Here is a 55365-nt window from a genome sequence, read left to right as displayed (position 1 = left end):
AAAGTCCAAGTAGTTGTTGCTATAGGGTGGTCTATATAGACGATATGTTGTTGCCTTAGAGTTTGTCACTAATATTTATATAGAACAATAAATATTTATGGAAATTGCAAACACGATTTTAAAAATGTATTGGTGTATGTGATTGAACCTGGAAATATAATCTAATAATTTTTTTTTACCCGCACATGATTTAATGAATATCCGATTTAAGCCACATTTTGAGCGGGAAAAAAATTGTCTTTATTCGTCAGTTTGATATTTAAACCCGAACTTGTTTGCAAATGCATAGGGAAATTAGAAACCAAATTTACGACATATTATGACCCTTGTATTTATAATATAATTTAGCTTGCTTGTCAACAGTACTCCCCTTAATTGGATCTGGTACGTCACAATCTTGGTTCACGATGTCTTCTTTGATTCTGGTTTGATAGAACATAGAAGAACAAAATTTATTTAGACGAGACAAAAGAGTTGTAACCTCGTATCTACAATTTTGTCTATTTGTAAAATTATGTTTTATTTATGCTTGTTTATATATATGTTTATACTTATTTCCAGGGGCGGATCTACGTACATGGATACGGGTTCACGGGAACCCACTGAGTTTCGGATTTTATATAGAACACATATAGAAAATATGAGAGTGAATTCACATATAAATTGTGAGTGAACCCATTAATAAAGTGGAACTATAGTCTAGTGGTAAACACCTCATTTTTTAATATGAAAACCCGTGTTCGATTCTATGTTTTTGTTCTTTTTTTCCTCTTTTTCAGCGGTTTATGTGGTGTTTTTCTTTTCTTTATTTTTTGTCTCTTTCTGCGGCTAATTGAGTTTTGTTTACATTTTTGGTAGTTTGATCATGCCTGTGGCTGTGGATCTATGTCTTCATTATTTTAATATATTAGTTATTAAATAAAATTCCAATATAACTAATGTATTATAAAATCTGAATATTCATTATTGAATTGTATGATGACATACTAAAAGTAGCCCAATTAGTTTACTTAATATAGTTTTAATTGCCTAGCTTGAAAACTATTTTAGTTATAACACAAACACTGAACACCGACTTCCTATAATGAGTACTGGATGCTTGAATAATTCTTACATTTATTGTATTAAACGAAAGTTCTTTTAACAAGTTTCGGCTAAAGATGTAATGTAGCATTTTCAAAAAATAAAAACTCTTAGAGAACAACTATAGAGTGTTTTAAAAAGAAAATAATTGAAAAGATCATCTTATTTATATCATGTGTTTTAATTTCTAATGACAATGTTTGTTTTTTGTTATTGTATAGTAGTTTTATCATGTGGTAAACCTTAACCGACTCCTGAACCGTCGAACCGACCCGAACAGTGAACCCACTGGAAAAAATCCTGGATCCGCCACTGCTTATTTCTTTTGAACACAAACTACACTATTTTTCCTAACTAATGCCATGGCCACGTATTTATATGTTTTTCAATATATTTGCATATTTACAACTCCAAATTTTGTAGATTGATTTGTTTTTAGATTTTTGCAACTTGTATGCGACCAAGAAACTAGTCGCCAATCAGTTGCAAAAGATGCAAGGTGCAGTCGCAACCAAAAAAAAAGAAAAAAGAAAAAAAAAAGAACGCTCACATCCCAGTCACAAAACTTAGTATCGCAACTCGATTGCAACCTTTGCGACGGAAAAAAGTGGTCGCTAACTTCTGTCACAACTTCCGGCCACAAAAGGAGATTATCAACCCGTTTTTGTGACCGAAAGACAAGGGCAAATACCAAGTTTTCTAGTGGTGTGTTTGAAATCCCAACCAGATGTTGAATTCATATTTCCCCAAAAGCTCGATTATCTTGTTTTCACTTTGTAGGTTGTACCACTTTCTTATAACCTTTAAAAGTTTATTCTTTGTAAATTAATAGACAGAATTACAGAAATTGTTCTTTATTTACAACCTTTAAAAGTTTATTCTTCCATATAAAATAGACAGAATTACAGAAATTGTTCTTTATTTACAACAATATTTTGTAAATAAATAAGTTAAATGACCGATTTGCCCTCATGTGCAAAAGCACATGACATAACTTAACGAGAAAAATTAACTGAGTTAGGGCTAAATGACAAACACTGTTAGATTTGAAAACGTAAATGATAAAACATATCAAATTTAAAGATACGGGATAATGAGTGAAATTGAGTACACATAAAGGACAATTTCTGTAATTATGTCTATAAATATCTGTTCTTACAATTTCTTGTGTATTTACTATATTATTTCAGCCAAATGACACATAAGTCTGATATGCAAACCTTTAAAATTTTATCATATGTGTTACAAGTTATGCCTTTAATTAATAATTAGTTACTTAATATTAATTCTTTAAACCTTAGAATATAAAATTTTTATTTCATCCTGATGAATATTTAGTTTACATTCTTTTTGAAAATGAAAATATAAACAGCTAGACGCGGCAAGTCAATCCAGCACATTGGAATTTATACACTATATAAAGATGCCTAAATTAAAGGCTAAAAGCCTAAAACGCACCTCTCACATACCTGCTACACTTAGAACTGTAATTTGGATGATTGTTCTTATAGTATGAATGTGAAAACTCGTGAGTATGACATATATCATACTATATGGATAATTATTTTCTTGCTTCCCAAGGAAAGGATATTAAGTGGTGGGTTTAATTAAAACGATTTTCGTTTATTGACTTTGACTAGCAAATTCTGTGTGAACCGTTGGTTTTGATGTATCCAAACAATATTAGCTGTCAAGTAATACTGTTTCATGTTAGATTTCTTATAATGACTTAAACTAGGGTATAGCCCGTGTTACACACGGGTGGAAAAACATGTCAACAAGCATAATAAATTTAAACAACAAATTCAAGCAACACAAAACTTCTTTAAACTTTCGGACCAAAACGTTAACCATTTACATTGTCTATATATTAAAAGTTAAAAGTTAAAAGTTACAATAAGTTATTACATCGAACAACCAAAAAACATCAATAAAAGATAAACATGTTCTTTCATATTAAACCATCGTCAACTTTTTCAAACATTCTACCAAAAGAAACTCATTTTGCTTTACCGTCTGAAAATATAATAAAACAATAGCATCCAAATTAAATATTCCATAATAACATATTTAATAATGAGTAACATTTGAACATTAATAAAGTTGTTTTTATTAAAACAAAATAACATACAACAACAAACAAAGTAAAATGACAACATAAAATATCTTTCTAACTTAAATCATTAACCAAAAAGATATATTAATAAAAACCTTTTTTGGCCGTCATTTTATACCTAACAAATTTGATACTCTTTTAAAGCAACCCGTTTTAAAATATTTTCAAAATAGTTACAAAATATAAAAAAATTGGAATTAGTCAAATTCAAAAAATTATAATTTTTTATTATTTTTTACCAATCTTGCAACAAACTTTTAAATCACTTACATTAATATTTGGTTAAACTTGCAAAACTTAAAAACGTTTTACAATAGATGAATTTTCAATTAACTTTGAAAAGATTAAAAAAATTTATGTTGACTTTGGAAATATTAACTTTATCATAAAATCAGTTGCTAAATAAGTATATATATGTGTGTGTGTGTGTGTGTGTGTGTGTGTGTTTTAAAAGGAAAATCAAACCCGAGCTGACCCATTAAAAAATATGTATTTAACTCTAACGAGTTTTGAAATATAATTTGTTATTATGGAAATGTCAAATCCGTTTTAAACTGATTTATTGACTACTTAACAAAAATAGTTTGTAAAAACAATCAAGAATTTAATTCGTTCTTATTTGAAATTCAAAATTTTGACCACAAATTAAAACATAGTAGGATTAGATAATATTAATTTTGTTAAACGTATTATGTATAGAAACTTTCTAAACATAAGTTTGAATATAATAAAACGGTTTATTGAAAATAATTATCTCCAAAAATAACATATTGATTATAAAAAGAATACTATTATTAGAATAATTATACATTGAATATTATAAATTTAAAAAATAAATTATATTCAAATAATCATGTCCAAAAATAATCAATTGATTATAAAAAAGTATTATTAGAATATATTATATTCTAATATTTAATATTTCCATGTTTAAGGTTTTTTGAAAATCAGTTAATATTTAATAATAATACATTGAGTAATTTATGAATCAAATAATAACAATAATAAAAACATAAATTATTTCCTTAATTATCGTTTTTTAGTCAAAGCTTTAAATATAATTTGAATATCAAATTATAGTAAACAGGTCAACTAATAACAAATTAAGTTAATGTACATTTATATTTTTTAGAAAATTGTAGAATAAATTATATTTGGAAGATCAATATTATACTTTAATATGTATTTTAAAGATCAATATTATAATATAGTAAATTTTGTAAATTTATAATTTATTAAATATTAAAAAAATTTAGTAAATTTATAATTAAATTTCTAGAATATTAAAGATCGATATTATATATGAAACAAATATGGCTTAAATTGTCGGAACTTCGGGGCTTGGCACATACTACGAGGTTGGTATGTAAAATGAGGTTATGTGTGTGAGAGAGAGAGAGAGATTTTGGTGTGTGGTTGGATTAGGCCAAGAACCCCTATTTATAAGCTGATTTTGCATCCCATCGCGTACCGTGATGACCTTCTTAAAAGGTTCATCGCGTATCGCGATGACTCATTATATTCAGAGTCTTCCATTAGTCGCCACGTGGTGGACATGCATCAATCGGTTACTTATTCTGGTCATCGCGTATCACGATGGCCTAAGTTTTAGGGTCGTCGCGTATCGTGACACTGCCCTTTCTGGGATTTGGTGAGATATCAAATCGCCTAACGCGATGGATCCTTGGCAAAGTGCACCATCAAAGCTTCACATTGCGCCCATCGCTCGTACTCGTGGCCGTCGGGTGCTTCACACCATTCGGTAGGACCACTGGGTGCATGCTAGACATAAAATAATATTACTATGGAAACTTATCTCTTTATAAAGAGCTTCTAAATCTTTTCCACTTTTCATGTGAGATGGATTTTATCTTCCTTATTTATACCATGTGAAATGCTTTCACTTTTTTCCATCTTTTCATGTGTGATGGATTCGTTTTTCTTATTTTTTAGTATGATATTATTTTCCTTATGAATTTTTTTTCCTTATTTTCTTAATTATGAAATGATTTTATTTTCTTATATAAGTTTTCTAATTACTTATTTTTGAGATTATTTTTGTCCTTTTACTTTACTAAGTTGTCAAACTTTGATCGAAATTTTGGGGATGTCACAAGTGGTAATGGTTCTCAATTTTCAAGCAGTTCTCATATTGTCCCTAGCCTATATACAATGACGAAGCTTGAAGCCCCTTTTAGGAGGCCGAAAGTCAAGGACCCTATTTCGGGGGTGGGGTGGGCATCGGGTCCCTATGAAGCTTTGCCCATACTTATATATATTTAGTCGTTTTAAAGAGTTCTTTAACAAATTAAAATTGTAATTCATTTTCCAATTTTCATAAATATATTTTTTATATCTAATTTCAGTAACTCATTTATTCAAAATCTTTAAATACAATTTTTTGAATTATTCTATACAATTTCAAAATTTATTACTCAACTCGTGTGGCATGCGAGATCAAATCTAGTTTAACAATATATAACGAACCCTAACCCTAGCTAGCCAGTCCCATAAGGGGTGGCCAATGGGCATCTATTCAAACCAACTACAAACCTTAGGATTATAGTCGCGCCACTAATCCGTGGTAATACTAGATGTGCGTAAAATGTTCCGCAGTCACTAACGGATTTTACCATGGATCCGTGGGATCAACGGGTTTTCTGAACATTTTAAAAATATGCAAGCGATTTTTGGTCTAAACCTGTCGCAATCAAAGTTCATGTATAGTATCTTTACTCTTAGGCTTTATATGGACTTTTTTTTTATTTTAAAACTACTTCTACATAAAATTAGTCGTAGAAGAACTCTCGGTAAATTGTTAGTCCATAAATCCGTTGGCGTTCCATTAGAAAGAGCATCATCCACGGACAATATATTGATACCGAAGGATAGTACTCGTAGGTGATCATGAGTTTCACCGACGATGTTCCAACGAATCCTTCCGTCAGTGAAGCCCCTCTTTTTTAATCAAATTTCTTAAGTGATATATCATTGTTTATCATATGCATCCGCTAGCAAGCTCTTACGTCACGAAGGAGTGTGAGGGGAGTATGAGGGACGTGAAAAGCAACAATTAATCTTTACTGGATATATATATATACTAATGGATTTGCTTGATTTTTATTCAATAATTAGATATCACGAGTTTTGAATATTCAGATGTCACATTTAATAAGAATAATTTTGACATAGAATATGCGGCAAGAGGCAGCCGGCCTTCTTTATGCTTATAAATTAACATGAAAGGTTAATCCAAGTATCCAACATGAAGCTTCTCAGGTACAGACAACAAACAACAGCAAATTCACAGCAAAATGAGAACAAATCCTAGAAAAAGGTTTAATTAAGGGTCAAATTAAGCACCCAGGGAGATATTTAAACTCAAATATATATAGTATTGAATTCATATTCAAGCAGAAGTGTTGGAAAAATATAAACATAAGTGTTTTGGAAAAATATAATAAAATTACAACATAATTTAGAGGTGGCAAATGGGTTGGGTCGGGTCGAACGAGTCATGGTTGAAATGAGTCATGGGTCAAAACGAGTTTGGGTCAAAATGAGTTTGGGTCAGAACGGGTCAATTAAAAAAAGGGTTGTTTTGGTTTGGGTCGGAATAGATTAGGGTCGAACCGGGTTTCGAGTTTTTTTTTTTTTTTATGAACGGGAATAATGGCGGAAACATTTTAGTTGTTTTAAAATTTTTGTTTTTTATTTATATTTTAAGTTATGATTTTTTTTATTATTTTTTTTTGAATTTTTTTGAGGGGTTTTCTATAAAAATCAAAAACCCTCAAAAAAATATTCAAAAATAATAATAAAAAAATTATAACTCAAAATATAAAGCATAAACAAAAAAAGTAAAAACACTAAAATGTTTCCTACGTTGACCACGTTCATAAAAAAAACAAAACCCGAGAATCGAACCGAAACCGAAAAACAGACAAAAACGAGTCCCGAATCGACCAAAAAGAAACCAAAACCCAACTTGTCACGGGTGAAAACTCGTTTTGGCTTGAAACATGAACCGAACACGTTCCAATCTGAACCCCGTTCGTGTCGAAACCTGTCTTGTATGAAAACCCGTTCCGATCCGAGACCTCTCACATTTCCTTAGGACGCTAACCCAAATCGACCCAATTCTTTGAACTTGTAAACCCATTTTGACCCAAAAATAAAAGGGATGGAATTTAAAATGACTCATATTGACCCATTTAGTTAAAACCTTTTACCCAAATCAACTCATTTAATTTTTAAAACAACTCAAATTGACCCATTTGAAAGGGTTTGGGTCAAGATTGCCACCCCTAGGCCATAATTTGTACATATTAGTATTAATCATATTTATCTCATTTTTATGTTAAAGTTAAGTTATAAATGCATCATACCTTTAAGTAATAATTAAAACAAAACCATTTCCTCAACAAATTTGATTTAACCAATTGCAAAGAATACTAGAAAATGAGTCATTTTCTAAGACGGATTTCTCATAAAATTAATTGGAAAAATCATTATATAATGATTTTCCTAAAAAAAAAAACTTCCTAGGAAAAAACACATGTTGGAAATCATTTCCAGCTGCTTTTACAACAACAAAAAAAAATAATATTTTCGCTATTTTGTTGCAATTTTATAGCAAATTTAGTGAGTCCAGTTTTAACGCTAGAAATAATAGAGAAATGTGATGATTGTATTGAATTAAATATACCTCTCCAACCCTACTAAAATTTTAACCAAATACAACTTGAAAACTTCAGTCTTAAACATTAATACACTACTACAAAAATCATTATCATCACCAGAAGATCACTAGCTAGCATACATATATATATGTTGGTAATAGAACTATAGAAAAAGAAAAGGTAAATTTAGATTTTAGAAACAGTTGGTAATCCGTCGTTGATTACGAATGAGCACCCTAAACTGTAGTAGACCGACAATGATCAACGAATCTGACGGACACCCGACACGGATAAGCCTGGATTTCACCCTTTGCTCTTGGACCTTGTTGCCCATGGTTTATAAGTTGATAGGATAAATGGTCCTTAACTATCTTATATAAAAAAAAATAGCTCCTTTGGTCCAAGTTGATTTATTATGAAATTTGATTGTTCTTTTATTAGTTTGACCATTTCCTTAAGGGTTAAAGAATGTTTGAAAGCAACATAACAAAGGTAAGCCACTTTTCTGGATAAACCAATACCCTTGAATATTACGTAAACCAAAAGCTAACCAGTTTCTTGCATGAATACACTTTGCTTCCATTAAAGGCTACTTTTGTAAATTCAGACCTAACAAGAAACATTCTTCCTCATCATTATAATTACACACACACGCATATATAGATCACCATTAATGGAGGTTTGCTATTTCTTCTTACCTGGAATTGCTTTACTTTCCCATAAGGACTTCCTCTAAACCCTAATCTCTAAAAACCTACATTGTTTCAAACTATTGTTTAACTTGAACTACAAGTCAATCAACCATATATATCTATATATATGTATGCATGCATATGTGTCCTTTATACTACATGCATTTCATATCTTGATATTAATATCAATAAGAGTTCATAAGTTTAGAATATAGAACATATCAATATTTAATGCAAGAAATGTCGAAGGAAGTCGTGTTCTTCGATTTGGAAACAAACGTACCAAACAAACCCGGGCAAAAGTTTTGGGTGTTAGAGTTTGGAGCAATGGTGGTTTGTCCAAGAAAGCTAGTCGAGATCGAGAGTTATTGCACGTTGATTCGACCAGGTGACTTGTCGGCTGTCGGGTTGAATCCAGCTCGGTGCCATGGGATTTCGCGAGGGACGGTTTTAGACGCTCCGTCTTTTGAAGAAGTTGCTGATAAAATATTTAATATTTTGGATGGAAGGATATGGGCTGGACATAATATTAGAAGGTTTGATTGTGTTAGGATTAAAGAAGCGTTTAAAGAGATCGGTCTGCCTACGCCCGAGCCTGTAGCGTTGATCGATTCGTTAGGAGTTTTGTCGGAGAAATTTGGGAAACGAGCTGGTGATATGAAGATGGCTTCATTGGCTGCTTATTTTGGACTTGGTGAACAAAAACATAGGTTCAAGATTATCATTATTATCATATCATGTTCATATAATCATATTCGTACATGAAATCCAAGCGATAACGAAAGGGTTAATAAAGATAAACAATTTGTTTACATATATACAGGAGTCTAGATGATGTTCGAATGAATCTTGAAGTACTCAAGCATTGTGCCACGGTGTTGTTTCTGGTAATTAACATCTTAATATACAAGTGATCGATCAGTTTAACGTTTTATTTGAATGTCCGTTTAATTTAATGATGTTTAATGTATATCGAAATATCAAGGAATCAGCGGTTCCTGGAGTTCTTGAGGATCAATGGCAATACAACTCATCACCTAGCATCACAACCAGAAGCAGAAGTAATGTTATGGTATTAACTATTAACTATTCAATTTAGGGTCATTCTATACACCATCCCCATTTGATTTCATAACATCAAATGGTCGTCCATAAAAGACTCAAAACGGCCTTTTTGACCAAAAAAGTTAAACTTTTAAAATTGGTCAAAGCCAACGTTTAAACGATATCAGGGCAGTTGTTATGACCATTGGGTTGGCGGGGGGGGGGGGGGGGGGGTTATAAATTGTTAGTCATAAAAGTCGTTTGTACAAAAATTGTTTTCAAAATAGTCGTTCGACCTCTATCTAGACAGCCGTTTGTAATGGTGTGATTAGAGCTCAAGCAATCCGAGTAGAGATGCACCCCTTAAGTTTTTTACATTTTCTACTAGTTACATATCATGGATCGCTGTTGACTAGAATTTGTTGTGATTAGATTAAGGAACCGAGTTTACCAAACACAATAGCTAAGATACAAAGACCAATGATGACAACAAGAAGTTGGAGCAAACTGAATGGCCAAGAAACAAACAGGAAATCGCCTCCTTCAGTACTCAATCGTCGACGAGTGGTCCCCTATCCAACAGGAAGCCTTGGACAGGTTCAATTAACATTATGATCATCAAGAAAACAATATTCGTGCTTTTTTGTACTTACTTTTCATTGCTCGTTGCTAGAAACATATGACGGAAAAGGTGAAGAACATATTGCAAAATGCACGAAACACGCCATTGAACGGTCTCAAGCATTCTCATAGGCTTCTCAGATGAAACGAGATGAAAATTGATTGATTGAACTGGATTTTGTTTGAACTTCATCCATGGAGTTGAAGCTTTGATTCATTGAAATTCTTTGATTGATTGATCTATTATTGTACATATAAGTTACCTATTTAATCTATGTCAAGCATGACAGTATATGAAGGAAATTTAAGATTCATTTGTTGTTTATAATAAAACCATAATATCATCCTACTGTAGAGACCAACCATTCGTGGAACTAATACCGTTTACAAAAACGAAAGTAAATTACAAATTTTGTTCTTTATATATTACCCAAATTACGAAACATGTCACTTAAGCGCAAAAAATACACAAACTTTCATTTGTTTTTAAATAAATGGTTTTTCCGGTAACAAAAGTTAGCTTATGTTACTAGAAATGACAGAAACATGATAACTTTAAAAAGTGAAGGAACTTAGTGTGATTTGTGAACTTAAAAAGAATGCTTGGTAACTTAGGTAATACATAAATTAGAAAATTTGTAATTTACTCTAGAAAGTAAAAAACAAATGTGAGAATATGTTTGTAACTATTAGAGATGGCAATGAAACCCGAACCCGATGGGAAAACCCGAAACCCTACTTAAATGGGACGGGTAATACCCGAACCATTAGGGTTTGGGATTAGTTTTGAAATTTTTCGCGGGTTTGGGACGGGTTTGGGATTTCTAATATACCCGATTACCCGATAACATAAACTAATTTACCCGATTATATACCCGATGTACTCGATATAGCTTATTATATTATATATATACTATATTTCAAATATATTATTTGTTAAAACTTGTTTATGTCAATTATTTGTGATATTTTATCTTTATGGTAATCATCTTTGTAATCAATTAGTTATATTTTGTCAAAACCCGGTACAAACCTAGCGGGTTATAAGTCGGGTATACCCGACATGTATTTTATCAAAACCCGATAAGAGACCCGAAACCCGATGGGAAAACCCAAAACCCGACGGATAATTACCCGATTAAAACCCGACGGGTTTGGGACGGGTTTGGGATGGACTTTCATAACCGGGTATGGGTTTGGGAATACCTAAACCCGACCCAAACCCGACTCATTGCCATCCCTAGTAACTATTGTAAGTTGTAACTTGTAACTGTAAGTATGATGTTTATTTGGGCCCAGACCGTCAACGAATCACTAATTCTATCAAGCCCAAATAAACTATGACCCAAATTTTAAAGTTATCAAAATAAATTTACTAATAACTTGTTGCTATTTAACGGTCTTCTGGTCCAGTGACATGAGATGATGGTCAAGACTTGGGATCTTATCGTCTCATGTTTAAAATCTGACTCAATGAGGTTTTCTTACATTTGTGAGTTTCCTTTTTAGTTGTGTTCCTATATGAGTCAGGCCTCAATGATACAAAAACAGTATAAATAGTTGACATCTTATTTCAGGAAGACACGTTTAAACAGTTTAAAATGTTATTAAAGAATCTTGATGTCATTTATTCATGACGTTGCTCTCGACCAAACTGTTGCAGTTTTCCACTTGTCCTTCAAACACCCGGTCACTTTATTGAACAACGTAAAAAACCTTTTTACTATGTCTTTAATCTACCCGGCAACTTGGACTCAATAACAAGTGAGGTACTATGGTTTTTCAAATAAATAAAGTAAAATAATGTAAAGGTACAATTTTTCTTTTTTAAAGTATGATTATAATAATATAACTTGCGTCTTATATTTGTCATCAACTTTTTTGTACCCTTGAGATCCATCAATTATTATTTATTCATTTATTTCTAACATTCACAAGTGTGTTTCTTTTTCTATAAAACCATCACTCAAATCGCATATATTTGATTTTATAAGCTTCTTTTAAAAACCAATGTGGTTGGTAGCCCATTACCAAGAACAAAACTTTTAAACATCAAAATGTTGAGAAGTTTTGAGTTCAAATGTTTCGGACAACAGAAATTCGTCGTTCAAAAAAGCTTTTAAAAATGATACTTTAATTGTTTTGCTTGTATTAATAGATATGAAAAATGGGGTAAAGTTAAAATACAAAGGATAGCAAAAATGAGAAGGGTGAGAACGAATCCAGTTCATTAATCTTATATTTGGATGGCTGAAATTAATTTAATAAATAAAAATTGACGGAAAGAGCATGAAGGTAATAATCCACCTTTGTTGACTTTATCTCTTCACATGCAAGGCACATGTCAATTCCCTCATCATTTTAAAATGTCTATAACTTTTTCATACGACATTATTTTTTTAAAAAAATTCACCATAATAATAAGCTTTTTTTTATCTTTAATATGAGTATCATATTGTTATATAAAAATAAAAAAAAATTAATGGGTTTTTTTAATTGTGTCTTTTAGTTGTTCATTGTGTCTTTTAGTTGAGTTTTCATATGAATTGTATTATAGATTTTGATAATTATATTTTCAATTGGTACTCATATTAAAGATAAAAATTAAAACAAAGATTACGTCATTGTGTCATTTTGTTCGTCATTAATTTTTAGTCATTGTGTAATACGTTCATTGTCTTTTATTCGGATTGACATATGACAAATTCATTTAATTTGAGAAAAATAGTATTGCGTTCATTGTATTTTACGTTCAAGTCATTGTGTAATATGTTGTTTCCATTGTGTTTTATGTTTCAAGTCATTGTGTTATATATATATAGCCATTGTATCTTACGTTTTAGGTCATTGTGTTATACGTATTCACCATCGTGTCTTACGTTTTAGGTCATTGTGTTATATGTATTCACCATTGTGTTTTAGGTTTCAAGTTATTGTGTAGCATGTATTAATCTTTGTGTTTTATGTATTAGATAATTTGTTGTTATTTTATCATTATTTTGTCATATTATTATTACACAACGGTGTTATTAGTATTTAAAAAAACATAATGATGAGTTGAAATACACAATGACGAAAAAGCACAATGACGAAAAAAGACACAATGATAAGCAAAAAGACACATTGGTGTGCGAAAAGACACAATGACGAAAAAAGACACAATGATAAGCGAAAACACACAATGGTGTGCGAAAAGGCACAATGACGAAAAAAGACACGATGATAAGTGAAAAGACACAATGACGAAAAAAGACACAATGATTAGCGAAAAGACACAATGGTGTGCGAAAAGACACAATAACGAAAAAAGACACAATGATAAGCGAAAATACACAATGGTGTGCGAAAAGACACAATGACGAAAAAAGACACAATGATAAGCGAAAAGACACAATGGTGTGCGAAAAGACACAATGACGAAAAAAGACACAATGATAAGCGAAAAAACACAATGGTGTGCGAAAAGACACAATTACGTGATTTTTTGTTTTAAATTTTATATAACAAAAATCATACTCATATTAAAGATAAAAAAACGCTTGATATTATGATGAATTTTTTTAAGAAAAATATCATAAGAAAAAGTTATAAATGTTCTAGAATGATGGGGGGTATTAACATGTGCCTTGAATGTTGAGAGAGAAAATATATACAACTACCTCTATACATTTTTTCTTTTGGTCCCCACTTGACACATATCAATTATTATGGCTTCTCACACTTCTTATTTTTGTTACCATTTGTAGAATAACTTAACAACCCATGAAACATCAAACATGTTCCATTAATTTTATGATGAGTTGTTTCTTTATTTCATAAGTTTTCAAATGGGGTCGGGTAGGTTTGAGTTTGAGATTAGTTTTAAAGTATTTGTAATAAAACTTAGCAATTAATAGTAAGCATGAGAATATTTGGATGTGTTTTTATAGTTTGAAGTTGTAGTAATCATATAATTAGTAACAAGGTTAGAAACTCGTATATAACACATGTTAAATTTTTTTTAACAGCTAAATATAATAAAACAATTTTTAGAAATTTTCAAATTATTAATTTATATACTACAAAGGAATGAAAGGCTAATAAAGCAAGCAGAAAAAGTATTTTACACTCATATAATTATAAGGTTGTTGGATATGAGTCATGGAAGACCCTTGAAATGTCATACGTGGACAATCCTTTCTTCAACGGCGAAGGAGGAACACGCCGCCCCCAATTGGTCACGTGTGAAATGAGGAGAATGAGGGTCGTCATGCGGATCATCCTCCAAGGGTCCAATTGGATTTTTTTCTTTTCATTTTCATTTCTTTATATTATTAAATAATATAATGGTATTATTATTATTATTATTGGGGGAGGGGTGAACCATAAATATAATGGTTGAATGATAGAGGAAAAACTGAGTTGGCACAGAAGTGACACAAACATCATGAATAATGGAGAATGATGAAAATGAACCATAACACATGTTCTAACACGTGAAATATGACAATGGATAATTACTTATTTATTATGTATAGATTTAAGTGTCGAACAATCATAAACAACATAACAATATATCCTATGCTTTCTAAAAAGAGTTGTCTAATGGTTGTAGGGTGGTTTGTGTGGACACAGTTTGCCTTGACAACGAGACAAGTGGAGGCAACACCAAAGGAGGGGGGTTGATGTCCCCACTCGTCCAAACTGCCACATAAACTCTTCATACATTGCCTCACTCCCGCTTTGTTTTCCCCTTCTCTGTTTCTTCTCCCCAATTAACCACCTCGTCCCACCATCTCTCATCTTCCACCTCAACTAATCTCACTCTCATGACACATCATCCTGCTCTTATCGAATCAACTCCATTTACCCTAATATTTAATAATTGTGATTGAATGTGATCTTTATACACACATAATATATATATTGAGACGATAAAATCCATAAGATCAAAGTCTTAATTTCTAGTCACTAGTGGGCCAACAAGGTAGTAGGGTAAGGACTAGCGATTAATCGGAATTAACCGGGACTAACCGACATTAATCAATGATTAATCCGAGACTAAATGTTTAAGATTAAGTGTTCAGTAAGTTATGAAAACTAATTAATAAAATAAATAACAAAAATACGTTTTTCTTAATTGCATTTATGATGTAGGAGTAAAGTCTCGAGTTGATTTTTCAATTTGTGCTATATGTGATGGTCCTTTTTATCTCTCTGGTTTTTACTCTTCTTGAATTTAAATAAATTGTGATAAGGACTAATACTTAATTTTGTAATATTGTCAACAATAATATAATTAAGTAAATAAATAAAATGATAGTTTAAAAGTTAAACCCATGACACGTGTGAGAAGTTGGAGAAATCATAATTAATTGACATGTATTAAGTATAAAAGTAATAGTACAAGTTCTCTCTTTTCACATACAAGTCACATGTTAATTCTCCCATCATTTTAAAACATTTATAACCTTTTCATATGATATGTAAAAAATTTAAAAAATCATCATAATAACAAACGTTTTTTTATCTTTAATATGAATATAGTTTTGTTATATAAAAATCAAAACAAAAATTAAGTTATTGTGTCTTTTTGTTTACCACTGTGTCTTTTTTTTGTCATTGTGTCTTTCATCACATCATTGTATTTTTTTAAATAATAATAACATTTTTGTGTAATAATAATATGTAATTATAATGAAAAATACCAACAAATTATTTAATACATAAAACACAATGATGAATACATATTACACAATAACATGAAACGTAAAACACAATGATGAATACATATAACACAATGACCTGAAACATATGACACAATGATTAATACATATAACACAATAATCTGAAACTTAAATCATAACAGAAACTACATATTACACAATGACTTGAACGCAATACATAATGAAAATAATACTATATTTTCAGTTTAAGTGAATGCCACATGTCAATTTCGAACAAAAGACAATGAATGTATTACAAAATAATTAAAACGAAATGATAAGTACAAAGACAAATGTTGAGCACAAAGTCGCAAGGACGAACAAAAAGACAAAATGATGTAATCTTTGTTTTAAATTTTATCTTTAATATGATCATTAATTGAAAATCACAATGACTAGAATCTATAACACAATGCATAGAAAAACTCAATTAAAAAACACAATGAACAACCAAATATCACAATATAAAAACCCAATAATTTTTTATATTTTTATATAACAATATAATATTCATATTAAATATTAAAAAACGTTTGTTATTATGATGCTTTTTTTTTTTTAAAAATGTCGTATGAAAAAAATATGGACGTTTTAAATAATCGGGGAATTAACATTTGTCTTGCATGCATGTGAAGAAAGAAAGTTATCATAAGTGGGTTATTAATGTCCTTCTCATCATTTTTTATTCTTAAAATTAATCTCCACTATCGAAATCTAAGATCAATGAACTATATTTTTTCTCACCCTTCTTATTTTTAGTAAACTTTGTATTTTAACATTTCCCTATAAATATATATATGCCGAGACCAAACGATTTGTATTTTATTTTTATCACGAAGAAAATTTTTAAGACTTAACTATGATGCAACATTATTGCCATCTAAAGATGAAGTTGTGCCACTTCAGATATGCACAATGGTTAATAACATTAAGACTAGCTATGATGCAACATTATTAACTTAATATTCTCTTAAGGATATTTTTCTTCACATTTTTATTATAGTTTTTAGTCAAAAACACATGTAATGGATAATATTCATTCAATCATTACCATTTAAAAACACGTGTAAACTTTATTGTAAAAATGTTAATCCCTTTACAACAACTCATAATGCCGTGTGATGATTTATAACTTTATCCACTCATATAATGACTTATTAGACACAATCTTACAACGAGTAGGCCACAAACGCCTACATGTGCGTCAATGGCGAGACCTTGTGGCTATGGCGAAGTTCACTGACAAGTTTGCAGGGTCCATTTAATAACTACTTATATTTTATATTATTAGAAAAACTTGATATGATTTTCAAAAGAGGTCTGATTATTGAAAATAGATGTAGAAGATAGCGTGAAAATGAATGACAATTCAATATGATTGAATTATGAAGAGTCTAATATTTTCCTACTATACGACACATGGTTAGAAAAATTGTGAATCATATATATATACTAGTTTTTATCCCCTGTATTACGGGAGTTGTTTTATATTGTTTGTTCTAATATTTATTTATTTTTTGAATTTATATTTTTTTTATTGTACGAAAGTTAATAATATACTTATGGTTTGATGATAAATTGTTTCACAAATAAATGAGATGTTATAACCTAGTTTAAAAGTTATATGGTTTTGATGAGACCCAAGACCCGTTTATTTCTTTTACTATAAAGTTGTTTATTTTAATTATAAATAATATATTTATAAAAGTTAATAATATACTTATGGTTTGATGAGACCCAAAACCCGTTTATTTTTTTTACTATAAAATTGGTTTTTTAATTTAAATAATATATATATTTTTTAAAATAAATAAGATATTAGTTTTTAGTATATCCTATTTTATAGGATTTTTACATAAATAATTTGGTGAGAATAATTTTTTATTTAATGAGATGTTATAACCCGTTTAAAGAATATCTGGGTTTGGTAAGACCCATACCCATGAATTCGGGTCAAATGCATGAGAAGCCTCCATTTAAAAATCAAGCAAATCTGGTGACTCCAAAAAAAGGGGGAGCGACCACATCGCGACACGTAGGATTTTTATGTTTTCGTTTATATATATTATAGATATATACTAGGTTAGTTACCTGTGTAGCACACATGTTAGAATAACTAATTTTATTTAAATAATAACACAATGTAAAATACAAAAAAAATACATTCAAAAAATATAATGATATATTATATGGTAGAATAAATTACACATTACACAACATGGAAATAAAAAGTTGTTATAAATTCATAAATCTCTAAATAATTTTTGTACACAATACTTGTAGTTTTATTTGTAACTTTATTTTCTATATAAAAACATAGTAGTTTCACATTGTTTCTGTTTATAACTCTAAATAATGCAACACATAACTATCATGAGTTAAAATAAATTGTCTAAAAAACAAACCAACCATCTATAATAATTGACCTTAGCTTTTATTAACCTTTAACGCAAAATAAAAATAAAGTGAAAATTTCATACTTTGAAATTAATCATTTTATCTAAAGGTATAAGTTTTTTTAAGAATGAAAACGTGAGTTCCAATATTACTTTTGGATATGATTTCGGCTTCTATAACACGGTTATCTTATTGTAATTTCACATATAGTTTAGTTTCATTGCATGTACCAATTTTCTAGTTAATATTTTAAGCAACATTACTTCAACATCGACTTTTATGACTAATCTATAACTTGACAACCTTAGATTTTAAGGTCATTTAAAACATCAGGAAACTAATACTTTCTTGTAACGTATCATTTTATGACTGATAGAATATGGATAGCGAATGCTTGCAAGTTTCTTGAGCGACCACATTTTCGGTGCAAGTATAACTCACTCACTAAAGAAACTACATTTTAAAATCTTCAATAATAGAAGAATATACAAAATTAATTTATCATATGATTGATAGTGTACTAAAGTCTAACATGTGTATTCCAAAGATAAGTGATTTTATCCATCTGAAAAACCAAAACATATAGTCTAGTGTTTATATTTTTGTGGATTTTTAAGATTATGAACTTAACATAAATGATTGGTTGATTAAATAGTTAACTAAAAAGAAGTTGTAAATGGCTACTTTTTTAAACCAACCCGTGGATCGAAACTCATTTTAATCATAAACTGTTTTGACTTAAACCATGTTTGATATTTAAAGACTTAAACCATGTTTGATATTTAAACTGGCTAAAGAAACCTGCTCGTTTAAGTTAACACAAACACTAAGAATACATAAATAGTGAATTTGTCTTTTAAGAGTTTAAAAGAAAAAGACTTTTAATTTAGTAATTAATCATATATATTTAATAAATTAAAGTTAATTGAAATTTGATTTTAAAATTAATCTTGCCTCTTCATCTAATAATATCATTTCTTATAAAACCTTAATTAATATAATATATTTAAAAACTTAATTTTTAGAATCATTATTCAATATCAACGTGAAAAATGGTTACTTAAAAAAACATAATACTAATAACTAATATAATATATTTATGTAAAACAAAAAAAAATATATTTATGTTGGTATTTAATTGTGTAAATCAGGAAAGTATTATTAAAAAGAGAAAATAAAAAAGTAAAAAGTAAAAAAATAAAATATAAAATTATTAATAGCAAATAGTTATTAAAATGAGAAAATGAAAGATTAAAAAGTAGAAAAAAATGAAATACAAGATTATTAATAAGACAGATAATTGTAAAGATATTTAATATGAGAGAGAGGAGGGAAATTTTTTGTAAGGATGAATTTGATGATGACATGTGGCATTTAGTAACTTTTATTTATTATATAGTATAGATATAATAGATGGATCTATGAGACATTTTTTTTCTTTTAAAATTTTTGTTCATTATATATTATATATATAGATAAGGAAAATTGGATTTTAATAATCCTAACTTTACGCAGTTGGCCGATAATAATCTCAACTTTGAAAATAGCCGTCACTGATCCCAACTTTCGTGCTATTTGTTTTCATTGGACCACCGTTAAAAAAAATTTAACGACGTTAAGTTTTTTCCAAGTTTTAAATTGATGTTTTAGGGCTTTTGATCGGAATGAGAATACAAATCGATTGATGTAAAACTTAACTCGAAACAATGCTTCAAACAACTTGATTTTTGTTAATTAATAGTTTAAACACCCGAAATGAAGCATCCTTTAGTCGGTTGGACCACTGTTTGGAGGTAAGTTTTACATCAATCAAATCGTATACTCATTCCGATCAAAAGCCCTAAAATATTAGTTTGAAATTTGAAAAAAACCTAACGCCGTTAAGTTTTTTTAACGGAGGTCCAATGAAAACAAATAGTGTGAAAGTTGGGATCGGTGACAACTATATTCAAAGTTGGGATTATTATCGGCCAACTGCGTAAAGTTGAGATTATCAAAATCCAATTTTTCTATAGATAAATATCAAATGTTGGTATTTATGAAATCTTAGTGGTTATATGTATACAACTCCTTTTAAGAAATAAACTATTTTAGTATTTATGATTTTAGTTTCATCATTGACACAAGTTAGTTAGTGATGGTGTGTTGGCTAAGGTGTGTGTTGCTAACTTTCTTTGGGTTAAGGTTGCCAAGGTCCAAATCTTAGTGGTTATATGTATACATGAGTTTTTTTAACTATTTATTGTTTTAAATTTGGTGGGTTGTGTCATTATATTTTTGAAAGGTTTTTTAACTTAGATTTTCTTTAAATGTTTTTAATTTGAGGAAATTGAGTTTTAGATTTAATTTCGGTATTGTGACGAATTTAAGTGACACCAACTAAAAATGCAACGCCTCATCGCCGCAACACCCGTGTTGTAGTTTATTTAGTTGTGATATTGTAAAAAACCTAGCGAATAATGAAATTATTTTTATGTTTACTTCTGATATGATAACGAACCAAATCTTTACCAACCTAATGTATCTCGACTCGCTGTAACGTCCGTGTTTTTTTGTTTGTTTTTTAAATATGCCAATTTTTCGACATTATTTTTTGGGTTTAGTTCCAATGTTGTGGCGAACCTATGGATACCGACCGTATTTTCGTCACAACGCTTGTAATTTTCCGACCAAATGAACGTCATTTCACTTATATTATCTTTTGTATCATAAGCTATACGTTTACTAATTTATTTTTCTATCAGATAACGGTCGTATATGGGCCGCTTTCATCATAAGTTAAACGTGTGCTGACACTATTTTAGGCGTTCACATAATTTTTTTGATTTAGTGTAGGTGTAGTGACGTACTTAACCGATACCGACCAAATTTGCGTCAAGCCGCCGCCGCAACGCGGCAGGCTCTAAACCTAGTTATATTTTAATAATCTCAATTTTCACCTATTATCCGAATTTATTTCTAACTAAAAAATTGTTTACAAATTGTTTCAACATTGAACGTATATTTCTTCAACAATCCTACTTTAACTAAAAGCCAACCTCGTTAGATTTTGCTGACTTGAATTTGAAACGAGAAAAGAAAATACACTTCCCACCAATCTTTGTATATGCTTGTTTTATTTGCATTTGTCGTTTTTAACTAAGATTTTGTGAATAGGAATCTCCTCCACATATATAGCTTTTTTATGATTAATACCAAAATTATTCATATGCCATTACGAGTGGAGGAGAATGTGAAGGGTTTCTTTTATCGTGATTGGCACTTTCTTTTAGATTCCCTTTCTTAATTTAGAATGGATTGGTTGCAATAAAAGATGATGTTGGATTCAAATATTGATTAGGTTTTTTTTGGGACCGCAAGAACATAGATACCCTTCAAAGAAAATATATATTGATGATAAGGGGAAATGACACTTATGGGTACTACCCATATACCGTCCAATTTATTTATATCTTCAAGTACATAAAAACCACAAAATTACTGGCAATACATACCCATAAATACCTTAGAATTTTTTGTTTGTTTTTTAGTTATCTAAGTACAACAAATGCTAAAAATGAATAAGTTTTAAGTGGCAAACATTTGCTATGAAATGAAGCCATGAACCCCACCCACATGGAGTGGCATGGGTGTTGTCATGTGGTTTGGAAGCCATACACTCTACCCATATTGTTGCCCACCGTCCGATTGTCGTTGGTGTCGTCATTGACAAAATGATAGGATGTAGGGTTACGGGTCGGTAAGGGAAAGATTGCTCGTCAAATATGACATTATGAGAGAGAATGACTTTGCCAGTAGATTGATCTAAGCATCCCTACCCCCATAAATTGTTGTGGTAGCTGAGAAACATACAACATGGGTGGGGGTAAAGATTGTGAGGTTATGTAACAGATGTGTTTGGGTAACATCGAAAACTCTTAAATGATCGTAAGTTGGGTGAGAGAGGAGATAAAGGTCAAAAGTAGGAGTATGAAAATCAAGGTGTTTGATAGGTTAGATAGTATGGCGATGAAGGTCGTATGGGAGTATGAAAGTTAGCGCTTGTCGAATGTGTTGAAGTCATTGTTATCAACCCCCCCCCCCCAAAAAAAAATTACATTGAATAGACTTGATTTTACGATTAAATTGAGTTAGGACAAGTAGATATAGTTTGGTAGATGTATCGGATTTACCATGTAATGGAATTTGAATCATAAAACGGTAGATCTTTTTTCGAAAGTTGAAAAGAATGACAAGTTGTAGAACTTAAAACTTTATTATAAGAAATATATAAATGTCTACTAACAAGATCTAACTTGGAGTGTTAGAGGAATCGAGGCGGTTGTATATGTGGTCGATTAAAGAGGTGGCGTGACAGATGAGGAGGTATGTTTGGATTGAGTATATGGATACATGTATTATGGCATGAAAAAGTCCTTCCAATCTTGAAATCCTTAAAAAAACCACATGGGTCAAATTCAATGGTATGAGTAAGTTTGTGAAGAAACACTAATCTACCCCGGGCAGATTACAGATAATCTAGGGGTTAAGTAATGTTTCCCACTAGGGTTAGGTCCGGCAAAGAAGGATGTTCTTCAGATGACCTGCAAAACAGACACCGTGAGCTCGTCACTGAGAAGGGGGGGTTCCTCCTTGTGACCACCCTCCGGCGTGAGAATCAGACTAGATTGCTCTGAATATAAGTGTATATTGAGAGAAATAGCTAGTGAAGGCAAAAATACCAGATCATGATACCGTTCCAAGGTGTTGGAGTATTTATAGCCGAAGGTAGGTTTCCAAGCAGGTACAGCCAGCTGTAGAATATTCCTGTTCTACCAACTATGGGCTACGCACGTGCCATGCTGGTTGGTGGGTAGGCAGCGGCTGATAGTGACCAGGCCGGCTGTGTACTATTCCTTTTCCACCAACTGCAGGCTATGTGCATGCCACGACAAGGGTTGGTGAGTAGGCAGCGGCTAATAGTGACAAACAGTACTAGAGCATGCTCCTCGTACTGTTTGTCGGTGAGCTGTCACCCTGTGATTGGTTCATGGGCTGCTTTGGTCAGATCTTGTCTATTTTGTCCATACCTTGGCAAGTATAGTACAAAAGATCTTCCAGAAGCATACAGACTGGCTCATTTGGGCGGGAGTATTCCCGCCTTGCTCATTCCTTCAGGTGACACTGAATTATTTAGTGCCTTGTGCGTGTAGCCTTGCTATTAGTGCGGGTAGCCTTCCCTGATGGCTTGTATCCGCAGCTGCGGGGACAGGCGGAATACTTCACCGTTAGGAGGCTTTCCCTGCGGGAACAGCTGGCGTACTGCGCGTAAGGTCTTCATCTCTGAGCATGGTGGATCCTGCGGAACCAGTTGGTCCTTGCGCAAACGTCCCTCTTCAAGGTGAGTCTTGCGGGTCCAACTGGGCTCTGCTGGGACCTACCTCTTCAAGTCCCCCAGTCCAATGTTCTTCTCATGAATTGTTAATAAGTGAGGTGAGCTTTGGACTTAATCAAGGGGTTTTGAAAAGTATTTGGTTTTAAGGTTGTCCGTGGGGATTCTTCCCGCGGTTTCCCTAATGTCACGCAGAAATTCCCGACTTTTCTGCTTGATCTTTGGGTATGATGCGGGTAGGTGTGTAACCTCCTCACTAGTCAGGAGCGTTGAGTTCCACTTGTGTAGATTCTCCATGAGGTTTTGGTAGTTTTGAACATAGTGATCAATTATGTTAAAACAATCAATTCCATCTTGGAGCTTCAAACAATCTAGTTCTCGACGTTCCCACTATGCGGGGATGTTATTCCCGTTTCCGCAAGCATGGCCCAGAAGATCCTTCTTGGTTTCAATTCCCTGCGGAGTGCTAGGTATGTGAAGGGTTTCGCCTTGACACTGTACCCGCACTCGTCTTATAGTTACTTTACTTCCAAGGTATTCCTGCCTTTAATTCCCTGCAGGTGCTAAGTATGTGAAGGGTTTTGCCTTGACACTGTACTCGCACCTGTCTTATAGTTACTTGGTTGCCAAGGTAAGGGGTATTTTCCCGCTTACTTTTGAATCTTTTTGAAATTCGAAGAGTTGGTGAAAGGATAAGAACAGTCTAAACTGTTGAAACGTCGTCCGATGGTTTCTTCTGACAGTGTCAGGACGTGCAGGAAGTTATGGCGACGTGACAGTATATGGTCATTCCAGGCGCTTTTTCAGGCGAGTGGGCGCGATTTTTCGGGCGCGTGGCCGCGAAATTAATGGCACGCGTCCTTTCAACAGCTGTTGCCAGCTTGCTCTTTGCCACGTGTCATAGTTTCATTGCACCTGCGATTTCTCTCTCTTCCACATTAAATTCATCGCATTAATTGCGATGAGTATATAAAGGGCGAGAGAGTGCACCTTAGTCCACACTTTCACTTCTCTCTTCATCTTCTAAACGATTTCCGGTGAATACTCACTATTCCGTCGAGCATTCTTTTGAAATCGTTGTTCTGTATATCCAAAACATGTCTTCTACCCGTGATTTTGAGGCCACTGTCGAGGAGTCTGAGTTGTTCGTCGAGAACCCGACGTCGACGGCCGAAAAGGACGACAAGAGCACTGCTGGCGAGTGCCAGTGCGCTCTTCCTATTGACCTCTACCAGTACATCGTCCGGAAGTTCATGCTCGAGCCTTTCGAGCCTGAGTTTCCGGAGCCTTATCAGACGGTGTACGATGCCCCCAAGGGCAAGATAGGGGTGTACGCTGCATTCTTCGTCTATGGGAATCTGAGGTTCCCATTGACGAAGTTTGTGTACCGTGTTCTGGAGAGACACGGTGTACACTTGACGGAGGTACACCCAATGGCGATCGCGAAGATCCGCCATTTCGAGTGGGTGTGCCTCATTATGGGTGTAGAGCCCCATGTCGACCGCCTGATGACCTTCTACTCCTGGAGGTGCATCCAAGGGTGGTACACCCTGGTCAACCGGATCAAGGGTCTGAAGATTTGCGCCACCGAGCGCAGTCTTCGGTCTTGAAAGCGGGAGTTCTTCTACATCTCTGCCCGTGTCGTCCCTATTGCGATGACATTCAAGAACGGGAGAGCACTCCCCAACCTTCACGCCTCCAACTACCAGGAGGCGGAATGGTTCTCCAAGATTTCCCGGATCCAGACTCCGGTTTACCGGTTTGCGGAGTCCGGGATGGTGATGCTCGGGATGAGCCGGGTATGGAAGGATGCCGGCTCTGAGACTCCGCAAGTGTCGATCGTCCTCGAATACGGTTTGAACTCTGTCCCTTACGGTATGCTTTATTTTATTTGCTAGGTTAGGGTTTTTGTTCTAACCATCTCTTTATTTTCAGAGGGAAACGACTTGCAGTCTCTCCTGCAGCCGCGGGAGGCTGGTGGTCCCGCTCGGATGGGTACTCGCGCTCTTGACGAGAACGAGTTGCCCATCCTTGAGCAAACGGCAGACCGGTTCGTGGAGTTCTACCCGCCAGGCCACGAGATCCTGAGCGCCAGGCGACCAGGTAAAGAACTTTTTAACCCTCGCCCTGTCAATGCTGAAACCTCTGCGGGAATTCCTCTAATTTTGTCATCTTCTGATGAGGAATCCGCAGATGGTCCTTTCTTGGCGAGGAAGAAGAAGGCTGCCGGCGGGAAGGGCAAGGCGAAGGTTGCCCCCACTGCCGATCCGGTGAATCGGTCAGACTCAGAGACCGAAAGTGAGGAGGTGGCGGGGAACCCTGGTGGTGAGACCACTGTTCCGGAGGTTCAGACGGCTGTCACCTCCGAGCAGCCCCGGACGACGACGGTGACCGGCGTGAAGAGGCCGGCTCCATCGGGTTCGTCCCCGCCTGTTCGCACCTTCAAGCTCAAGAGGACTCGTAAGTGTAAATAGCTTTAACTTCATATCTTTCTGGCAATGTTTTTAATGTCTTGTCTTCATGCAGGCGTGGATGCAACTGCATTCCAAAGCGATGCGGGGAGGAGCGGTTCTGGACCCATGAAGGTAGGTTTGGTCAACCTGCCCGAGGCGATGACCCTGGCGGCTACGCCTGCTTGTAGTACTGGTTCAGTTGCTCATCCCGTTGAGCCAACTGTTCCAGCTGTAACCTTATCCCCGCCGGCTGTCAGTGCCATTTTCACCGAATTCGTTACTGAGCCGGCGGTGATTTCTCTTGCGGGTTCTTCCGCAGCCGCGGCCACGGTTGTGAGTTCACCTCCGGTGAGTTCACCTCCGTTGGTTTCCACCGCGGCAGCCTCCACCGTGTCTCCTCCGGCGCCTGCGACTACGGCCAGTCCTTCAGGTACGTTTGGGGTTGGGGCGTCTAGCCAATCCTTGCCTCCTTCCCGTCTCCTTGACCTTTTGGATGGATATCCCTTAGGTTCAGGTGATGGGTTTGGTGGCTATCGGCCTGTTGTCGACCCTACAGGTGCGTAGGGTTATTTTGGCCTATATCCCTTTCATCATTTCTTTCTCTTAACTGTTTTTTGTTTTATTGCAGTTCGTGATTCCAATGAGGTGTACGCTCCTCGGTGGAAGATCCGCCGGGGAACGACCCTCCGGACTGCTGAGGACTGCGTCGAATGGGCGTGTCACGCCGCCCCAAGCGGTGCGCTGGGGGAGGCCATGGCCAGCTACCAGGAAGGTAGGCTGTCCAACGAGCTCCGAATCCTTCTCGCCCGGATGCAGCCGCGCGTCGAGCTACTTTGTCGTGAAAACGACAAGTTGAAGACGGCGCGTAGCCTTGAAGTAGCTCAGGCGCGGGCTATCCGGGAGGAGAACGCGAAGCTTGCCGCCGTTGCTGCGGAAAAGGAGAAGGCCTTCAAGGCCCTTGAGGTTGACGTTCAGGCTCATCTGGAGGCCCGTTCCAAGGCTGCCCAAGCTGTTAACGAACAGCTTCGGCTGGCCAAGGAAACTGCATGGAACGCAACCGAGAGGGCCACCAAGGCTGAAGCTGCTGCTGAGCCTCTACGCATCGAAAATGAGGAACTTAAAGCCAAATTAGAGAGGCTCCAGCAGGCTCATGATGCCTTGGCCATGGAAGATGCCAAGAAGCTCCAAGAGATCTTGGACCAGAGGGGGGTGCTTGACCACACTGAGCGTAAGCTAAAGGGCGTCGAAGAGGCTGCAGCCAAAGATGTGTTGCTTGCCAACCTCACAAAGAACGAAGCCGAACGCGCCCGTAATGAAGCTCAAGCTGCCCTCCAGGAGGCTCTGGTTGCCAAGGAATGGCTTATTCGAGAAGCGTTGTCGCAGGTATGCACAGCTTCCTAACTTCTAACTTCTTTACGCTTTTCCTTTTGAGTTTTTGACAAACTTCTGTTTTGTAGGTTGTGCATCGGGTGTTCACGAGCACATCATATGACGATGCGATGAGCGCAGCCCTCAACGCTTCTCATGAGGATGGGGAAAAGGCTGGCTTCCTGCTTGGTCTAGGGTTTGTTGAACAAGGCATCCCGCCTTCCAACTTCCCTCTTTACAATGTGGATACTGAAGCTGCGTATGACCAAGCAGTGGATCAGTATGCTGCCTTCCCGCATCCGGTGGTGGAGAAGGTGAACGAGATTGCTGCTGCTGATGATGGGCTAGCTATCCTTAAAGCTTTCCTTGAACCGCCACACTCTACTGATGGTGCGGGTCCAAGTGGAAGTGGTCCTGAAGCTTGATCCTTTAGATCCCTTTCCATCATTAGAGTAGATTTTTATTTTTGTATAGCTTCTTTTGTATGCGGGTATGTACCCAGCAATCTTTATAATATTTGAATTTTGATGGAATAAAGATTATTTGCTAATACCCTGCCTTGCTTATTTCACGCATATTTTGATTTAACTTAGCAATTTCTTTAGTACTTAGATAAGTTAACTTTTCAACGTGGCAGATAATAAGTTAAAGTTTTGCTTCCTCTTTCGTGATTGTGCGGGTAAGACCGTCACTTGCACTTAGTAGGATGGCTAAACTTTACCTATATCTGACATGCGTGGAAGTTTTCCTCATCCTTTCCTTTGAAATTTTCTAAGTGTTTTGAATAGGTTAACCTTTCGACGCGCGGTTGCCAATAGGTCAATATTCAGTTTCCTTTATCATGATTGTGCGGGTAGGACCGTCACTTTCATTTATTGGGATGACCAAACTTCACCTATAGCTGACCTGCGTGAAGGTTTTCCTTAGAAATTTTTACCGTTTTATGTGTTTATGCGGGTTTTGCCGCCTTCCACACGCAACGACTTACTTCTTCCCATATTTATGTGGTGAATACCGGCATAGCAGCGTGGGAAGTTCATAAGTATAAAGGTAAGGCTATCAACACAATGTCAAAGGAGAATCATTTCCATTAGAAGTGGCTCTAGGCCTTTACAAATTTGGAATTGATCTACATGTAACATTTGCGTAATTGAGCTCCGTTCCATGTTCTTGGGATAGGAGTGCCATCGAGCCTTTCGAGCCGGTATGCGCCTTTTCCCAAAACTTCTTTGATAATGTATGGTCTTTCCCAGACCGGTGCCAGTTTTCCTGGGCGCTCTTGGTTTGAAGCCTCGTTGTTACGCAATATGTAGTCTCCTACACTGAAGTTGCAGAGTTTTACCCGCGTGTTGTAGTACTTTTGCATTTGTCGCTTGTAGTTTTCTTCACGGGCTGCGGCTAAGTCTCTGCGTTCCTCGGTTAGCATAAGGTCTAACCGTCTTTCCGCATCATTGTCTTCTGGCTGAATTAAGACCCTTGGTGAGAGCAAACCAATTTCGACTGGGACCATGGCTTCAGTGCCATAAGTGAGGCTGAACGGGGTTTCTCCCGTACTGGCCTTTTTCAGCGTTCTGTTTACCCAAAGGACGTGTGGAACTTCGTCTACCCAGCCGGATCTGTGTTCCAGGAGTCTTTTCTTTATGCCTTCGACGATGCTTTTATTTGCTCTTTCCACCTCACCGTTACCTTGCGGGTGTGCCACTGAGGTAAAGGTGTGGGTGATTTGGAGTTCTTCTAGCCACTTTTGTAGCTTCTTGTCAGCAAAGTTGGTGCCGTTATCGCTCACCAAAGTCTGTGGAAGTCCAAAACGACAAATAATAAATTCCCAAATAAATTTTTTAATATGTTTTGCGGTTGTTTAGGCTAAGGGTTTTGCTTTTATCCACTTGGTGAAGTAGTCGACGGCTACCACTAGGAACTGAACGTTTCCTGCTGCTGTAGGAAATGGGCCTGTCACATCGATGGCCCACTTCTGAAATGGCCATGAAGAGGTGACTGGAACAAGTTCATTCTTCGGGCGATGCGTGTTGGGTGCGTAGAGCTGGCAAGACCTACACTTTCTGATGTATGCCAGTGCATCCGTATGCATCCCCGGCCAAAAGTATCCCGCGTTGTTTAGCTTAGCTACAACAGCGCGTGGACCTGCGTGTACTCCACAGATGCCTTCGTGTACTTCCCTTAGGAGGTAGTCGGCATCCTGGTTGTCCACGCATCTTAAGAGTGGGCCAAGAAAGTTACGTCTGTAAAGGATGTCATCGTTTAGTTGATAGTTTAATGCTTTACAACGTATTTTTCATGCCTGTGTTTTTTACTCTGGTAGTATACCCGCTGCAAGGTAATTTATTATTGGTGTCATCCACGTTTCTTTACCGGTTTGGATGACACAAATTTCCTTGTGCGGGACTGATGGTGCTTCAAGGAGTTCAATGCGGATGTCCTTTCCCAAATGGGTGAAGGCTAATGATGCAAGCTTGCTTAACGCATCCGCAGATTTGTTTTCGCTACGCTTGACGTGTATGACTTTACAATCATTAAAATCGCGCATAAGGGTTTTTGCTTGTGCAAGGTACAGGGCCATTGTGTCGTTCACGGCCGTGTACGTTCCGTTTATCTGATTGGCTACTAACATGGAATCTACGTGGGCTTCCAAGTTTTTCACTCCCATTTTACGCGCAATTCTCAGCCCTGCCAAGAATGCTTCGTACTCGGCTTCGTTATTCGTACTTGGAAAGTCCAGTCGAATAGCGTAAGTGTATTCTTGGCCTGCTGGGTTGGTTAATTTCAACCCTGCGCCTGAACCCTCGTTGCTGGCTGCTCCATCGGTGTAGAGTCGCCAGACATCATTGATGTCCTGTGCTGGGGAGGGTTGAGCCTCCTCCTGGCACTCTTTCTCCCGCGAAGCGGGGACTTCTGCAATAAAGTTGGCCAGGACCTGGCCTTTCATAGCTGGTCTTGGCTTGTACTTTATCGCATATTCCCCCAACTCAATTGCCCATTTGGCTAGACGTCCCGATAATTCGGGTTTGCCTAGAACGTTTGCGAGTTTGAAGTTGGTGAGAATGGTGATTGGGTGACCCTGGAAATATCGTCTCAGTCTGCGTGAAGCTTGTACAAGTGCTAAGACTAATTTTTCCAAGGTGGAGTACCGGGTTTCTACGTCTGTTAGGACACGGCTAACATAGTAAATAGGCATCTGGATACCTTTCCGCTCTACTAGCAGGACTGCCCCGGTTGCTCTATCTGTGGCAGAAAGGTATATGATTAATTCCTCCCCTGCTTCTGGTGCTGTGAGCGTTGGGAGTTCGATCAAGCATGACCGAATTTCCTGAAAAGCTGCTTCCGCTTCTGGTGTCCAGCGGAAGTGCGTTTTCTTTAAACAGTTTCTCAATGTTGACACGAATGGGAACGACCTATCCGCATGGTTTGACAAAAAGCGGTTAAGTGCAACTAGGCGTCCATTCAGTGTCTAAGCTTGCTTGATGGTAGTAGGTGATTCCATTTTGATAATGGTTTCGACCTTTTCAGGGTTCGCTCTGAAGCCATCTTTAGTAACAATGACTCCCAAAAACTTCCCTTCTTCCATCCCAAAGGAACACTTGCTCGGGTTGAGCTTCATGTTTATCTTTCTGAGCGTGTTGAAAGTTTCTTCGATGTCTTTCAACATCGCTTCTGGCTCAGGGGCTTTTGATGACCAAATCATCCATGTAGACTTCCAAGTTTCTCCCAATTTGGGCATGAAACTCTTTGTCCATCAGGCGTTGGTATGTGGACCCTGCATTCTTAAGTCCGAATGGCATCATTTGATAACAAAATGTGCCATCGGGCGTCCGAAATGCGGTTTTGTCCTGATCATCTACAGCCATGTGGATTTGATGGTACCCCTTATATGCGTCAAGGAAGCATTTAAGGCGAAACGGTGCTAATGAATCCACTTTGAGGTCAATTTCGGGTAACGGGTAACAATCTTTGGGGCATGCTTTGTTTAAATCTTTGAAATCTATACACATGCGCCATTGTTTGTTAGCCATCGGTACCATAACGGGATTTGCAACCCATGTTTGATATCTACTAACGCGTACGATGCCCGCGTCAAGGAGTTCCTTGACTGGGTTCTACACGCGTTTGCCTGTTCCGCCCCCATTACTCTGCGCTTTTGTATGACTGGCGTAAAAGCCTGGTCACACTTGAGCTTATGCTCTGCTTTACTTCGAGGTACACCAGTCATGTCAGCTGGTGTCCACGCGAAGATGTCAGCGTTTCTTTGTAATAAGCGTTAGAGTAAGGTGCGCGTAGGATCAGCGATTGTTGGGCCAATTGTAACAGCCTGGTCAGGGTATCTGCCATTGAGGGCCCATTTTTCTGGTTCGGTAATGGTTGGTTTAGCCATCTTTGGTTTGGGTTTAGATGAGACGGATGCGATGCATACCTGGGGGATACCGGTGATCATCGCTACACCTTGAGCAGTTGGCCATCCCATCATGCCGTGGACTGAAGATACCACGGCGTTGAATCTTGCCATCCCGTCTCTCCCGAAGAGAATGTCGTATGTGTGATGTGGCTTCCTCATTACAACGAAGTCCACGTCTTCTGTGCGGGAGTATTTCCCGTCCGTGAGAATGACGGGGAAAGATAGGATACCCAGGGGGGTGTTTGTGCTGCCGTCGAACCCTTCCATTGAGGCGTAAACTGTTTCAGGCGTTCTTTGTCTTCGTCGTCTAGCTTGTCGAAGAACTGCCTGTACATAACCGTTGACGAGGCGCCGTTGTCCGCAAGAGTGCGGGAAGTTATGTAATGCCCCAGCTGGCTTTTGATGACGATGGGGCCTTCCTTGCTGGGTCCTCCTGGCACTCGCGGGAAGCGTACCTCAGCTTCCTTCCATTCGCATGGTTCTGTCGTTCGTCTTTTTCTTCCTCTGATGTTGCCATGAACCATGTGGATGCTGATGTCAACGGGCTTTCGTCCATTGCTTTTATACCGGTTATCATTCCTTCCTCCATTCTTGATTGATGCCACAAGGTGTGCAAGTCTTCCATCCTTGACGAATGTTTCAACAACATCCTTCAAGGATGTACACTCCTCTGTACTGTGACCCTTTGTCGCGTGGAAGTCACAGAATTTGCTCTGATCCGCATTAGGTCGTTGTCGGATCATTGGAGCTTTTGGCCATGGCAGTTTTTCGGTGGCAAATATCTCCGTGACGCTTTTGGTGAGTGGCGTCCACCGGTGTTTTCGGCTTGAAGGGTGCGTGTTATCCCTTCCGCCAACAAAAGGGCGAGAGCTGGATGAGGTGTCAAAGTTTACCCTTGTGGGAAACATCGAATGGAAGGAAGCTGAGGTAATCTGCCCGGGGTCCGGTTAGTGTTTCTTCAATATATATATTGTTTATTTTTATTTTTATTTTTTAAATTTGACCGTTTCACAATGGTCGTTTTAATATATTATTATTATTTTTTTCTTCAACCGGGCGACAAATATATCCTGCCCCCGCCCCTTTTCGCCCAATTATCGCCGGGGGGTGGGGGGTGGGGGGGCGGTGTTCCTCCAAAAAATCGCCCCTCTTCACCCCTTATTCCCGCCCACTACACACCCTAATGGTTATTCAACATTATGCATACATTAATAATAATGGTCAAATATGGATGAACTGTCACGACTTACATTTCTGATTGCCGTCTCCGAACAAGACAACCGAATCTCTGGAAGGAAGAATGTGACCAATTTGACACAACCCTCCAACAAAGATGCCCCGGCAAAGCAATTTGCGGATACGTATGTGAACGGGATCCCAGCGTCTTCAATGGCTTTTCGAACCACCATTTTATCGTCGAAGGTCACTCGTCCAGGTTCCTTTGCGTCCGCCATTCTGGATGGATCCGTACCAAACTCCTAGGGCAAAAACCGCTAAAAGTATGTGATTGGTTTAGTTCATCTAGGGGTGTGCATGAAACCAAAATAAAACACAAAAACTGATGGTTTGGTTTTACATTTTTGTAAAACCGAACTTACGACTCGGTTTTGATTTTGCATGTAATAATGACCGAACCAAGTTTATAGCTTTTCATTTTTTGTTTTTAGTAATTTATAAGAATTTTGGTAAATATGTAACTCAAAAATATTTTAGTCTAAATGTATAATAACCATTATTGACTAACAAAATGATTTAGGCCCAAATTCATCATGTTTGACCATTTTTTTTTACCCAAAGTTTTAAGCTCTAATAGCAAGGCAAAAACACCAAAGCAAATTGATAGATTTTTATTTTGCATTATTACTTTTAAGTCATTTATACGAATTTAATAAATTATAAATTTTAACCCAAATGCATAATACTTAATTAGTTATTAACTAACAACAAAATTTATGCCCAAGTTCATTTTCTTGGGCCAATTTTTTCGGCCCAAAAATTTCAAGTTTAAATGGCAAAACCGACAAAAAACAAACCCAAACCAAAAATCAAAAAACCGAACGGTTTTCAAAAATCAAAAAACAAACTTTTAATATTTATTGGTTAAAACCGACACAAACCGAACCGTGCACACCCTAAGTTCATCTGTGTTCAGCTGCTTATGAAAATGAGAGCATTTATATAAAAATTTCATACATATATATATATATACCTTAACATTTCCAGCTTCTTTAATGGCATCAACAAGTTTAAGCTGAAGTAGTAGTTTATGGCTAGTGGGATGAAGTTCACCAGATACTATACTTATCACAACATCTACTTTCTTCACGGCCTCTACAAGACTCTTATGATCGTTAAACGAGCCAGTGACAAGATGAGCTCCTTGTTTCTTGAAAGAAAGTAGCCTCTGAACCTTTTCGATGTCGACACCGATTTCGGGTCGCTGGAGAACGTATGACTCATGGCCTTGATCTAAACTGGCTCTCACAAGCCTCTTCCCCAAGTGCCCAGTTGCACCAACGATCAAAACTTTGCTCTTTGTCTCCATTTCTGTTGATGGATGTTATGTTACAAATTTTATATAGATGTAGTGTTTAATTGGTAAAGGTTTCAAAGTCATCATTATTCATTTGGTATGTTTGGACTTATTATTTATGTTTTTATTGAACAATGAATAAATAATAAATTATTATGAAAAGATAATGTTTGAAGAAAAAAAAAACTTTTATTGGTGTTTTGTAGTTTTGTTTGTCCTAGTGTTCTGTAGGTGTCATCAGTCACGTTATGTTTGGTGTTTTCCGTTTCTATACCTTCTTGCTAGGTGTTTATTAAAAGAAAAAAAAACTGGAAGACTTACAGAAAGCTAGCAACTTAACACACACAATGGGAAATAAATAAAATTAAAACGACACCATTTATTCCAATCCAAGGTAGAATATTTGCTTCTATGTTAGTAACTGAGAAAGGTTTGTTGTTGAAAATATGGTCCTTCCTTGCCTTTCAAATCATTCAACATGTAATTATAAAAATTGCTTGAACTGCTTGACATTCTTGAGTTACTCTTATGTTTACTAGGGTACTCCAACAACTCCTTCACATAGTCGAAGTATAACAGTTTGGGTAAGTGGACCCAATCATGGATTACCGACTAAATTCATCGAGCCGTCTTACAAAGCTTCATTAGACGAATTGAAGTCTCCAAACTAGTTTCACAAAAGGCACACTTATCATTTCCCAAAGGAATACCTCTATATAATCCGGTCCAATAACAAACTCCATATAAAAACGTTTACTTTACTCGGTACCCATTTTAGCCATAAAGAAAAATCTACTTATAACACCCGTCAAAAATTCATGCCTAAATATACATGTATGTATATATAATTGTCTAAAACAATAATAAGCATAATAATTCACTGAGATTGGGATTAAAAATAGATCAAATTGTTTGGACATAGATTGGGATAAGTAGAATTTACCGCCAATATACAGGCTGGGTTTTTTTTTTCCTAAACGAACGATGTTGTTAGAAAATAGACAGAAATTCAAATATTGTCCTTTATATTTGTATCAAATTTCACTCATTGTCCTTCATCTTTAAAATTGATATGTTTTACCTTTATGTTATCAAATGTCACACCATTTGTCCTTTAGCCCTAACCCAATTAGTTTTTCTTGTTAAGTCACATCATGTGCTTTGCACATGAGGGTAAATCAGTCAATTTACATGTTTATTTTAAAAAAGGCAATATAATAATTAAAACTAACAATATATAATAAAAACTCTCTGTCTGTCTCTCTCTCTCTCTCTCTCTCTCTCTCTCTCTCTCTCTCATCCGTCGGAGCACCACCAGGTGATGAACTAATTAATCAACCACTAACCTACACCAACACTTCGTATTCTTTGATCTTCCGTTCACGATTTGAGTGTGTACACAACCTAAACACCATCGACCACCACCACCACCACCTATAAACCATCTGAACACTCGATGTCGCCGGAAAAATAATTGTCAGAATTGAGGTAGATTTGTCCCGTTCAGGGTGCCGCCACATCTTCTCTCACCTTCGATTAGTCCGATTCATGTCCGATTTTTGCTCTTTTTGGCGCTAGTTCTTCACACAAACATGTAGAGAGATATCAGATCTGAACCACTCCTCCGAAACGTATGAAGCTCGAATCTATGATCTATCCCCTAATGTGATGCCATAGCCATCACCATCTTTGTTCAGAAGTTATTTGAAACATTAGGGTTTTTGAGCAGAATGATATTAGGGGTTTTCTCATCCTCACCTACGTGGGAGCATTTTGGTTCTTTTATCATCATTTTTGTTTTCTTTTTTGTAGCAGATTAATGTTTGTGTTGTTTAAGGAGGAGGAGGAGGAGGAGGAGGAAAGGTGTGTGGTGGTGAGAGAATAAATGGGTATAGGGATTTTGTATAATTATACTTCTTTTAGTTTAACTCTTAAAAGGTTTTTTTAAATAAACAGGTAAATTGACTGATTTACCCTCATGTGCAAAGCTAATGATGTGACTTAACAAGAAAAACTAACTGAGTCAGCGTTAAAGGACAAACGGTGTGACATTTGAGAACATAAAGGATAAAACATATCAACTTTAAAGATAAAGAACAATGGATGCAATTTGTTACAAACATAAATGACAATATCTGTTGTAATTTGTCTTAAAAAATATATGTATGCTAAATAAATTATTATATATAAATGTTAGAGATAGGTAACAGATAAATATTAATTGGGAATGACTAATGAGCATTGACAACACATTTGCAGGTAGTGCCACGTTATCAATTAAATGCCCTCAACTTCATAAAACTCTCACGTATCAGACTATGACGGCCTATGACTTTTTTTTTTTAAACGATCTAACAAAATATATTATAATAAGCTAGCAAGAAGCTAGGAATGAATATACACCGACATCAACACCTGCAAGACCTAAAGGACCACACAAAACAAACAATTACACATTGAAGCAACACCAATTTTTTCAAGTGAGGTCTCTCATCTTCCCCCTATTTTTAATCCAAAGATAACCCATAACCTTTATTTCCTCAACTAGACCAGAGATGGTTATCAGCACCCCGTCGTGAATAAGAGCATTCCTTTTTTTCCACAAGCACCAAATTCAAAAATTCATGAACTTCCAACAAGTCTCGAAAACTAAACAATATAAAAGGGGGGGACCTTACACCATTTGGAAATCACACTCCACAAAGACTGTGCTAGGCCACATGAGATAAATCTATGCTCCACTGATTCCTCAATATCGCCACAAAACGGACACATTTTTGAATTGACTGGGATATTTCTTTTTACCAAGGCATCAAAAGTTGGTAACCGGCCTATGACTTTCAGACAAGAAGCATAGATTCAACAAAGACGATTAGGTGGGAATTTTGTCTTTTATTTTGAAACAAAAGATAATTTTTTTTTAAAATCACTCGTTTATTTTAGTGACAAAGATGTATGATCTTTTAACTAAATGTTGATGGTAACCGTGTAATAAAAGAGGGAAATAATTAAAAAGGATGGTGGGGGCAACATTAATATACGGTATCGTAACATAAGCACGAGTGTCGAGTCGAGTTATCTACAATCGAATGTATGAGATAAACAAGATGTGCTGTTGAGCTGTATAGATAACTATATTTGTGTTTTAATGAAAGTTTGAAAACATTTTAAAGTTTGTTAACGATTCATCAGCATATACCTGGTATGTTTTCAAAATTGTTTTTATAAGAAATCAGTAAGGTTACGTGCATTAGATAAGAAAGACAAAACAAAAGATTGAAGATATGATGTTCAAAAAAAATATGATTGAAGATATAGTCATCATTTGTCTAATGACTCATATATTTGAAATTTGAAATAATGTACACTATGTTTTTATATATTTTCTAATATCAAACGAGTATTTAAATCCCGATATTCTATGAAAATAATATTTTATTGAAAGACTTCCGTTAAAAGAGCGCAACTCTAATGCATTTACAAAACCGATACTAACTATTGATCATGCGGGTAAACCCCTAAGGCTGAGCCATGCATGAGACATTAAGGGCAGAGGCGTGAGTATGGTAACATGCGCTAGTCTGGTATGTGTGTGGAGTTAATGCAAGAACCAATCGAAAAATTTTCTTATGGGTAGGGCACAAACCCATTACACATACCGTACGGAAAATTTTGGTACGATATACGTTACCTATATTTCAAGAAATTCGATATTAACTGGTATTTAGTTACTAGTACCATTACAGTAGCAATACCATAATAGATCGAATTTTTGTAACGAATATTAGTACTTAACCGGTACTCTATTGATAAATTAATTACTCGTTTTTCAGAAAGTGTTTTTCTAACCACACCGGCGGTGTGGTTAGAAAACCGGAGCAGACGCCGCGGTTAGTGCTAACCGTGGCGTATACCATCCCAATCAATCGAATGATGGTCAACGTAACCTGCGACAATCTAATCGATCAATCAGTGTCATAATCCGCCACGTAAAGGACTTACTGTGGCAGTTTAGTGTTACTTTTATAAATATTTTTGTAGGAATTTTTATTACAAATTTTAATTAGGATTTTTGATTTTTATTTTGTGAATTATTATAATATATTTAAATTTCTATCTAAAAACTATGTTGTTTGATGTTTTTATTTAAATATTTTTGTAGGATTTTTGATTAAAAATTTTAATTATAGGATTTTGATTTTTATGTTTATGTTAATTATTATAATATATTTATATTTCTATCTAAAAATATTAAGTTTTTTATGTCTTTTATAGATTAAAAATTTTAATTATAGGATTTTTATTTTTATGTCTTATAGTTATTAAGTTTTTTTGAGAAATAATGTAGTTCTCACTTTGTTAGAGGTCGTAAGGTGATTTTAGTGTATAATATGAGGTGTTGGCTATTTGTTTAAAAAATATTAAATGAAATCTACATCTTCATTTTCGTTTGATTTTTTGTGTTTTGGATTCCAAGTTCTCGGCGTTTTCTTTTGGTTTGGAATATACATATTCTTTGAACTCAATTTTCATAAGTTTATTATATTGTTAAACTAATACTATGATCATGTTTATCTTACTAGTTGGTTGGATTTTAATAATTGTAACCTTACAATATTAAAAAGCATAATACCATGTCATACAAAATATAAAAGTTCTTAACATACAAAATATTAATGTTTGATAGAAAATAACAAAGTAATGTAAATCAATATCTACACTACTGTGTCCCCGTCTTCGTCCCTGTCGGTTGAGGTGCCGGCGCCGGCCCTTGATGTGCTAGCCTCGTGGTCAAAGCGTGGGGGAGGTAATGTGTAATCCTCACCGCGCTGTCGGCTGGCCTCCCTCTCCATCATCCAATCGATTTGACGTTGCATCCGTAGCACCGTGTCCTCTACTCTTCGTAAGCGTGCATTCGTGGCGTGGTCTAAACGCACAACGCGATAGGTGCGCGATGCGTGCTGCGGCACCCGTGGCTGACATTAAAATGATAATTAAACGTTAATATTTAGACGAAACAAATACATGTAAACGAGTTATAAAAGTAACCTGAACCTGCTCCGCTTCATCCGCCGCCTCATCCTCCCCTCCGTCCTCGTCCCCCGATGGCTCTACGTGGTTCTTGTTGACGTGCACCTCCGGTGCAATCAATGGTGGAGGCTCGACTAGTGGCACCGATATGTAAGGTTTAGAGTTGAAGTCCGTAACGAGACGGTCTACTCTTCTCCCGTCGGGCTCCTTAAACTTGAGAACAATACGCATCATCTATTTAACTGAAATAGGCTGGCAAGTGAACAACCAAAAATGCAAACTGATCAATTGAAGTTATGCATACACATCAGGATGACTCTCCCCCCCCCCCCCCAAGATAAAAGTCACACCAAACCTCATCAAATTAATGCTGGTAATAAATTCGTTTACAGGTGATGCCTGAAAAATATATGTTTGGCAGGTGACCTCTGGTACCCTTATGGAACAAGGACATAAAGATTGTTGTTGGTGAGCCAATAGAATTTGACGGGCGCTAGTACGGCCGAGCTCGCGAGGGGATACTGTCGGGATCGTAAGAGTAGCTAGATGTGTTTGAATCCCAAATGATGCGCGATGCGCGCCACGTAGGGACCACCGAGCAACGATCCTCGTCCCTGCCTGTGCTGGTATGTGGCGATGTAGTCGGCGAAGCCATGGGCGAGGTTGCAATGGATCCCCGTCAGAAGGCACCACAAAAAAAACAAAAAAAAAAACAAGTCTGAGAGTTTGCAGTGGTCACCACCCTGATATCGACCTTGTACTGACGAGGCTATCAGCCTGTGTAGGTACCTACACAACGAAATATAATATAAGGTAAATATAATATAATGTAACGTAATATATTACAATGTAACGTAATGTAAAGTAACGTAGGTTAACGTACCTGTACAATGGATCAATGATGCAGGAGGCTTTTTCTTGGTTACCGGATGGGAAAGGATGACTTGCAATCGCGCGCCACCAAACGCGCAAATAATCTCCCGGGGGCCTCGTGGACGCTCGCGGTGTAGATCGGTTGCCGGACCTCCTCCTAGGTGTAAAAGTCGATCGCCACGGCGAACTCCTCCAATGAAAAGTACCGGTCCACCCCAAACATCTTGAAGGCAACCTCTCAAGCACGACCCTCTAGGGCCTGATCTCTCATCTGCACCTCTGGCCTCCCCGCCTCCCGTGGACTGAAATAAAATAAACAATTTCTTATGAATATATTAAAGTAATGTGTAGGCGGTAAACAAAGTTTGACAAAGTAAGTAAAAAGTAAAACACCTGAAACGGAATGTTGAGTAAACCTCTAGGGTAAGCTCCCGGTGTGCGGGGTAGTTCATTGTAAACATCCTCATCCACGGCATGTCCGTCCCGACATACTCTAACATCCTTCTGGTCGCGCCAACTTCCTCCATTAAACTGAGGCTTATGATGGTATTCGGCTTAGGCGTCATCAATCGGAGCTGATGTACCGGTCGTGCTTGAGTGTCCCGAGAACAAACTGCGTGTGTGGGTAATCCACCAACACATCATCCCCTTCAATAGGTTTTGGCGGTTGTTGTCTCCGCCGCCTCTGTCGTGGCCGCTGCTCCACCTCCTCCTGCTGCTGGTAGAGGATGTCTTCCTCGAGGATGTCCATCTGTTTATCATATATATATATATATATATATATATATATATATATTAAAAGGCACATTTCAGTTATCTCAATGAACACAGCTGTTGACGGATATTTTAAACAAATAAGTACACGGTAAAATAAATGTGCAGGAGCAATATGGGAAATCTGAATTTGTATGATAGTAAAATGTAGACTGTTTAACGGGTCAAAGCTACATGTGGTAAATAACAGCTCAAAACTGGTTAGGTCGGCTAACGGATCAAAATTGACTGCATTGGCTAACAACTCAACATCGGTTGGGTTGCCTAACCGGTATAAGGTTTTTGGGTCCACTAACGGGTTAAAGCTGGTTGATTCGTCTAACTAGCTCAACACAGTCATGTTGGCTATGGTACAAAATTGGCTCGGTGTAACTAAACCATAAAATAACCCGATCAGCTAAACGTATATAACTTGATTATCAAACCCTAACCCGATTAACCTAAATAACTTGTGCATCAAACCCTAACCCGATTAACCTATATAACTTGATTATCAAACCCTAACCCGATTAACCTAAATAACTTGATTATCAAACCCTAACCCGATTAACTTAAATAACTTGATTATCAAAACCGACTGACGTACCTGTTGATAATGTGCCACAGTCTGTTCGTTGTTCACTTCGGTGGTTGTTGATGGCCGGGATTTTTCAATGGTACCAGAATCGTTCAATGATACCGTGTGGCGGTTTGTGTTATAGGCGACGGTGTATGTGTATAACAGGTTATATCAAAATCAAATTTTAGGGTTTATGAAATAAATTTTGAGATGAACATGTTTTGTATATTAACTATAGAAACTGTCTCTTAATGCACGTCGTCTTATGGCCTGCTGGTTAACACTTGATACTTTGGGGGTAGAGGTCGCGGCTTCGACCCCTCTGCACCCCGTTTTTTATTGTAATGGTTTATAAAATTTTTTTTGAGATGAACTTCCTTTGTATATTAATAATGGAAACCGATTCTTTATGCATGTTGCCTTATGGCCTGCTGGTTAACACTTCATACTTTGGGGGTAGAGGTCGGGGGTTCGACCCCTCTGCACCCCGTTTTTTATTTTAATGGTTTATAAAACAAATTTTGAGATGAACTTCCTTTGTATATTAATTATGGAAACCGATTCTTTATGCACGTCGCCTTATGGCTTGCTAGTTAACACTTGAAACTTTGTGGGTAGAGGTCATGGGTTCGACCCCTCTGCACCGCGTTTTTGTTGGATACTTATGTTTTTATTTCTTTTAAGCCATAAGATATTAATAATAATAATGACTAAATATGAATTATTTCACTAAAAACCGACTTTGTAAATACCGTTTAACTCTCGATTCGTTTTCATATTTATATAAAGGGTTATACATATACATATATGATTTGATAGAATTATGTCTATATATATGTAACTTAAATAAATATGATTTGATATAATTAATATGTATCAAGTTATGTTTTCAAAAATCAAAATAATTATTTTATATAATAAATCCTTATATATAATAACGTTCGTGACTTTCCCGTCGTTGGTTAGGGTGTGACATTTCCGCCGACATTTGTCTAAATTTACTCTAATTATGAGATACAAAAGATCAATTAGAACAATTAAACGAACAATTTCATCAAACAAATCACTTATTGAATAGGGTATCAAAAAACGGAATGTCGATTCGGGTCTGCGAAATGGATATCCAATTGTATAATATGGGTTATAATGTAATTTTCGTGTGTGAATCTGCTCAAAATGTCTCTACGATGGTAGCATTCCATGTGAGATAACTTCATGATTGTATTTTTGAGGTGGCACCGAATTCATTAAGAGCCACGGTACATCTTCGTTAAGTAGTAGATAGTTTGAGCTGGTCCGTGCGCGCTGCTCCCCGCTCCAGGTTTGAATGGAGTTCACTGTGCCTGCAATCGGCCCTAATTGGCCCTGATGGGATTTACTATGGTGGACTAATTAAGAGTTCCACCTAGCCACGACCACCCCTACGACTGCATGTCACCACAAAATAGCGTCTACACAACCAACATATGGTTTTAATAATAATGGCATAAATGATGATTTTTGTATGATCGTGGAGATAAAACCATTTTGTAGCTCGAGAAGGAAATATTGTTGATAGTAAACATGTTTGAGGTCTAGACTAATATGTTTGTGTAAATGAGTAGTTGTTTTTATAGACAAAATTTGTATGACAGGTAACGCCAGGTTTAGCACTTAACGTGGCGTTTGGTAACGGCAACAAACGTTTTCTACTTTGGTTTAACCATTTACAACATGAACATCATCGTCATCATCATCATATCATCATCTATCATCATCATATATATCATGATGATGATGATGATGATCATCATCATCATCATTATCATCATCATCATAATATCATCGTCATATCAAAATGATTTTGAATTATCATTATACCCCACGTTAATGGCTATACGCGGCGGGTAAGGCCGACATTATTTTTCACATGCAAGTTCTTTTCAGAGTGAATAGGCGGTTTACAGGTTTTTCAGAGTTTGTAGATTTCCACGTTACCATTATACACTGCGTTAAGAACTAAACTGGGCGGTTAAAGACACGGTATATCTGGACACCTAGCAGATTTCATTTTGATTGCATTACCATCATACGTCTCTTAGAGACCTCAACGTGACGGTTTATGGCGAACTAAAAATTCTTTATAAATGACCTCGGCAAAAAATTCTCTATCTTTCATTCCGTGAGTATTAACAAAGGGTGATGAAGGAAAATGCCAAGTGTTCAAATACTAACGACATCTTGTATTATCACATTATGGCTATGAGGAAGAAAATTGTTCGGCTAAAGAGATTACGTTGGCTGTGTAGATGTTATTTTGTAGTTCACATTGAACTCCATTATTATCAATAGTGGGGATAAAACCGCTATCATAACGATAATATAGTGGTGGCATTCACTTTGCAGAAGAACAACAACAAAAGAAGCATGAAGAGAGTGCAATGCCACCACCAATACTTGACTATCAAGGAAAAAAGGTGGCAGGACAAAGCTGCGTAGATGCTATTTTAAACTATAATATTTTAGAAATATTGTTGTACTTGTTTTATCTAATGTAATCGTTTATAAATTTTAAATAATAGTTGTGTTATTTTTGAACATAAGATAACCTGCTTATGATGTTTTTGGAGCAGTGGCCGTTGTATCCGACATGTGTAGATGCTATCTTGATAATATCATCATCATATCATCATCATCATCTTGATAATATCATCATCATCATCATAATATCATATCATCATCATCATATCATATCATATCATCATTATCATCATCATCATATCATATAATATAATATCATATCATATCACCATCATCATAATATCATATCATCATCATCATCATATCATCATCTTGATAATATCATCATCATCATCATCATCATCATCGAAGAAACACACCCACAAAAAATAAGAACCCACGTTTAATAACTGTTAACACATCTGAGATTTAATTTAATTTAATATTTAAAATTCAAGTAACAATGGTTTCATAAAAAGTGAGTAATAAACACAGGAAAATCGTTTATGAAATAACTTTATTATTAAAATATAATTAAAAACTGAATATAATAAATACTCTATTTTGGTTATTTTTTCATGTAAAAATACTCTATTTTGGTTATTTTTTCATGTGAAAGAACGTTACCTGATTATTCTAGTGTTTGTGACGGCTAATTAAAATATACAAGGATGCATTATCCAAACAACAAAAGTAACATACATCAAAGAAATGAGATTCTAACTTTGAACCAATTAAAAGTATAAAAATAAATAAATCAAAAACCCAAAAAAAATGCAAAATTATAAAAATACAAAATATTTATCTAGCATACCTCGTTTAGTTTAGCTTAGATGTTTTTAATGGTTTGGGAGGGGGGGGGGGGGGGGGAGGTGTTTGTTTGAAAATGCACCAAATGGTAGAATAGTCATTACATAATATAGTTTTTATTAAAATAAATCAGATAGATTTGTCAATTTTATAAGTGATATTTAAAAAACAAAGTATACGTTTTTTTTTCATAATTCCCATCTAAAGTATACGTTTTTTATTGTTTAAAAATTACCTTATGCAAAACTTTGTTAACATGAGAATATAGGAAAAGATATCAACCACTAATTTAGGCTGATCAATGGTTTATAAAATCTCAGTGGCATATATGTAAATAGAAGGTTAATTTCAAGTGATTAAAGGGTATTTTGGGAATGTTTTAAAACAATTGTTCCCCTTTATTCTCCTTCAATGGCCCCCCTAGCGAATTTCGGGGAAATCAGATAAAAAAACATATAATACTGTTGTCAAAAAGTATATACTCAACAAACAAATATTTTTTTATTGACTATGTCAGCACAAAGTTATTAGCAAAAACTTAAAACAACAAATTAGAATAACAATATAGTATATTAACACATAAAAAAATTAAAAAAAAGCGTATTAATATTAAATTTATATAAGCATAATAATAGTAACGCAATGTTGTCAACAAAACAAATTAACATTAAATTTGTACCAGCATATAACACTAATAAGTAATAACAACATGATGTCAACAAAAAAATTAATATTAAATTATTCAGCATAACAATATAACAACAGAGAAAAATAGCTTACGGATAATATAAACAATAATTATTCATAAATTTTGTTTGTAGTATCTTCATAAATTGAAAATTAAAACAACAATATATCATTCATATCTTCATCATTTTCTTCATTAAAACAGTAGTATAATAATTATGATTATGAACGATAATTAAGTTTTGAACATTAAACCAAATATCTCCATAATAGAGCAAATATGTCCACGTCCTATATAACTACCATATAGTTATCGATATTTAAGGAATTGTCAAGTGACCATTATGCCCTTTATAATTAATTTATTTCCTACTTCTTGATTGGTCCCTTCATTTCTTATGTAAAAAAAGTTTTTTATTCGATCCACATCTGTATAAACATAAATAACATCAACCTTAGAATATATATATATATATATATATATATATATATATATATATATATTCATAACAAAGCAAATTAAAATAAAGTAACTCAACACAAGGCAACTCAAAACAAAGTAATAACGTCATAAGCTTGCTAAAAAACATAAGGAAACAAAGCAAGGAATAAAATTAAATCAGATGGAATCTATTCCGCTTTTGAACGGAGACTCGTGGTATCTTGATTTCAAAGTTTGTCTTTAATTTGATGCATCACGTAACTTATGTTGATCCTCATTTTCATCAGAGCTGCTAACCTCAATCACATCATTCCAGTTCCATTCTTCAAGATTTTTTAACCTTTTGGCCTTCATTGCAAATTGATGATCCTTAGCAGCAAATTCACGATCCTTAAAAATAGTAGATCGTCAATTAAGAAAATAGGTAAAATATATGAAAACAATAGTATTACCTCGTCACTAAATTCACGTTGAAGTTGAGACTTGTAGGGACTAAATTCAGACCCATAAGAAATTATCTCAACACTGTCAGAATCATCCTCATCCTGTAAAGGGTGGAAAATTTGAGTATGACATAAATATATGATGTATATTTATGTACTAAAAGAAGTTATAATTTAAAATGTGTCACATTTATAAGAGAATCATTGAAAATTATTGGCTGAAGCACCTGAGTTTATACAAAGTAGACATTAGATAATAGAATATTTTAAAAATAAATTGATCAAAGAAGTTACTTTATCGGATTGAAGATTTGACTTGCCTTCAAGCTTTTAATCTGTGAGATGTAAGGAATCATCTTTGAGCCTAGCTTGTTCGATGTTTTTAGTCGGATGATCCATGAGTGAAACAAGATTTTGTGTATAATTTAATGTTTATATAGAAGATTAAATTTAAAAAAAAACTGCATTACCCCACTTTCTTTATAATCATGTAATATAGGAGCAGTTATAGATGAAATTAAATTTTCAAATTACATACTTGAGGAATGTTTATTTGTTTCCCGCTGAGTTATTATATAATATTTTATTTTTATTAATTCTAAATAGTAGGATTTTAAACATATATGATAAATGTAATTAACTATATATTCTTATTATATCGACAACATTACCTATAAAACTTGAAAATATAAGTTATGTATCCCTTGTTAATATATTTTTTGGTCCTTTATAAAAATTAGATATGTAGATATAAAAAAATTTATTGAATCGTATATCATTATTATTTGCATAATTGTCTACAAAACATGTAACTTAAAGTTTGATCAGTTATATCTTTCTCGTTAATTTATTTTTTGTTTCTTTAAAAAAAAATAGACATGTCATTATAAAACTGAATGCTATTGTTTTTCTTTTTTATTGGTGCAGCCTTCTTCGATTAAGCAAAAGTGGGCTACCAATGATGCTGTAGTGATTGGCGGTTTGAATGGTGCCAAAATCATCAACGAGCCAACGGGTGCTGCTATTGCATATGGTGTTGACAGGTTAGTATTGTTATAAAAAAAGTGTTAAATTGATATTGATAATTTATTTATGAGATTTTTGCTTCATGGATAATTTTTTTGCATTTATTGACAAATGTTAGGCTTTATATTGACACAACTTATTTTTAGTTGACCAAACACCACTTATTTTTAGTTACCAAACCATATACATATGATGTGGAGTGTGCTATATTTTAGTTTGACTTTCAAAATTTTAGTGACGTTGTTACCATTTTGTATATCAGTTGTAGTGATTTTATTCTGTTTATTCTGGAATGTTACTTGTATAGATGGGAGGGTTGGTTTTGTAAATTCATAATTGATAAACTACTATAGAACGTGGGTGGGTTGCACATTAATAAATTTTTATGTATTTGAACATTGTATAGGTTTACATATTGTTGCATATTTGAGTTGTACGTTAATTTTTTATTGACTTGTACGTTTTAAAAACACATCGGTTTTGAAAGTTTTTTATATTGAAACGTCGACAAAAATGAGCTCGTTACAACGGTATTTTTGTCTTTTTTTTAAAGCATAATATATTAAAAATATTATAAAGTTAAAACATTAAATATAATTGTCAAGTTGAGAGTTAAAGATGAGGGGGGCAATGTTGGAACACCTCGGTACTTACAGTTGTATTTTTATGATCCCGATACCGAGTTAAATCTTAGACTCCAATGGCCAAATCTTGATCGAGATATTACGAAGATCTTGACACGTGTTCTTTCTACAAACCCATATGTCAAGACATTTCGACGTCTTGCTGAACTTGGACCTCTTGACAACTACAACGTCACTTTGAATGCTTCAGTGGAGCTTGACCAAAGGGTGTACAACTGACCAACCACATCCAAGGTTTAAATAACATTATATTATTTCATGTATTTAAAATAAACTTATAATAACCTGTTTACTTATTTATAATACAACATTATATAGGTTGCTGGTATTTGGGTTGAAGGGAATGACAATATCACTACATACAAAAGAAGCATTGTTGTGTACGGCAGGTCTGAATATAGTCAAAATATTCAGCCGTACTATTGTTGTTATGATCCATTATCTTATCCTCTATTTTTCCCTAATGGTGAGTCGGGTTGGCATCCTAACATACCACGCCAAGGTGTATTAATCAGTGAAGTCCTCAATGATCACGACAACATCGACGAAGAGACAGAAGGTACCAATAATCTAACTCTGTTTTCAAAGTGAATATCATAAATAGTACCCTAATGTGTAATTAATTAATTATTTCCTTTCTAATCTATTCAGATGTTAACAGACAAGGTAGTAGAACAACTGTAGCTATGCGAGAGCATTACTGTTACAAGTTCCAAATTCGGTCAGCTGAAAATGTACTTCTGTTTGGTGGTAGATTGCTACAACAGTTTGGTGTAGATGTTTATATAAAGCTTGAGACGTCATGCTTACAATTTTGTGAACGAAATCAGGATAAGATAAGAGCTGATTTGTACCAAGGTATTGTGGATTGTGTTCACGCTGGTGAGGTTCGTCCGACTAGAGTCGGACAACGGATCGTGTTGCCTGCAAGTTTCATCGGAGGGCCTCGTGACATGCGACGTCGGTTTCTAGATGCTATGACTTTAGTACAAGATGACGGTAAGCCTGATTTATTCCTTACGATGACGTGTAATCCTCAATGGCCTGAGATACGTGATAACTTAAAACCTGGTCAAACCGCACAAGATCGTCCAGATCTTGTTTCAAGAGTTTTTCGTGCTAAACTTGAGGATCTTAAGGAACAACTCTTGAAAAAACATCTCCTCGGAGAAGTTAAGGCATACGTTTATGTTATCGAGTTTCAAAAACGTGGTTTGCCACATGCACATTTCCTCCTTATCATGTACCCGCAAGACAAAATTAATAATCCAGACCATTATGATAAGGTCGTGTGTGATGAAATTCCTGATGTGCGAAGACATCCTAAAATGCATGATCTTGTTGTCAAGCACATGATGCATGGTCCTTGTGGAAATTTACGACCCCTTGTATGCAAGAGATGCAAGGGAACCCAAAATCCTGTCGTTTTCGCTATCCAAGACAGTTTAATGACCAAACAACACAAGGAGAGGACGCATATCCATTATATCGAAGAAGAAACAATGGAATAATGGTGGACGTACGAGGAAAATTTCTTGATAACAGATGGGTTGTCCCGTATAACCCAATGCTTTTGATGATGTTCAATTGTCACATGAATCTCGAGGCTTGCTCAAGTATAAAATTTGTGAAGTATATATTCAAATATGTTTACAAAGGACATGACAAACGGGTTATTCAAATCGATCCAGATGAACAAGAGGTTGTTATTAACGAGATCAAGAGATTTCAAGATGCACGCTACGTATCTCCCCCCGGAGGCTATGTGGCGTACTTTTTCCTTCCCCCTTTATCAAATCATTCCCGCTGTATTGACGTTGCAAGTTCATCTACCTAATAAGCAGATGGTCAGGTTTAGAGATGATGATATAATGTCTGAAGTTGTTGATAGGGAAAGAAATAAGAAAACCATGCTGACTGCATTTTTTTGAGAAATAGATTGGATGAAATGGCAAGGGAATACTTGTATAAAGATTTTCCAAAACACTTCACACGGAATGCAGGATCACGTCGTTGGAATCGTCGTGTATTAAAGCCACAAAGAGGTCGTCTTGTTTCGGCTAATCCAACTGAAGGAGAAAGGTACTACTTACGCCTACTTTTGTCAAATGTCAAAGGGCCTACCTCTTTTGAAGATCTTTGCACAGTTAATGGTGTAAAGTATCCGACATTTCGAAGAGCAGCCCTTGAGATAGGCCTAATTGAGAACGATGATTGTTTATCACAATGTCTCACAGAAGCCTCTCTATTTCAATTTCCTAAAGCTCTTAGAGGGTTATTCGCAACAATATTGATTTTTTGTAAACCTGGAGATGTCCGCAAGTTATGGAATGACCACTTTCATTCATTGTCTGAAGATTATCGGTTACATTGTGAAATTATTCATCGAGTTCAAGATATGGTTCTTGCTGACATTAGGGGCTTTTTACAATCTATGGGTACAAGTATAAATAATTTGATCTTCCGAAGATTACAGAAGATGTTAACTTGCAATATGCAATGCATCGTGAGGTACAAGATGAGTACAGGATAGTTGTGGAACCTGAACACTTATATGTCAGAGATTCACTTAATTTTGACCAAAAAGTCGTGTATGATGAGATCATGACGCACGTGGATAATGAACGTCCGGGTTTGTTCTTTATAGATGGTCCAGGTGGAATAGGGAAAACATTTGTGTACAAAGCCTTGCTTGCTCAAGTTCGTTCACGTGATATTATTGCTCTTGCAACAGCTTCATCAGGTGCTGCAACTAATAATATGCCAGGAGGGAGAACAGCTCACTCCAGGTTCAAAATACCCATCAACCTTAATAATAATTCGATGTGCAAGATCAACCATCAAAGTGGGACCGCTGAACTAATTAGGTTAGCCAAACTAATAATATGGGATGAAGCATCCATGGCCAAACGACAAGCGATAGAGGCAGTCGATCGCACATTGCAAGACATCATTGGCGTTAGACTCCATTTGGTGGAAAGATAATGGTTATGGGAGGTGATTTCAGACAGGTGTTGCCAGTTGTTAAACGTGGCACTCGAGCACAGATTGCAGACTCAAGTTTTCGAATGTCTCCTCTATGGTCCGCTACTAAAAAGATGCTGTTGACTATAAATATGAGAGCATTAAATGATTCGTGGTTTTCTGATTTTCTTTTAAGAGTCGGTGATGGATCCGAAGAAGCTATCGAAGGAAACTTTATCCGCATCCCCGATGACATGACAATTCCATTCACTACAAAAGAAAATTCTATAAAGGAATTGTTCAATGCAATCTTTCCATCAATTGAAAACAACGTTTGCACTTCAGATTATATAGCATCTAGAGCAATATTATCCATAAGGAATGAAAGTGTTGATGAGATTAACGATCAAATGTTGGACAATTTTCAAGGGAAGCAACATGTTTATTATAGTTTTGACGAAGTCGAGGACGATAAGCACCATTTCTTTCCAATCGAGTTCTTAAATGCACTAAATGTCAGTGGTTTGCCACCTCATAAACTTCGATTAAAAATTGGATGTCCAATAATATTATTACGGAATATGGATCCTTCACGTGGTCTATGTAATGGCACAAGATTGATATGCAAAGGTTTCCACCGTAATGCTATTGACGCAGAAATAGTTGTCGGGCAACATAGTGGGGAGAGAGTATTTTTGATAAGAATCCCTCTAAGTATCTCTGAAGACGACAAGTTCCCATTCGAACTTACAAGAAAGCAGTTTCCCGTTCGTCTTTGCTTTTCGATGACAATAAATAAAGCTCAAGGCCAAACAATTCCACACGTTGGTGTTTTTTTACCGGATTCTGTATTTTCACATGGGCAACTTTATGTGGCGTTATCTAAAGGGATATCGCGCGAAAATACAAAGGTGTTAGTACATCCCGCTAAAGATTTCGGAAGAGACGGGGTATACACCTCAAATGTTGTCTTTCGGGAAGTGTTACGCGAAGAATGATCTATCAAAATGTAAAGATATTCCTTTTTATTTGTTTTGCGCCTTTGGTTTTTATATTCTTAATTTTTTTTTGAATACATGTTGATGTTATTTATCTTATCCCTCAATAAACAACGAGTGTCTACATAACAATTGGTTCAAATAAACATAATCCTATTATGTTTATTTGTACAAGTTAAAACATTATGCAATTCATAACTTAAATACGTGTATTTTAACATTTTCTTAATATGTGCATTAACGTAAATTTTCTTAATAAGTTCTTAGGAAATAGATATGCCACATTAATGCTACCAATTTAACTATAATAAATGTAACATAACTTGAATTATATAATAAAGTTTTGTAAAAATATTATATGAATAACAAAGCTAACTCATGTACTATTTTATAATATATCATAATTTCATTTATGAAGCAACATAAACGAGCATGTTGTTGCAAAATGTCACTCCCGCAGCATCGCGCGGATACTCTACTAGTGTTATAATATGTATGTGATGTACCGAACAAAAATATAGACATCGTTAATTTTTTTTGGAAAGGCAACACTTTTATAAATCTTACAGAAACTAATAGCAATATTATTTGTTCCATTTTTTTGCTTTTCATGCAGTTTTAAACATTGTTGATTAACATTTTTTTGTCCCTCGTATTACGTATTTTGTTTAAAATTTTCGTTTATAATATTATGTATTTTTTTTGAATTTTAGTTTATTTAATGTAAGAAGTTAATAATATACTTGAACCTATTTTGATTAATTTTTAATGAAACGTAGAATGAATTGTCTACTTAATTTTTATATTTATTCGTTAATGTTCATTTGTTATCATTTGAATATTATGTGAACCTTTTCATTTAAGTTAACCATAAAAGAAAAAAAGAATCGTGTAACTAAATCCATATTGAGAAATTAAATTTGGGTTTGATTACAGGGTTTGTTTTACATTTTACGTTTCTAATATTGATATAATTTTATTGTATTTAAATTTTATTTATTGTAAGAAAATTAATAATATACTTAGGGTTTGATGAAGAAATGGTTTCACAAATAAATGAGATGTTATAGCCCGTTTAAAAGTTATCTGGGTTTGATGAGACCCATGACCTGCTAATGTTTTTTACTATTAAAACTGTTTCATAATTATAAATAATATCTTTTTTGAAAAAAAATTGGATATTAATTTTTATTATATCCCTATTTTATAGGATTTGTATATCAAATATTTGGTGAGATTAAATTTTAATATAATAAGATGTTATAACCCGTTTAATGGCTATCTGGGTTTGGTGAGACTTATACCCATGAATTCGGGTCAAATGCATGAGAAACCACCATTTACAAAGAAAACAATCTGGTGGCTTGAGAAAAAATAAGGAGGTTTTGTTTATATATATTTAAGATCTATAATATATATAAACGAAGATCCAAAAATCCTACGTGTCGCGATGTGGTCGCTCGCCCTTTTCTTGGAGTCACCAGAATTGCTTGATTTTTAAATGGAGGATTCTCATGCATTTGACCCGAATTCACGGGTATGGGTCTCATCAAACCCATATATTTATTAAACGGGTTATAACATCTCATTAAATTAAAAACTATTCTCATCATAAAAATCCTATAAAGTAGGGATATACTAAAAATCAATATCTGATTTGTTTAAAGTAGGGATATTAATTTTTATTATATCCCTATTTTATAGGATTTGTACATCAAATATTTGGTGAGATTAAATTTTAATATAATAAGATGTTATAACCCGTTTAATGGCTATCTGGGTTTGGTGAGACTTATACCCATGAATTCGGGTCAAATGCATGAGAAATCACCATTTACAAAGAAAACAATCTGGTGGCTTGAGAAAAAATAAGGAGGTTTTGTATATATATTTAAGATCTATAATATATATAAACGAAGATCCAAAAATCCTACGTGTCGCGATGTGGTCGCTCGCCCTTTTTTGGAGTCACCAGAATTGCTTGATTTTTAAATGGAGGATTCTCATGCATTTGACCCGAATTCACGGGTATGGGTCTCATCAAACCCATATATTTATTAAACGGGTTATAACATCTCGTTAAATTAAAAACTATTCTCATCATAAAAATCCTATAAAGTAGGGATATACTAAAAATCAATATCTGATTTGTTTAAAAAAATATATATTATTTATAATTAAAAAACCAATTTTATAGTAAAAAATTAACGAGTCTTGGGTCTCATCAAACCCATATAGCTTTTAAACCGGGTTATAACATCTCATTTATTTATGAAACAATTTATTATAAACCATAAGTATATTATTAACTTTCATACAATAAAAAAATAAAAACTCAAAAAATAAATAAATATTAAAAACAAATAATATAATACAACCCCCGTAATACGGGGGATAAAAACTAGTTAACATATATACTATAATTGTAAATATAATAACACAGATTAATTAAAAGAAATTACAAGACATAAACATAAACTGCATTTTTCAACAATACTTAAACTCAAATTACATCACTTCAATTTAAATATCTTGTATTAATCGGGGTAGTAGAGATGTGTAATATCCGGTAATTATTTTTGAAAGGATGTTTGATCTGTGAGACTTAAACTCATAACTTTTCTTTTGGATATTTAAAAAACTTCGTTTCTGCTCATGGGTGTAATATGCGGTATTTAAATGTGTTTCTCCAATATGTAATGCCCAAACATGCATTAACTGTTTTATCTATCATTCAAAAAATAATTTTCTATTAATTCAACTCAATTTTTATTAACAGTTAAATTGAAATGTTGAAAAAAAAAGGAAGTGAAATAAAAGTGTGTATTTATATATATTTTTTAAAACATTAACAAGCACATATTATTAGAGAGAAATCAAATCAAATATTAAATAAAATAATATAATTAATTATAATAATAATAATAATGACCCTGATCCATGACCCGACTTGGTTTGAAGTATCTTTTACAATGGCCACTTCATAGTTTAATTAATTTAGTAAGAGATAATAAAGAAGTTAACTGTGTGCTCTTATTAACCATTTTTATAAAATGTCTGGTACAAACGAAAAGACAAATTAACTTGAAGCAAAACAATATTATGCATGATGTTGAATCAAAGGTATTGCTTGAGGTAGTCC

The 55365-nt window shown here is 35.1% G+C and overlaps 5 protein-coding genes and 1 pseudogene across 6 annotated transcripts in view; 4 read left to right on the top strand and 2 right to left on the bottom strand.

Annotated features, from left to right (window-relative positions):
- The first annotated feature begins 8281 nt into the window (after positions 1-8281).
- Positions 8282-10383, top strand: LOC143602822 (protein NEN4-like). Its single transcript, XM_077079811.1, has 5 exons — positions 8282-9283; positions 9397-9460; positions 9559-9645; positions 10050-10214; positions 10291-10383. The coding sequence occupies exons 1-5, from the start codon at positions 8805-8807 to the stop codon at positions 10381-10383; spliced, it is 888 nt and encodes a 295-aa protein (XP_076935926.1). The 5' UTR covers positions 8282-8804.
- Positions 10384-33179: 22796 nt separating this feature from the next.
- On the bottom strand, positions 33180-34684 carry LOC143604528 (bifunctional pinoresinol-lariciresinol reductase 2 pseudogene; annotated as a pseudogene). Its single transcript, XR_013148317.1, has 2 exons — positions 34150-34684; positions 33180-33433 (listed from the first exon to the last, which is right to left on the bottom strand). The product of XR_013148317.1 is annotated as a bifunctional pinoresinol-lariciresinol reductase 2 pseudogene (transcript).
- A 12304-nt stretch (positions 34685-46988) lies between these two features.
- On the top strand, positions 46989-49772 carry LOC143604518 (uncharacterized). The gene is made up of 5 exons (XM_077080974.1): positions 46989-47009; positions 47519-47634; positions 48228-48468; positions 48580-48820; positions 48913-49772. The coding sequence occupies exons 1-5, from the start codon at positions 46989-46991 to the stop codon at positions 49770-49772; spliced, it is 1479 nt and encodes a 492-aa protein (XP_076937089.1).
- Positions 49773-50209: 437 nt separating this feature from the next.
- On the top strand, positions 50210-51246 carry LOC143604507 (uncharacterized). Its single transcript, XM_077080966.1, has 2 exons — positions 50210-50662; positions 50731-51246. The coding sequence occupies exons 1-2, from the start codon at positions 50210-50212 to the stop codon at positions 51244-51246; spliced, it is 969 nt and encodes a 322-aa protein (XP_076937081.1).
- LOC143604496 (uncharacterized) lies at positions 51246-52223 on the top strand. Its single transcript, XM_077080959.1, has one exon. The coding sequence runs from the start codon at positions 51246-51248 to the stop codon at positions 52221-52223; it is 978 nt and encodes a 325-aa protein (XP_076937074.1).
- Positions 52224-55271: 3048 nt separating this feature from the next.
- LOC143603742 (bifunctional pinoresinol-lariciresinol reductase-like) overlaps positions 55272-55365 on the bottom strand; it is a 5628-nt gene continuing 5534 nt past the window's right edge. The window contains exon 4 of the mRNA XM_077080459.1: positions 55272-55365. This exon is cut by the window's right edge and continues 139 nt beyond it. Within this exon, the coding sequence (XP_076936574.1) occupies positions 55341-55365 (25 nt within the window). The 3' untranslated portion in view covers positions 55272-55340.

The sequence above is a fragment of the Bidens hawaiensis genome, unplaced genomic scaffold (genome assembly GCF_021521415.1).
Source record: "Bidens hawaiensis isolate Kalapana, Puna unplaced genomic scaffold, B.hawaiensis_p1.1 tig00001961_1, whole genome shotgun sequence".
In the NCBI taxonomy this organism is placed as follows: domain Eukaryota; kingdom Viridiplantae; phylum Streptophyta; class Magnoliopsida; order Asterales; family Asteraceae; genus Bidens; species Bidens hawaiensis.
Note: the sequence above shows the minus strand (reverse complement) of the source record. Positions and strands in the feature narration are given on the sequence as shown.

Coding starts and splice junctions, on each gene's coding strand:
- LOC143602822 (XM_077079811.1), top strand. CDS start 8,805: ATGCAAGAAATGTCGAAGGAAGTCGTGTTCTTCGATTTGGAAACAAAC. Junction 9,461..9,558: donor GTGCCACGGTGTTGTTTCTG/GTAATTAACATC, acceptor CGAAATATCAAG/GAATCAGCGGTTCCTGGAGT. Junction 10,215..10,290: donor CAACAGGAAGCCTTGGACAG/GTTCAATTAACA, acceptor GCTCGTTGCTAG/AAACATATGACGGAAAAGGT.
- LOC143604496 (XM_077080959.1), top strand. CDS start 51,246: ATGGTTATGGGAGGTGATTTCAGACAGGTGTTGCCAGTTGTTAAACGT.
- LOC143604507 (XM_077080966.1), top strand. CDS start 50,210: ATGGCAAGGGAATACTTGTATAAAGATTTTCCAAAACACTTCACACGG. Junction 50,663..50,730: donor TTCATCGAGTTCAAGATATG/GTTCTTGCTGAC, acceptor GATCTTCCGAAG/ATTACAGAAGATGTTAACTT.
- LOC143604518 (XM_077080974.1), top strand. CDS start 46,989: ATGAGTGAAACAAGATTTTGT. Junction 48,469..48,579: donor CAGTGGAGCTTGACCAAAGG/GTGTACAACTGA, acceptor AACATTATATAG/GTTGCTGGTATTTGGGTTGA. Junction 48,821..48,912: donor CATCGACGAAGAGACAGAAG/GTACCAATAATC, acceptor TAATCTATTCAG/ATGTTAACAGACAAGGTAGT.